Here is a 72,089-nt window from a genome sequence, read left to right on the forward strand (position 1 = left end):
TTTTCTTGTTTGTAGGAGGCAGCGCGAGCCCAGTTGTAAGATGGGCATACATCACCTCTTGGGAGAATGGGCAAGAAGGGCTGCGTTGCTACATTTGTAAGTAAATAAATTGTTGGGAATCGATTCTCTACAATATACATTTAAGTGTGAATTTTATGTTTTGATAAACCTAGTTAAATAATGCAAAGATCTCTCAAGCATGTTCATCTCACAAGCCCATTGTCCCAATAGAGCACACTAGGAATCAAGGGCAAAAGTCAATGCACACCTAAGGAAAAAAGTAAGAAAAGATAAAGAGAGCCCATTGGTCCCAAATGAAGAAAGTGTGGGGAGTCCTTTTAAGGGAAGCTCAAAGTTTAAAAGTTGGGGGGTAGGGGAGACTCCTTGGCCAACACCCAAAAGTGTGGGGACTCCTCAACCTACACCCAAAAGTGTTAAAGCCAAATAAAAAAATGATGCTAAACAAATGTGTTAATGCTATAAGCTTGCATTTTATGCCTTCTAGTATACCCAATAACCTAGCATTACCCTCACTGTTACATTCCCGTAACGCCGCTACGGGCGTTACCACAAGAGGGGACGGCCTCTGGCTCACCACCCAGCCATAGAGGAAGAATGAGGATTGCCCCTCATCCCCCAGGCTATATAGTGTGTGGCCTGCCGTCCACACTAGCCTGGCCGCCCATGACTCCGCATGGGCGTCCTCTCCCACTGAACCCCGGATATAGCCATCCGGTCTGCCGTCGATCATCACAGGCATTACAGCCTACGTGACATTTACCCCCCCTTAAGAAGAGTTTTCGTCCTCGAAAACAAACTGGGGAAACCTTTTGGAAATTGCACTACGGCATTCCCAGGTAGCTACCTCCTCATCCCTATCTATCCATTTAACAAGTACCTCCTGGTACACTTTATGTCGGGTTTGTCTGTCTCGATACCCAAGAATCCTTTCCGGTTCATGTGGTATCTTTGGTGGAGTGATCAATTCCACCAAAATCTCGGAGAAACTGCGTTCTCTAACCCGTGAACTGATTTCTTCAGTTTACTGACATGGAAGACAGGATGGACTTGAGAACTCTCCGGTAACTCAAGTTTGTAGGCTACGTCCCCAATCTTCTTAAGGACCTTGAAAGGACCGCAATATCTAGGAGAAAGTTTATCACACTTTCCCGTTTTCATGGTTGCTGACTGCGCAGGAACCTTAAAAAATACAAAGTCACCTTCTGCAAAGGTCACTTGTCTGCGTCCTTTATCTGAAATGTTTTAGCGCGATCCTGTGCGCTACGAATGCTCTCGCGTACAGCTTTGAGCATATCATTCATATCTTCAAGGAAATCCTTGACAGATTGAATCTTCTCCTTTTCTAGGCCTACAGCCATCGGAGATCTCGGCTGGAATCCATACATTAAAATGAATGGTGTAAATCCAGTCGCTGAGTGTTTGGAGCTGTTATAAGCAAACTCCAATATGGGCAAATATTCTTCCCAATTTGATTGCTTCTTATTCACATAAGAACGCAACATATCCTCGAGTATTTGGTTAACTTTTCTGTTTGACCATCATACTCCGGATGATCTACCGTACTCATACTCAGAGTAGTATCCAACTTTTTGAAGACTTCCCTCCAAAAATGATTGTTGAACTTTCTATCTCTATCCGACACTATATCTGCGGGCAGGCCATATAGCTTGTAGAGATGTTCAATAAAGAGTTTTGCCAACTCTGGCGTTTTCACAGTTTTTCTCGTGGTAATAAACTTTGCCAGTTTAATTCACTTGTCCACTACCACCCACACTGAGTCATTCCTTCGTCTTGGGTAAACCGGTAATGAAATCCATGGAAATGTTTCCCATTTCCCTTGAGGAACCAGTGGACGGAGTAGTCCTCCAACCTTAAGACGTTCATGTTTATTGACCTGGCACTTACTGCATTTCAGCACATAAGTCTGGACGTTCTTAAACAAACTAGGCCAATAAAACTGTCTTTTTACTAGTGCATAGGTCTTCTGAATCCCAGGGTGACCTGCACTTGGACTATCAAAACTATACCCCGAAGTCTCGGTTAGCCTCTCCGGACTAACTCTCGCCTCGTTACCCGTCGCACCTACGGCCAGTCTCTCCGGACTAGCATTTCGTGCCAGCGAGGAAGGTGGGCGAGGCTGTGACAAAGTGCGTACGCGTACAGCATGCCAGACCTCTGTAAAGACAGGATCATGCTCACACAAGCCATGATTTGGTATTTCAACCAAAATCTTAAGGCAAATTTCATGCCTTGATTTTGCATCATGTCATTAGCACAGAAGCTAATGTACTGGAGAGCACTCTAGTAGCCCAAGTTCTTAGACTATGCTACTAGATATTTGTAGACTACGCTACCATGTTGCTTCACCAACATGTTAAAACTTCTCCTTGGAAAGCTCTACGGCCAATCTAATCATGCATCACAAGGATTAGTTCCAAAGCTGAGAGATACTTCCTCTCTTAGAGTAACATCTTGGCACAAGCATATGCTCTAGAATTTTGTTGAGTTTCTAACTACCATCAATCTACGGATGGTTAAACTCCACTCCAACTCAGAGTAAATGTAAGTTTTGAAATTTTTCATTCAAATATAACAATCAAACTTCCTATCTCTTATGCCATACTATATATGCGGGTAGACCATATAGTATGTGGAGATGTTTGATAAAGATTCTTGCACCACTACGGGTGTCTGGAATTACATCCATTCACTTACAACTCTTTGTTGCTATTACCAGACACATCCCTTCAAGTATTGTCTAGACTCACACAACTATTCGAGTTTATGTGATATTTGAGGATATCCCTCCTTTCCCTTAAGAAAGGTTTTTGTCCTCAAAAACTGTACTCTTAAGCGGACTACGCGCTCGTGTCATAGGTCCAAGAATAAATCTGGACCGTGTTTAATATCATATGTTATATTCTTGAGTCCTTCCAAGAAACTTTTAAACATCTTGCAACGAAGATGTGGTATAGTGTCTACGCACATATGGTGGTACTATTTATAAATTGCTTTGCAACAGATCAGTGGTTTCACACTTGTAACAAAGTGCTTCATTGTTGCATATTATTACCCTTCATAAGCGGTTACACACTTATGAATCATTTGGGTGGGTTGTACCATCTATCAAGAAAATACAAACTACTAATAACCACATTATCAATCCACAGATAATGACTGAGCTTGCTGCGAAGCCATAGGTTGCTAGATAATTGATGGTAATTACACAAGCCCAATGTCTCATTACATCATACATTCAATATAAATGCAAACATCACAGTACTTCGTGATGATGAAGTTAGGAATTTCATCCTATCCCTGTTTGGTGTTGGTATGAAGTATAACTATGAGAACATTATTTGCTGCCTCCTCATCATAGCGGCAAAGCTACCTACCCATCACAGGTGGCAATCTCTACCAAGCTATAACCAATGACAAGCAAATAAATGAGTACTCTTGTAAGAAATTCATAACCATATCTCACACCCAACTCATAATCACTATCGATTAATTACCAGGGCTTGCAAAATTAAATGTTATCTGATAGGTAGAGGGGATCATCAAACTACGGATGACCTCGACAACTCACTAGGACTAGTGATGTGTAACTTTTAAGTTACTCCACTCTCCTTGCTTATTCCATACCATCGAACAAATCGGTCCCTCGATTTGAGCAACGTCAACATATTTATGAGTACCTCGATACTCATGAATGTGGTTCGGTAATTTAAAATGTTGATCTAGAGTATCTTTCACTTGAGGATCTTAATTTATTTAGCAGCTATGTATTAGTAGTGAGTAACTACGTACCCACTATCATCACACTAGTAGCTCCATACTAGTAGTGAGTAACTACGTACCCACTATCATCACACTAGTAGCTCCATACTAGTCTGTGAGTAACTTTGACTCAATGGCGTACTCCCCCGAGTGGGAGTACCATATACAACCATCTATCACAAGATGATTAAGTCACTTGCTGCTAAGAAGTGACTACACAAATTGACCCCTCCATTGCACATTGCAGTATAATTTTTGGTATTACAACACGAATTTTTGGACGTCCTTATCATAGAGGTCAACATAAAAACTAGTGCATAGGTCTTGTGGAGTCTCGGCCGACCTAACCACACCACTGGTGACTTCCTACAAAAAATGTGGCGCCGAAGTCACCACCTATGTACTTTAACTCCGTAAAGTACATGGTCTTCATCTATCATCTCTATGGAAAGTTGTAAAACATTCCTGTGATGGATTTTTATCACCCTAAAATTATTGTGCACTATTTTAGTGTGAAGAGCTTTTTTCCTGGGTACCATGGTTCACCCCAAGCTCATTTGTTGCTAAATTCTCCGATTTAACAAAAGATATGTCTGCCTCCGAACATTCCAGTTCAGCCCCAGACTTTGAGTTTACTTCTTAACACTCCGGTTAAGTCAAAACTCACCAGATACAGTAGGATTTACCACTAAGCTCTCCGGCTTAGCCTCCTATCCTAACTTAGCCCGAGTTTATGTACACTACATATGTCGGATCCGATTAACAACAACCAGGCTCATCTGGAGTGAGATACTACTCACTATCGCCATGTAAAACCTTATTAAATCCTAGAAATGCTCCACTCATTCCTTAGGGGTCATACGACTTATAGGGTTTACACGCACATGAACTTTGTAAGCAAAATAGCCTGTCATGCAATATTACAATTGCTTATGTAGGAAAGTAATATATTTCCCAAATTTATATGGTAGCAACTAAAATGTGTTCACAATCGCACACTTATGTTGAACATAGGCAAGACTACACTTGCAAAATGCTATAGGGCGTCCCCCATGCATGAAATTGTCCAACCAACTAGTCTTACTGCTAACCTCTAGATTTAGATCACTCCGGAACTAAATCACTCTGTTAGAACTAGTACACCATCATGGTCTTGCTACCTAGAGCTTCTCCGAACTCTGTAACTGGGTTTTATCCCAACTCATGGCTATATTTGTAACTGTCAAAGTTCAAATTTTATCTTGCACACTTTATCACTACGGACAAGTGTACATACAATCTGCCAAAGAGTCAAGTTACATGCACAAGCCTTGGCGTCCCATTCCACCCAGACTACAATTGATTCCGTGAGAATTTGATGTCCCATACCATCAAATTACCACCCAACCAACTGATGTGACATATAAAAAGGCTCTTTCCCCCCTCGAAAGATCACCACAAACTCTCGAGCAGTGGGATGTCAACGCATGGCAATAAAAAGAAGAGAAAACCATGCTAGTGAGTTTAAGAATAGTTCTCTTCGATCAAGTTTTATAAAGGTATTGAGCATTACATCTCAAGACTAAACCCCTTCAGATTTACCTTTGATTTCTACAAATCAATCCTAAATCTGCTATTATTATCTAGGCGTATGCTAATCCGTCAGATTAGTACTCCTAGATAAACCATTCAATTGAGTACTGCTAGCAGCACTGCTAGCCCCTTTATCCCAAGTAATACACATCTTAGGGATTACTTTTACCAGGCAATGTACGTGACTAAATCAAACTAGTCACTACTCTCTAGGCCCAAGTAGTGACACTATTTTGTTACTACCAACAAGGGCCAGCTTGCCTCTACGGGCCAAGGCTCTCTTGTGGCTACAAACAGTAAGCAACTTGTTTGGACACAAGGCATAACCATATCAAGACTACGCTTGTACATGGATTCATTTTCCAAAGTTTATCACAATCTTCTAGCATCTGTTAAAAGATTGTGAAGGGTTATGAGCACTACGGCTCAATTAGGCTTACCTCAGATACTCAATCTAGAGTATTTATGTGAACAATCCGGCAACGTCCCAATGGCCCACTACATAAACTACTGATCAAGTTAGTATATGAAGTAACAAAGGAAGGTCTAAAGACTAGCCACCATAAGGTAGCTTTTAGAGTAAGACCTCTCAGGGATACTCCCATCCTATCAAACGAAAGGAGTAATGACATAGTCCAAAGGTGGGCAGAGTAGCTCCGTACTCTATTATAAGCCATGTTGAACAATTAGACCGTTAACATCATGAACATCCAGGTTTCGATGAACTCCGAATTGAAAGATCACTACGGACCTCACTCTAAGATTACTACAAATCTTAGAATAATAGACCTCTAGGACCATGCACAAGTGCTTGCATCTCTACGGACCTAGCATAATACACTTTGGTTGTTAAGCACAACACAACACTGCGGTTGTTTAGTACGTCCTGATCCAAGAGATCATCTCATGATTCTAGGACCATACAAGTAGTGTCAGACTATATCACTAAGCGTCAAAACGGGCTACGCTACAACATAATTGCTACTGCGTGTGGCTACGCACCCGCGATCCAAAGATAACTCGATGTCGATGTTGTGTTGTGTAGCCACACACACACACGGTATCTATGGCAATAACGGTGTTGCGGGTGGCTATGCACTCACGACATGTATGTCAATGACCCTATCAACTGCCCTCCGTGTGTGTAGCTCCGCACACATGAATAATCACCTATGGACTCGCTTGTATCCTTTTGGATGTCCACGGGCACGCCTACGGGCACACCAATGTACAATGTGGAGAGTGCAAACCTCACGCTGTTGCTGTGTTGCAAACCGCGTTCTCTTTGTGGGATCCTTGGCTTTGGAGGGCTGAAAAATGAACTCGCAGCCACAGAGAAGGCTTCCTGCAACCCCCCGTTTCCCAAGCTGCCCAACACACACACATTTAAAGCCTGCGAGGAGGTTTCTTTCCGTGGGAACTTCCCCAACATTTTTTTTAAAAAAAAACAAAAAATTATTACGGTTCAAAACCTTATCATCATCCCGGTGCTCTCGCGAGGCAGCTACTGGTGCTTGGCTTTTTTTCTGCAGCGTTTTCTGGGATGGTGGCTGGCCGGCGTTGTGGCTGCCTGGCCGCCGCTGGCTGGCCGGTGCGCCGCCTGGCTGGCCTGGCCGGCCACCGGGGCTGGCCGCCCAAGGCTGGCCGTGGCCCTGGCCGCCCGCTGGGCTGGCGCCCGCCTGGCCGGCTTGGCCACCGCCTAGGCTGGCTGGCCTGGCTGGTCTATCGAGGAGCAGCAACATTGCGGCGGGTCTTCGCCTGGGCTGAGTTCGCCCCCCCCCCCACTGGTCAACAGCACATTCAACAGCAACAGCTTCGCCTTGGAAAGGCAAGCCCATCCTCTTCGCACAACAACCCTTTTCTGCCGGACGGCGCTGGACAACGCGCCTACCTTAAAACACCTTGTTTTCCGGCCATTGCCGTGGGGCTGGTGTCGCCCCCCCCCCCACACTGTTCAACGTGGCCGTGGGCTGCTTGTACAAACTCTCTTCGAAGTTCGCAGTATGCTGTTCTTCCCCCCACGTCTCCCACACACAAAACATTGCCTTCGAAACGCTTTCGTGCAGACAAGCTTCAACGACTTCTTCGCAGACAAGCTTGATTATTATCAAAGAAAATATATTTCGCATAAAGCTTCAACGCAAAGAAAAAAAAAACGAGCTCTTACCTGCAATTCTTATTGTTGTGTGTGACGGGGAGAGAGAGAGAGAGATAGAGTTCTTCCCTTGCATTCTTCCATGGCTGCCTCCCTCCACACCTTCCATTCGAGATAAGGATAAGGAGACGAATGGTCGAAAACCATCGAGTGGGCTCCGGTCCCCCGGTCACGCGCGGGCTCTGACAATCCCATCGAACCACGCTCTGATACCAGTGTTACATATCCGTAACGCCGCTACGGGCATTACCACAAGAGGGGATGGCCTCTGGCTCACCACCCACCAGCCATAGAGGAAGAATGAGGATTGCCCCTCATCCCCCAGGCTATATAGTGTGTGGCCTGTCGTCCACACTAGCCTGGCCGCCCATGACTCCGCATGGGCGTCCTCTCCCACTGAACCCCGGATATAGCCATCCGGTCTGCCGCCGTCGGTCACAGGCATTACAGCCTACGTGACACTCACACACATACTTTATGAAAGATGTAAGCCTTAAAAACTGTGGGGCATTTGGGAAATAGGGTCGAGTGGAAAATTTAACCCATCAACTCAAATATCTATATGTTTTTTGCTTGTATCTCTCTCTTATTGCATCATCTCTAGCTACACCAAACCTACTAATGCCGTCTTCTCGTAGAGTGGTGCATAGAGAGAGGCAACTGAATGGTTCCAAAATATTGAGAAGACTCGCACACCGAACCACTCCATGGGAGGATATGATTCCTCAGTGTAGTAGCAGTAGATGTCCTCTCAAGGACATGAGCAAATAATGTCCTCCCCCTCTTTGCACATCCTCGATCCCCTTCCCTTCCCACTTCGGAATTTTCTCATGTACTCTCAACAAGGGACATGAGCAAATACCATCCTCCCCCTCTTTGCACTTCCTCGATCCCCTCCCCTTTCCACTTAGGTTCTTCCTTCCTCTAGCTCGCCCTCCCCCCTCCACCTTCGTAGCCTCTCCTCCATCCTCTTATCCGAAACCTCCCCAAACCCCCTATAGCCTCTTCGGAGCACTCTCACTGACTACCTCCTCCGTTCCACCCCAAACCCCCTATAGCCTCTCTCAAGCATCTCCCGAGCACTCTCGCTAACTACCTATAGCCCCTACACTTCTTGGAGCTAGTAGGGGTGATAATCATTACTACTTCCCTGATGAGAGACCACCCCCCTCGAAGTCTCTGCAAGTTCCCTCTCCCCATTTTAGACCTTTTCATGCTTACAAAAAATGAAATGATTTAGGAAGAAGCAACATTCGTTTCCTATGCATCACCCCACAGTCTTGAAACATACATCCAATTGCTTGTAGATAGCATAGGATTGGCAGATAATCCCTACCTTGTCATGCCCTAATCATATATCCCTATGTAAAGGTATTACTCAACTCTTACAGGTGTTCTCTTGCAACATCATCACCAATAGCAAACAGTAGCTAATTTAAACTTGGGCCATTCTAGCAGTGTAGACTTTGCCATTCCTTTCATGAGTACCTTTGCAATTTTTTCATCCACTTTTTGCTTGGATTGGAACATATTCTTCATGTTTTGATGCTCTACATAGACTCGATTGTATTACCCACTTCCTTTGAACAATTCATGGATTGGTTTTAGCATCCTCACTTGCTCATGTGCCTCTCTTGTTGTCATTGTGGGTCATTCTACAATAGACGTCTTTGCAAGCATTGCTTTTATCTTTTTGTTCTGCTTCTCTAAACCTTGCACTTTGCTATGCAATTTTACATTCTCTACCTACACAACATGCACCACATCTTGCATAACATACATCACATCTTTGAAACCCCGGCACTCTTTCGTCTTTTCACTTAGTGAATCCTTGCCTCCTTACCGATCATCATGTGCTAAATGAATTTGTTAATGCTATGAGCTTACATTGCAAGCCTCCTAGGTAGTATATCCTAATAACCTAACATTACCCTCACACACATACTTTATGAAAGATATAAGTTTTGAAAACTTATATCTTTCATCTCCCTCGCCTTCTTCCTTGATCCCACCTCTCCTCCCACTTTGGTGCTGCCTTCCTCTAACTTGCCCCTCAGCCTCTCCTCCTCTGTCCTCCCTCAAGCCCCCTACGGCCTCTCTGCAGCACCTTTGCTCGATCGCATGTAGCCCCTAACCCTGGGAGGAAGCAGGAAGCTCCAGGCACCAATGATTGATTTGGAGCCAAAAGCGATGATGATCACTGCTTTCCTGGTGAGAGGCCTTCCCCTCGGGAGTCTCCATGTGCCCGTAAACCCCCCCTCCTCAAGTTTATGGGAGAGCTAGTGAACGACAGTTTCCTCAGATATCTTCCAGTGGATGCCAACATTTTTGCTGAGACTTTGGCTCATTGGGTTTGTTATTTTTCACTGATCCACACCCAACTGCCACTTTGGACAGTGGTGTACTAATCTTCTTGTTTCCCTCGAGTGTTGCAGATGAGTGGAGTGGAGTTCGAAGATTGTCTCCTGCACTATTCATATGGATCTCTCTTACCACTTGGGAGACCTACGCCTCATAGACATTGTTTCCCACTTCTTGACCTTGGCCCAAAGGGAGCTCGAGCGGATCAACCCACGGCAGCCAGGATGGCGAGCTTGTGAGCTCACGCTCAGAGGTGATGCTCTTCATTTACATGGATGTTTTGATGGCTATACCCCCCTGCAAATACCTTTACTACGATAGCTGGAGCCGAGTCTATGCTTGAAAATGCGAGAAGATTTTGCAGGGTAGGAGTCACATCTTTTGTCACCCGCCCATCTAGGATCCAATGTAGTGTATGTATCTCTATTAATGGAGCAACTTTTTCTGGCTGTGGTGGATTCTAGCACCATAGTTCCAGGAGGGTCCAGTGAGTGATTATCAGACTTGGGCCTCTTTCACATTTACTCTCCCACCAACTCCATTGCAGGTCATGTAGACTTCTAGAGCATGATTAGGCAAGGCCTCCCTCGGGCAGATTTCTAGACTCAAAGGTAGACTTGGGAGGAGCTTATCTTCATCATTAGGGGATAAGACCCCTGGCATCTTCCACAATTTGGGCGTACTCACAGGAGTTTGGTTTTCAGATCTCACAGATGGAGTGTAGGTCCCAACCTCTGACAGGTAGACCGTTGCCTATGGGCGGGGCAATCTGGTTGGTGTTTTGGCCGACATTCCTTTTTGGACCACTTGCCCATCATTCTCTCTCTAGAGGAACCTTGATGATAGGACTAAGGATAGTCAACAGAGCCTCTGCTTACCTGCGAGCTTGATACAGGACCCGAAGTTCTCTAAGAGTATTGGAGCTATGGGGGAGCCTGGCCTTCCATGAGGGCACATCATGTGCTACTTTGGATAGTGGGCTCACTGAGATCAGTGTCATTCTCTAGGAGGTAGCCCAGACCAGGTTAGCAAAGTTGAGAAGGCAAGAGAGGAGTCTCCTCTAGCACTTTGCAAGAGTGCATCTCTAATAGCCCATGGATTGAGGTGTAAATAGCCACAGCCGCACACTGAGATCGGCCCCATAGAGGAGAAAAGAGTGGAGTACAAATTTTTATTGCCAGGTGTCCCTTCTGGACTCAAGTGGGAGACAGAAGAACTGCCGAGTGGACACGACCTCACCACACAAGGGATGGCATCTGAAGGCTAAGAAGATTGGATGGTATCATTATTTCAGAACCTCCTTAGGTTTCAACCATAGGCTTCTTCAGTTCCCCCCTCACTGTAGAGCCGCACTCCCCTCAGGTACATGATGCACGAGAGAGGGTCTAGCAGCATACACATGAGGTGGTCCCCTTGGCTCTGTGTAGTTTCTTGTTAATGGTCTTCTCTTCTGAGGAGATTGTAGAAGACGGACATTAGGAGATCAAGGAGGCCGGGGCAAGTGCCCAGTCGAAGATGGGCTCTTGGTCCCCCTTTTCTTCAACATTGGCAGATCATTAAAGGCCATAGCTTCCGTGTAGCCTTTAATGAGATTATGAGCTCTCGATCTATCCCCGACAGATTGGCGGAGGGTTTGACTCACTTGATCCCCAAGAAGGGTGGAGACATGTTAGAGATTTTCCAGTGGAGACCTTCTTGAAGACAGCCTAACAAAATTCTCGCTAATATCATTAGCCATTAGCCCCACCTCCTAGATTTGATCCATGGTACATATATAGGCTTCATCCAAGATAGGAGCATCCTGGATTACACCTCTAGTTTTTGGGAGGTATCTATCTCCATCGCTTGTCTTCAATAGCAAAACTTGGCAATCTTTTTGTTAGATTTTGAGAAAGCCTATGACAAGATGGATTAGGTCTTTCTCAAGGGGACTATGTGCAAGATGAGTTACCTTGCCACATGGATCTGAGAGGTGTCTCCACCCTCTACATGGTCTCTTATAGCCAGGTCCTGATTCAGTGTGCTTGGGGTGGCGATAGACTCCCACTTTCTTGCTCAGTATGTCGGGGATGTTCTCTTGCACCCTTTCTCTTCCTTTTTTGTGGTGGAAGAAATGAGTAGTTTTTAAGATTCCCAGTATATCATCGAACTATATGACCTTAGGCTACCTATTAGGTCTTAGAAGAAGGAGTTACTTGCTACAATGTTTGCAAATAGTTCAAGGATTGTTGCAGATACAGACATTTGGCACAAGAGAATTGGACATACAAATGTGCAAAGAATGAAGTCTATGCAGACTAAAGAGATTGTAAATGACAAGGTTGTCTAAGTTTAAGATTGAAGGTATGCAGAAAGTATGTGTAGCATGTCAATTTGGAAAGCAAACAAAACATGTATTTTCACATGACAAAAATATAAGCAGGAATGTAATAGATGTTGTGCATTTAGATGTATGGGGTCCTATTGCGAAAACTATATTTATGGGTGTCTACAGGTACTACGTAACATTCATTGATGATTACACGAGAAAAATGTGGGTGTATTTCATGAAGGAGAAGAATCAAGTATTCACTCATTTTCAAAATTTTGGAGTGATGGTTGAAAAATAGATAAGAAAGCATGTGAAGTGTCTAAGGTCAGATGCAAGAGGAGAATACTTTTCCAATGAGTTCACTGAGTTCTTACGAAGGAATGGCATTCAGAGACAATTTACATGTAGATACACTCCGTAGAAAAATAGAGTTGCTAACCGGAAAAACGGGCACATTGCAGAGATAGCCCGAGCATTGATGGGACACAGAAGAATATGTGACATTGCTATTGCGATGAGGCTGTGTCTATATCAGTTTATATCATGAATAGAACTCTTACTGTAACCATATATGATGTAACGCCAAAGGAAAAGTTTACTAACAAGATACTTGATTTGTTTCACTTGAAAGTTTTTGGATGTATTGCATATGTGCATGTGTCAGATGACTTATATACTAAGCTGGATCCAAAGGCAGAAAAATATGTGTTTATTGGGTATTTCCTTGAGCAAAAGAGATATAGATGCTATAATTCCTATAAGTGAATTGAGGGTAAGTAGGGATGTTGTATTTGATGAGATGAGTAACTGCTGGTATGCTGTTGAAAAAGATGTTAGGGCTGATGTAAGTGGAAACGTGATTGCACAGAATGTAAGTCATCAATCATAATCATTGAGTGGACCAGAAGAGTTTACATTCAGAGGTCGATCGCCACACATGGAAAAATGGGTTCTTAGCTAACTGTATACTGCTAAGACTGTCACAATATATGATAACCTCTCTCCACATGAAATCCTAAATCAACAAGTAGCTTGCGTAACCAAGCTGCCTCACACGCTGCCACCGTAGCTCCTTTGCACTCTATCTCTATACTCGATAAGACAAATTTGGGCTTTTTTTTACTACTCCATGTCACAATAGGACTTTCCAATGAAAACATAAATCCACTGGTATATCTCCTGTCTGAGATGCTACTTGCCTAATCTGTATTTGTGTACCCATATAGCTCCAATGGTACACTTATTGCATAAAATAATGCATAATCAATAGTGGTCCTCAAATACCAAAGTATGCGTCACACATTGTCAAGATGTGGTTTGCGCGAAACTTGCATAAACTAGCTCTCTAAGCCAACAGTATAACTCAAATCTGGCTTGTTGATCATGACATAGATCAAACTCCCCACCACAATCTTTCTGTACATAGTGGGATCCTCTCAACACATAACCTGCATCCGCACTAAGCTTGTCATTTTGATCTAATGGCACTGAGATAGGTTTTTTAATTTAACCTTCTTTGATTTATATCTCTTAATCTCATATTATAATGCATGTACAGCCTCAATATATCTATTATTATTCGTCTTATTGATATGAGACATAGCCCAGTAAAAATGTACACTTCTAAACATAACTTCAGTGGCCTCTACTTCTTGGTTATTCCCCCTACAAAAGATTAGCTCATTTCTAGAGATCTAAATCACTTACAAGCACTGATACCTAATGATGTAGAAGATCAAATCAATCTCATCAGTCATCTTGTATAACTTTCCCAATAATCAGTCCTGCCAAGACCCTCTCACTTGTTGAGATGTCAAGCTCAACATGAGCTAACACTCACACGAGACGCCTGCATAACCGTTCGACATTTATATCACTGACGGGTTGGTAGCTGGCACACCGACATATCTTCGCTAACGATTTTACAGTTGGACTACACCGACTAGTCCACACGTACCCATTCCACTTAGCATGTTCACATTACGGACCTCTTGTGTATACATTATGTGTGTTAGTCACTTTATCTTCTTTGTGGACCTCTTTACATCACTGACGGGTTAGTAGCTGGCACACCGACATATCTTCGCCAACGATTCTACAGTTGGACTACACCGACTAGTCTGCACCTACCCACTCCACTAAGCATGTTCACATTACGGATCTCTTGTGTATACTACATTATGTGTGTTAGTCACTTTATCTTCTTTGTAGACCTCTTTTGTTATGTGAAGAAGAAGAAGAATTTTCAGCCTCTCACCTTGTGTTTTCTTTTCTAGGGTTTGTGTGAGTGTGTGTGTGCGCTTATAAGAGCTCAAGCTCTCTTCTCCCCTGCATCTTTTCATGGTATCAGAGCTTGGTTTATGCTAAGGATTGAGCGGCAAGCAAGAGAAGCACAGGAAGAAGAAGAAGAATTTTCAGCCTCTCATCTTGTGTTTTCTTTTCTAGGGTTTGTGTGAGTGTGTGTGCGCTTATAAGAGCTCAAGCTCTCTTCTCCCTTGCATCTTTTCATGGTATCAGAGCTTGGTTCATGCTAAGGATTGAGCGGCAAGCAAGAGAAGCACAGGAAGCGGTACGAGGGTAAGAGCTTCATCTACTCTTTCCCCTTTGTGTTGGCTACTACACCCATGTCGTGAACCTTCGGGAGGCACAGGCAAACAAACTCCGATTGAGAAGCTTTCTTGGAAGGGAGCAGAGCTATAAGGCAACTATACTGTTTGTCGGACCCTATTTTTCTGGCCGTAAAGGCATTTCGAGCGCGTGTGAACCTCTATTTTTCAATTCTCAGTTCACGGGCATTAGGGATAAATTTCGATTATCTGCAGAACTCTATTTTTGGAATTGCAAGAAGGGCGATTGGTTATGCAGACTCTATATGTACTACAAAGAGGTCTTAAAGTTGCTATTGGGTGTATGTATGCAAATTGATTGCATTGGTTGTGACAGTTTGGATGCAGTATAATACTGCGGACTAAAGAATACAGCAGTTTGTGCAAGTCAAACAAGAGTGCTATTTTTGGTAAATTTGTGTTGTGGCAGACAAGATGTCGAATGATGGAATAAACTAGATTGTTGCAAAGAAGCTTCACAAGAACAATTTTCATGCTTAGAGGTTTAGATTGACAAATTTCCTTATGGAAAAAGGTTACTGGGACTACATTAAAAGTGAACATGAGAAGGCACTAGAGATACTGGAGATTAATCCAACTACTACAAATGTAAAAGAATTCAAGGATTGGAATCAAGGAGCAAGAAAAGTCATGTATTGGCTTTCTATCAACATACAGGACACTATGATTGGGCATATACAGGATGCCAAGTCACTGAAGGAGGCATGGGACACCTTGGTGAAGTTGTATAAAACTAACACCAAGGCATAAAAGATTCAGTTGAAGAATGGGCTTCATACTGTGGAGAATAAAATATGTCTGTGAATGATTATGCCTTGAAGATCAAGGACACTGTGGAATCCCTTGCATCAATAGGTGTTTCTGTTGATGATGAAGATGATAAGGTGGAATTGTGTCTACGTGGTCTCGAGCCACAATACAAGGCGTTCAAGACGTCTATTTTTCATACTCGGGAGAACATTTCTAACTTCACAGATTTGGTGTCAATGTTGATCATTGAAGAGAAAAATTTGGGTGAAGATCAACACTCTTCACAAAACAAAAACAGTTTAAAGCAGCAGGCCTTCTACACAGGTGAAGGTAGAGGTCGTGGACGTGGACAAGGTGGTGGCCGAATAGGTAATCAGAATTATAGTCAGCAACAAGCAGCAACAGTCCCAAGATTTACAAACAGCAACACTCAGGTGGAAGAGGCCAGTTTAGAGGCAGGGGGAGTCAACGAGGTCGTGGTAATTGGCAAAGGCAACGTAATGATACACGAGGGTATTTTTACTGTGGTAAGCCTGGACATGTGCAGGCAAATTACTATAAGAAACAGAGTGACATGAGAAATGAAAAATTGCAGTAAAATAACTATGCGTCCTCTAGCAGAAATAATGAGGATAATGAGAGGTTGTTTGTTATGCAACATGTAGTTAATGCTGTGTCTGAAAATGATGTAGCAACATGTAAGGATGATGTATGGTATGTTGATTCAGGTGCTTCAAACCATAGACAAGTCGTGGGTGAGTGATTCAAAGAAATGAAGAGTCTTGAAAGACCAGGTTTTGTTGAAACAGAGGATGACACTGCTCATCCGATTGTCCATGTTGGAGATGTGCCAGTGTCTATGCTTGCAGGATGGTAAGGTGAAGTACCTTGCAGATGACTTAATGTTTTGAACATTACAAAGAATCTGGTTTCAGTTAACGACGACCACAACAGCTGGACTGTCTATACATTTGTGAAGAGGTTGGGTGAGCGGTTGGTTGTGGTAAAAATTTAATAACGGTAATAATAACTGAGATTAAAAAAAGAGTGCATTTTGGGTGCACACCACTACTGGCACTAGGGTTGATTTTTGACAAGTGTCATGCACATTTTTTGTTGTTTTAGATGCTGAAAAAAACTTGCAAAAATAATTATAGCCTATCAAAAAAATATAGTAAACTGTGAAAAACTTACAATTTTCTCTCCTTTCCCATCAAATTTGATGGACAATGGTGCCATCAAATGCATATTTTTGGGTGTTTTGGATGTTTTTTTTTGTGCAAAACCGCAAAAAAGTAAACTGTGTACAAAAAAACTTGCAATTTTTCATCTCTTTCCATCAAGTTTGATGGACAATGGTGATCATCAAAAGGCAACCCTGGTGGTGGTGAGCATGAATTATGCCTTTCCAAGGTATGATGGGTGGATGGGACCTAGCACTTGGTGAGCATGAATTGTGCCTTTCCACTTGCCCTTCAATATATTGACGGTTTTGGTGAAATATAAGCCAGAATGATGGGTGGACGATGTATGTGATGGGGCAAACCCAATCCGAGAACGAAAAGTGTAAGCCAATCGGACGCACACAAACCCAATCCGAATTTCAATCGAGAGATCAGCTTTCGTAGAGTTGTGTAGACTAGCTTTTTCGTAGCTCATTTTCGCACTTGCACTCTCAATTCCCTTCGTTTCCTTCTGTGTGTGTCGCCATGGCTTCTTGCACTGCTGCGTCTTCAGCTGTGGTTGCCAACGGGCTGCCCGCCTTCAAGGGGCAATCCCATGTAGGGCTGAGGGCCTCGTCCAAGATCGACTCACTGTGCATGGCCGGGGGGAGGACCTCGTTTGCAGTGAAGACCCTGAGTGCGCGCGGAGCTGCGCGCACGCGCTGCGACCTACCGAGCGCGCCCTTGATCATCACCCTGAGCACGGGGGCACTCCTCTTCTTGGGAAGGTTTGTGTTCTTGCCCTTCCAGAGGGCCCAGATTGCCAAGGCCGGCCTGCCCGTGCAGAATGGTGTGACTCACTTCGAGGCCGGGGACACACGTGCGGCCGAAGTGTCCGGCTTTCTCAAGACCAATGATCCTGCTGGGTTCACGATTGTGGATGTGTTGGGCTGGGGCGCCCTTGGCCACGCCGTTGCCTTCTTCATCCTCGCCACCGCCTCCAATGGCTACGATCCTCAGTTCTAGATCCTCCCTCCATTTCTCCTTACCTTTTCTATATATTATATCTAATGTAAGATGTGCCTCATTTGCTATGAGCAGCCAGTCCTTTTGTAAATTGTAGCCACGATGTCCAGATATTGAAATGCCTTTAATGCCACGATGGCCTGCACGTTCAAGCTTATGCCTAGCTTATTGTGTTATTTCTGCTGGTATTAGGCACCTCTGCATGCTCACTTTGGGTATTTTAAGTTCAACTGTACTAATTCTATGTCCTATATAGAGGATGTCTGATTTTGTCCGGATTGGTATTCTCCGAGTACTTGCACGATTTCAGATATCTTCAATACAAAAGATCTGTATGCGCGTTTGCCCTGGGTAGGCTCCTCCTTTCTACGAGATCGGTTGTGTGTCGAAGATGTCAGTAAAAGTTGCCGTTATGAAGCATGCAAAATGATATTGAATAGGTTTGCAATGTCTTTAGACATATCTCTCCCTTTCTTGGGAGGAAGAAAAGCAGTGAAATGTATATTCATGCACATGTTTTTTTGAAGAAGAAAAGTAGTGAAATTTATGCACGCAAGCATGCATATCAATCACCCTAAAAAGTGCAATGAACTATGCGGTCAAATGCTCAGCATGAACAGTGGAGTGCCAGAGCCAGATTGTTGATAGATAAGTGGATTTACCTTAAAGAACAAAGTCTTCAACCTGTAAGAACAATTCAAGGTCAGTTGTTTTCACTCTCCTCGATCAAGCAGATATGGTCTTTTTTCTTCAAAGGGTCAAGTTTGTAGAGATTCAAACCTTTTGAGGAGTGTTGATTACGTTCTTTTGGATTAACAAGGTATAATTTAAAAGTAATGGAAGTACCAAATAGTAAAAAGTGAGATTGCCGTCAAAAGGTTTTTCTTAAAGATAGCATTGCAACGCTTGCCAAGCTTGACATGAAATGGGATCCTTTCTCCTGCCTCTTACTTCACTTGGCCTCTTTACCTAATGGACATTAAAAACGTCTTCTTGTGTAGAATTTTAACATGGATCACCTTGGGGAATTAGTAGTCCGAAGTAAAGATCATAAGGTGGGCTCATAATGGCTTACAACAAGCTCAACAAGACCAGTTCATAAGATTGTTGTAACTCAAATCTTTAAACAGTTACAATTTGGCTAAGACAAGGGCAAATCAGTAGTAGATAACCTAAGACTCATCAACTCCATTTCGATTATTGAAAGAAATGTAACACGGACATTAGAAAGGTCTTTTTGTGTAGAATTTTAACATGGATCACCTTGGGGAACTAGTAGTCCGAGGCAAAGATCAGAAAGTGGGCTCACAACGGCTTAAAATAAGCTCAACAAGACTAGTACCACAAGATTGGTGCACCTCAAATCTACTAAATTTTAACCTCTTCTTTAAAGAAGATAAACACATTAACCTCATCATAATTGTTACGAAAATGGTATATGCTGAGATCATTAACCAAGTGAAGGTTGATTTCAAGGAATGGCTTTATACATTTATAAAAATATAAGGCCAAAGACACGGTTTTTCAAACCCAAACTAATACGCAAATTATACTCTAAAAAATTGAACGGAAAAATTGAATCCCACACCAACCTTAAGATGGAAGCTAGTATCAAAACTTGATAAACTAGATTTGAGCCCTAAGGCTAATGCAACACTATGTAGGTAATTGATGCAAATTTCATGTATATTACTAACATGAGGCCTAATAAATCTATCTTAGTCTCGATTCCTGGACCAACCCGTTACCCATTGTCCGTGGAAAGTCACGAGAAATCCTTACGTGCGTACTTTTTCTTAGGGGGAATACAGCAAAATCTTAGCAATCCTTTCAGTTTCAATTTTTTTATTGCATGCATTCTTCTCCTTTGTCTTCAACACCACGTATCTATTTGATTCTGAGCACTCAACTTTGCAATTATCCGTCATATCTATTTCATGAGGATAATAAATGAAAATACCCCTAATTACAAAACATTAACAATTTTCTATAAATACGGCCCAAACCTTTTCAGACCTACTCAAAAACACATCCTTAGTATCATATCACATGCACCCAAACCTGAACCTCTTCCAAACTTTGACCGCTCACTACTTGGTATGCAGGGGCCTAACCTCTCTCTTCCAACATAGAGGACTAACTATTAAGAGAGGCATCCACACTGTCACAGCACCCAAAGGTAGTGAAGAATACCTCCCTCTACCTATTGTCACCAAGTAAACTCGTACCCAATGACTATTCAGTTCCAAACCACAAGATCCTTGTCCTAAACTACATCCTACTCATCTTTTCATAATCTTCCTCACTCCTAACCTAAGGTGACAAACTAGGCTTCCTCTACAAAATTCCTTCTATCAAAGCAACAGAAAAAGGAATATAGATCTGGGTTCTTTTACAAGGTAATACAAGCAAGTTACAATAATTAACCACCAATGAAAGATCACTGCATAATGCATGTTTGGAAATCGCCAAAAACCTCTCGTGTGTATACTGAAGGTGCTATGTTGTGAACCCCCTTTTTTTCAAATCCACAACAAATTTACGTCCCATGAAAAACCAGGTTAATATTTAGGAAGGTCGATTGAGAAGAGACTTCACCTTCATCAACCCTTCTGTTAACAGTACTACATATAGCTTACTCACGGCCACGGACTATGGAGCAGTTTGCACATAGGTCCATGCCTTCCAAATCCCTCACCCTTAACACTAGGCTACATGCCTGACACTTCAATAACTCTTAACCAAAAAGTTGCCAGGATTACCCCAGATTATATGAATGAAGAAAATTTTATACTGTATAATTCTCCCTTGTGACCTTTGCACAGAGGTCAACAAGACGCTCTGAATGATTGAATGTCAAATTTTTAATGTTTGATCTTTACCATTGCCCTCAGAAAACTCCACATGAAAGTAGAGACCAAGAAAAGGGCAATGCCTACCAACAAGGCATACTTGAGACCCAGATTCACCAACAAATTCACTAGGAGTCCTGCCATGACAACTCCAAAGAAATTTGCAGACATGGCCTCCCAGAAAGGCATACCTAGCACGGACGCAGCCATTGCACCCGTCCAAGCCCCCGTCCCAGGGAATGGAACGGCAACAAATAACATCAAACCTAGCCATTCAAATTCCTGTATTGGGCCCGCTTTTCTCCTCGTAGACTCAAAAAGTCCATCCACAATCTTCTTTGCAGTCGGACTTCTGTCAGATAGAAACTTTGCTAGCTTTTCCATGTATAATACGATCAAAGGGACCGGGACCATATTTCTGCACTCAAAGAAGATAACAGGTTTCAGAGGGTTATGAGCAGATTGAAACTACAAACTATCCACAACACAAGCACGGGCATAAACATGATAACTTACCCAAGTACAGATAACACTGATAGCTTAACAGGATCGAGACGCATCCAGTAACCCACAGGGATAGCCCCACGCAGCTCCAGAACAGGAAGCATAGCCATCAGGAAAACAATGGCCTCGTCTGGCCATCCAGTTTGACGCAGAAACGAGGCAACCTTGAGACCAAGGCTGGAGGCCTTGATAGCCTCAGACGCTTGGGCACAGCCACAAAGAAGTCCTGGTAAAACGACAAAAATGGCAAGGACTATGATGATAGTTCTCAGTGAAGGCAGCTCAAGCAGCAAACTGGCTGGACCTTTTGAATCTTTGGAGGCTGTAAGGAAGAGCTTATTGGGTTTTGCAACTGGTGGACTTGCATCCTTGCCGAGTTGAACACACATCACCTGTAGCAAACCAACGAAAAAACCATCATTCCAGCTGAGTGCAATTCCCTGAAAGCCAAGGATTGTCAACCCCTGAAAATTGAAAATCAAAACCTATGAAGTTGTTTGTGTTTATTTCCTTGGAAGATCAAATCTAAAAATCTTTTTCTTAAAGAAAAATAAAATCATTCTCCACATTTGTGACAAAGATATTCAATGTAATGATTGTGCACATGAGCAAGATCAATATTGAGTGGCCATAGCTTATAATGGACCCACACTGGGTTAGAACTTTGATAGTATACACTCCCACCTTAATTCATGCCTCCTATGAGTCTAGGCTGTATTGCAAAACCAAGAGACGGGCAATCAATGAGATGGCATATCCCAGAGTGTGAGACACACACCTCACTTAACAAAGTTCAGACTGTGCAAGCCAGGCATTTAAACACACAACGTCGGCACTCGGCAGGCAGCTACCATCAAGGAGGTCAAAGCAATTGAAGCGTTTTCAAACTTGCATACAGGCTGGTCCAGGTCCCACATCTTTGCAGACATGTTTAACCCTTTCCATGAAGACTGGGCAGGACAAATGGGCAGTGGACAGGTTGCAAGAGGGTGCGGGCAGCCACAAGCCGAGTGGACCAAAGCAGGCAGTGTGGGGGAGTACCACTTCTCTTCTTTACTAGACCGAGTAATTGTTTTTGGCACTCTAAGACACCTGAAATCAAGAACCTCCAAAATTTAAAAGGGCCCCTTTGAGTTGAAAGCCATTTGAAAGTTCCTTTAGAGGACATACAAAATCCACTGTTAGCGTGAATGCAAATAAAGCATGCAGCATTAAGAAAAGCCCTTGATGCCTATCGTACAAGAGCTTTTATCTAGACTTAAAATTAAACAGCAACATTGCTATGGAGGAAAAAAAGCTATCCCTGTCAGCTTATGGCATTGAGCGTAGGCCTGGGTGAGTCCAAGCAATTGAACATGTGCAAACCCCATAGTTTTGTAACAATTTGAGGTTGATGTTTTGTACATATGTCCACGATGCTTCTTAAGTCAAGCATTGGGCACTGGACATGCAGATATTTAAACCAAGAAATACTCTTATGAGTAGATAAGACAAGTGTGTGTGTGACCTAAGCAGTGATGTCACGGCAGCAAATGACGTGTGTCACTGACTTATGGTTTGTGTGAGTCAAAAGATAAGGTTCTAAACCTACAATAAGCATGTACTTGATTCAAGTTTTACAACATTAGTCATAATGATCATTGAGTCGTGCAAACTTAATCTTTGAGCTTTATTCTCACATTGTCTCTCTTTAACTCTCTCTCCACACCACACGATGGAGCTCTATGACCCTCCATAACTATCTGCACTGCTAATCCTAACCCTACTGATTCCTACAGTGGTATCAGAGCGGGTGTTTTAGGACTTTTCTTTTTTAGGGTTTTCTGCATGAAACGTTTTTGGTTTCTGCACAACCTTCATCGGACTGCTGTCATCTGACTGTGGCAGAACCATGCCCAGTATGGTGAGGGAGCTGGGCAGCACCAGGCTCTGCATCCACTCTGGCCCGCACGGCATCATCACGTCACTTGTCACACACCACAGCCGCTGATCACCCGTGCCGCATGTAAACGTCACCATCGTCGAGGTCACCAGCTGGCAGCCTCTAGATCACGGCCTCTGCTCCCTGCTGGAGCCCAGCCGTCGCCTTCTGCATCTGCTGCACGTCAACCTGCACATAGCTAGGCTCATTTTAGTACGACGTGAAGCACATCATCCACTGCCAGCAGCCACCGACGTCACTCGACCCTTGCCAGCTGCAGGCTGTGCCACCAAAACCGTCACTGCATCTGAACTTGGGCAGAGCAACTGTAGCAAGTCCACTGCCGCCCGCCATAAGTAGTTACGCTGCCCCAGCTTCCAAAGTCATCAGCGCTGCTTCCCCGTGTCTCCATCGGGCCTCTTGCTCAGCCCGTCCTGTGGCTACCCACCTGACTGCGCCTCCTCATGCTACCTTCTCCGCCTGTCATCCTCCTACTCACTCTCTGATTGCCTGCCTCACAAGCAGCACCGGCCATCACCTATCTACCAACCAAACATCTGCAAGCCACGTTTCTCTGGTGATAAGGTTTTCAAAACCTTAGGTTAAAGACTAAAGCTCTTAGTGGTGTAAAGCTCCTTTAATGAGGGAAGTTCACATGGGCTTTATTGTCCTTATGCGTTTGTGCTACATTGATACATTCTTTACTACACTAACTTGGGATTTCGTGATGAGACCTCTGTCTTCATCATCAACCAAGGCGCAAGCAACATTGATACCCTTGCACGAGACCCAAGTCTCGGAATCATGGAAGCATCACCATAAAAGGTGTCTCATCGTCAGAATACAGAGCAGACTTCACGACTCACCGGCAGGCGTCCCCGCTCAGTAAGTAACACGTCAAGCAGGCAAACACACAAATACATGTCATGCGAAAACAATTTCAAACATGCAAAATATGTGTGCATGTGCAAATAGTAACATGGACATATCTCCCGTTCATGGAACAAGTACAAAATATCTGTCGGCACAAAACTGGCACGACATAAAAACATAAAAACCTGGTCTTCCTATGGAGTGACAGTCCCATAGGTAAGACACACTTCCAAGCACGAGTCTCCCTATGGTGTGACAGTCCCATAGGCAAAACACGGCACGAATACTGGCCCTTCCATGGCGTGACAATCCCATGGGTCGAACACAGTCCAGGTCATACACGGGTGGCACCAGTCTGGCTCCCGTCCATACGACACCATCCTGCTAACACACGGGTGGCACCAGTCTGCCTCCCGTCCATGTCACCAAAATACTGGCCTCTTCACACGAGACACCGGCCTGGCCTCAAGTGAACGAGACGCAAAAACTGGAGATGGACCAAATGGTCGGCCAATTGGTGACATTCGTAACATTCTTTCCCCCTTTTAGGAATCTTACGAAACTGAAACTCCGTTTCCCAAGATGCACCTATCAAGGGATGTCCTTTCCATTTAAAGAAAACCCTCAAAGAGTACAATTTCACAGTCGTCTTTCTCTCCGTTCCATCCATTCTCGTCTATAAATATTGGGTGGACACGACAGTCTTGTGGTAACTCTAACTTATAAGCCATATCTCCAACTCATTTCAAAATCATCCACGGCCCACAATATCTAGGCGACAACTTAGTAGATTTACCCACACAAAGCGTCTCAATTCTCCGAGGAACAAGTGGAAACACTTTCTCCTCTTCTTTAAAAGAACGAGCTATCCTCTTGGGATTAGCATACTTAACCGCTCGATCCGTAGCCCGACAGATATAATCTCAAGCCCTAGCTAAATTTAACTGCATCTGAGACAGAAATTCCTTTGCACTCGCTGTCTTATGAGGTAATCCAATTGTACCTGGCATCAATGGATTATACCTATAATTCAATTCAAACGGAGAAAAGTTTGTAGAGGAATGCTTACGCGAATTATATGCAAACTCCAATAGAGACAAATACTTTTTGCAATCGCTCTGTCATTCTCCGACATAAGCTCTCAACATATCCTCCAAGACTTGATTACTTCTCTCAGTTTGACCATCAGTTTGTGGATGATCACCGCTACTCATGCAAAGTTACGTGCCAAGTTTACTAAAAACATGCTGCCAAAATTACCTGCAAGCGGTGGATCTCTATCCAACACAATGGATTTTGGCAAGCCATGTAATCTAAACACATTGGCAATAAATATTTCTGCTACTCGTGGAGCTTCAACCTTATTCGTAGTAGAAACAAAATGTGTCATCTTAGATAATCTATCCACAGTAACATTATAACGGTTCCTAGTTCGTAAACCTATAATGAAATCCATTACCATGTTCTCTCTGGAATAGGCAATGGATGTAACAATCTTGGCAACTTCACACGCTCGAGTTTAGCATAACCTGACACTGTAAACAATGTGTCACATAATGATTAACATGTTTCTTTAACTATGGCCACCAGTAGAAACGTCTAATGAGCTCAATTGTTTTCTTTATTCCCAGGTGTCTAGCACATGGACTATCAAGACATTCTCGCGTCACTAATACCCTCAAATTATTTGAGTCCGGAACACATACCTTGCCATTTCTCTTGAGAATTCCATTCTCAATATGGTAAATCTACGTTTACCACATAATAAATAAGACAAAGTTGATTCATCATCTTTTGAGCTTCACGTATTCTATGAATGATCTCATTCTTGACTATACTGAAACTCATCCAATACATTATACGAGACAAAGCATCGGCAACAACATTCTCTTTTCCTCGTCTATACTAGATTTCCATGTGAAACTCTCGACCCATCTTGCTTGACGGCCTCTTAAATCCGGATGGTTACAAAAATACTTCAGTATATCATGATCTGTATATACCTTAAACTCAGCTCCATATAAGTAATGCCTCCACACCTTGAGTACATGTATGACTGCATACAATTCAAGCTCATGTGTGGACCACTTGCGTTGCGAACTACTGAGTTTCTTACTTTCAAAAGCCATTGGATTATTGGTGGGGATTTTAACATGGTTGAAATGCCAATGGATAAAAGAGGTGGACATGAGGGCTTGGTGCATCCTCTTGAAAGAGCATCTTGGGAGAGGTTCGTACTCTCCATTCATGGCAGAGATTGTTGGCATGACGATGACATTTTGAGGAGTTCATCCACTCTTCTTTATTCATGGTCTAACAGAAGAAGAGATGCAAGATGTATCTATGCATGGTTAGACAAATTTTATGTGGATGATTGGGTGCTTGAGAGAGGTGGGCATACTTTTATTGCTACAGGCACCTCTAAATCGGACCATTGCCCAGTGGTTTTATGTATTAGAGATCCAAATTGCCATGGGTCAGCACCCCATGTAAACATCCCTGATGATTTGTTTTCAGATGCAGAGCTATCGCGTCGTATGCTTGATATTTGGAGATCTCATGATTTCTTACAGGCCTCTCAAAGCCTAGCCTCTGCTCTATGTGATATTAGTGACTTTTATCACACATGTGCCCTATCTAAGAGGCAAGAGGCCTTGGATTTAGAAAAGGCTATTAGACGTAGATTGGCTGCCTTGCAGAAAGAGCATGAGAAACATCTTCATGCTCAATGGATTGCAGATTCTTTATGTATTGTTAGGGCAGAACTTCATCACTCTCTTGAGCAACGCGCGGAGTACTGTTTCCATGCCCAGGAATCCTTTTGGACACAGATGGGTGGCAGATGTAACAAACATTTCTCTGCTACTCACGGCCCATCTCATGCCAGAGAGAGTGTCAGGCAGTTCCAGGATTCACATGGCACTCTTCACTCAAATCCTCTTATGGTTAGATCGATTGCCACTGATTTCTATCGCCAGAGCTTCTTAGTGCTGAGCCGCACTCTGATTTGAGATAGGGGCACAGAGGAACGTTTGGAATGCATTGCCACATTTGATCACTGAGGAGATGTGTGCCGCTCTGTATGCCCCTTTCTCTGTTCAGTCATGCTCTTCATGCCTTACCTCGTGGTAAGTGTCCAAGGGAGTTCAGTCATGCTCTTCATGCCTTACCTCGTGGTAAATGTCCAAGGGAGGATGGCCTCTCCCCTGTTTTTTCATTACTTTTTGGGATGAGATTGGGACGGAGATCACATCGTCTCTACAGGAGATGTGGGACACAGGTTCTATGCCTTCTTCTCTCACTGAGGGGCTTATTTATCTTATTCCTAAGAGTGGGGATAAGACATTGATTGGCCAATGGAGACCTATCACCTTACTTGGGACTGCCTATAAGATTCTTGCTAAGACAGTGAGCATCAGATTGCAGCCAATTTTGCAGGATGTCATTCATGATACTCAGAATGGATTCTTACACGGCAGGAGCATCTTTGATAACATTTTCTCGTTTTGGGAGGCCGTCGAATGGGCTAAAGTGAGCAATCAGTCCTTAGCCATTCTGCTCTTGGATTTTGAGAAGGCCTATGATAGAGTGGATTGGGACTTCCTTGAGGGTACTCTTAGCCATATGGGCTTCTCTCATAGAAAAACTTGGTGCACGTTATATGCACAGTGGTCAGGATGGGAGAGAGGTGCACACACAGTTCTTGCATGGAAGACCTTTAAGAGTCTTCCGGAGGATCGGAGAGCTGCATCCATTCAGCATCTTAGGGGCTCTCGCATTCGTATTAATCAGATTGATGCAGCTATTCCGCATGAGTGGCTTTCTCGGACCTTTCACGGAGACTGTCATCCGAGTTGGCTTGGAGTTTTTTCGAGGATAGGCATACCTCTGCAAGTCATTGCTCTCCCGGGCCAAGAGGCTACGGATTGCATCATTTACTCTATCATGCCTGGAGGGAGATTGAGGAGATCATCCCAGATACTAGGCTTAGTCCAGTGAGGATTGTTGGTCGTTCAGGGAAGCATTGGTTCATTGACCCTTCTCCTCAGATAATGACGGTGTTTGTGGTTATATGGTGGCGGTCCTATCAGATATCTTCAGTGGGATCTAGGAGAGTGGGAGTGGATTGATGCCTTTGATCCTTTGAAATGCCTTCCTTTTTTCAATTTCACTGTCCGGAATGCCAGGCTTCTCCTCACTCGACAGATGCATAGGATCCCTACTCTCAGGCCTCATTGGGAGAGCTATGATATTTCTCCAATGATACAGTACAGATATTGGCATAGACTTTGGCACTCATACAGAAGGAGCCAGATCTCTCATTTCTTTTGGTTATTCTTACATGGTGGTCTCCCCACCAATCAGTGGAGATCGGTTTTCGGTGTAGCACCTTCCTGTCCTAGGTGTGCGGCAGATTCTGAGACTGTACAACATTGTTTATGGGGATGCAACACTGCACAACAGATTTGGGGTTCTGTAGCCCAACTTATGGGCAAATTGAGTGGCCGAGCCATGCATGTGACTTGGGGGACAGTTGCTTGGCTCTCCCAGTCCGGTCTGCAGCTTTTTTATGAGAGCAGTGGTACAGATTCTGCTATTTTCATTCGTAGAGGTATTACCCAGCATGGTTTATTGCAGGATGTTCCTCACTCTGATTATACACCTCCCAGACAAAGGATTGACACCAGTTGGGAGATTGTTGCCAGTATTACAGTATGGCAGATCTGGAGAGCTAGATGCACGGAGACTATTGAGGGTGTCCAGATTTTTGGGTCTCAATGCATTAGTACTATATGGGGTGATATCATCCATACTCTCATGGCTAATGAGATTCCCCCGGTCGGGGTTGAGCACAATCTTGGCAAACACTTAAGCTATTAACATAATTAAACAATTTCAAATGGCGCAACACAATAGAGTAAGAAGCTGAATTTTATTATTGCACACTGCACTAGGGCCGGAAAGGGCCGACCCCCCTTGTAATAGATTTTATTATCAAGGAAAACTGTTACAAGCCTCACGGGCATTCACATGCCAAACTGTTCAAGTGCATCCATGATCATGAAAACAGCATTGCAAACAAATTTGTCGTAGACGATGGAATCCATAGCTTCACTTCAGAGTAGCTTCGTTCCTTGATTCCTTGAAGCTTGTCAAACGCAGCTATGCTCCACTGGCATCCATACACATACACATGTGTGTGCCAGGACCGAGACATAGGAGACCATATTGACAAAGCATTCGAATCTCAAATTGAAAATTACTTGCAAAATGCTCTTACCAAGTATTGGACGATCAATGTCGAGCTTCACCTCCGTGCGGACGAACTACAGCTTGAATGTGACCGTTTTCCACTTCCGGCTGAAATTAGGGTTTCTGATTTTTAGGGTTTTAAGCAGGTTATATGAGTCCAAAATTGGGCATTTTGGGCTCTTTAGATGCCTATGAGTAAGGGGCACAGCTTGGTATGGTTTCCTCCAAAATTAGGGTTTCTGAAATTAGGGTTTCTGCAGAATTAGGGTTTCTGAAAATTAGGGTTTCAGCAGAATTTGGGGGCGGTAGAATGGTTAGGAGACTCCATATTCATTTAGAAGAGAGAGATAGAGTGAAAAGGTGAGCAACTGGAGGCTTAACTGTGAAAGGAAGAATCTTCAAGCTTTCCATTGGAGTTGGGAGCAAGAGGGAATGAAAATCAGCACTCTCACCAAGCAAAAAGTTAGAGAGAATAACAAAAATAGGCTCTCTTGAAGGGGGGCGCCTATTTCTAGAGAGAGAGTGTAGAGAGAGGTAATTTTCAAAATGAGTAATAGCATGGTGGCAGGTCCTCATACTGCCACCCAGTCCATAACCATCCCTTTTCCACACAAATTTAGTGGGAAGGGTGCCTGGACACTCGCCTAGCCGACCGGAAGGAAATTCTAGTCTATTCTTACTTATAGTTTGTCCGCCCGAGCTTTAATGAAGTGTGGACGCCCAATCTCACTTATAACTTGGGCGGACACACTTATTAAAGTGTGGACCTGCAAAACAAAGAATACATTGCTTTAACTCATAAAAAAAGTAAAGTGGTGTACTTACCACCTGTCTACAGCCCACAAACGAGGTCAGAATACAGTTTCACTCGCACGGTTCACAAGAGGGCGTCCCCTACATGTGAACTACACAAACAAATCTTGCATGCAATCAAATAGTTCATGCAAAGACAGGATTTTTAACTTGCAAACATGTTATGCAAGGATGCATTGAACAGTCTCCCTATTCATTTAGCTTGTAGTCCGTGGTACCACACTCTGGATTTGGGCGCAGATACACAATCCCAACCCATATATCCAGCCTACTGGCTCTCGGTGTAGACATAAGTCCCCAACCATAAGATGCCAGTCCATCCTACAGAACTCGTCCATAGGCCTGAAGCGCAGAGAATGCCCAAATAGTGACATCCTCCCCTGCTTCTAAACAGTTGACCGCAACTGAAATGCTTCCAAATATGCTTGGAGGAGCTGCGGATACTCGTGGAAGTATGTTTCATCCATCCATTTTGCATCCATAGGAGAATAGTTCTTGAATTTCACAAGGTAGCGCCTCTGGAGTTTGCCACCTGCAAACTTTCGCTCCTTATGAAACACAATTTGCTCTGGCTGCAATACCTCTTCCAGCTCTTCCACCTCTGGTGGATCTTCCATAACCGGTTCCAAAGGTTCCGGTCCCACATATTTGCGCAAGAGGCTCACATGGAATGCATTATGAATCTTCCAATGATCCGGTAAAGCAAGTCGAAAAGCCACATCATTGATCTTCTTGATCACCTTGAAGGGTCCATAATACCTAGTAGAGAGTTTTGGGCATGCTCTCTCCTTGCCAGACCTCTTCCTGAGTCTAGCTTTCTCAAATTTTAGCAATACCAAGTCATTCTCTTTAATGTCCAATTGCCTTCTATGCTTGTCGGCAGCTTTCTTATGCTTTGCTTGAGAGCGTGCAATGGCTGTCCGAACTTGTGAAAAGGCAATATCAAGGTCCCTGACAAAGTCATCAGCAGCAAATATCTCATCTTTTATGCGTAAGATAGGTGGCAATACCACTTTGCCATAAATGATCTCAAATGGGGCCTTGCCTGTAGAAGCATGTACCGTATTATTGTATGCAAATTCTACAAGCGGTAGATACTTTTCCCAAGAAGATTTCTGATCTGTCACATAGCATTTAAGCAAATCCAACACAGCTGAATTTGCAGCTTCACTTTGTCCATCCGTTTGAGGATGATAAGCTGAAGAAAAATTCAGCTTTGTGCCCATGTTATCAAAAAGAGCTCTCCAAAAGAGGCTTGTTGTTCGGGGATCCCTGTCTCCCACAATTGATTTGGGCATACCATGGTGTTTAAATACCTGTGACACAAAAATTTTGACCATATGTTCTGGTTTTATGGTCTTTTTGACAGGTAGAAAATGTGCTTGTTTACTAAACCTGTCCACAATTGTCCATATTGCATCATTGCCATTTGGGGTGCGGGGCAAATCCATAATAAAATCCATTGCAATGCTTTCCCATGGCTGGTCCGGAATAGGCAAAGGCTGAAGCAAACCAGGAGTCTTTTGCCTATCAAATTTTACCTTTTGGCAGGTGACACATGCACGTACATAGGCTTCTATATCTTTCCTCATACCTGGCCAAAAGAAGTATCTCTCAATCATTTGAGTAGTAGGGAGTATCCCTCTATGCCCTGCATAAGGTGGTGCATGACATTCATCCAAAACTTTTTGTCTCATGTTTGAAACCACACATAAGCAGTTATCCTTCATGATATAACCATCTTTGACCACATAAGAAGCATGTGTATGACCAGTCATTAAATCAGCCCATAAATCTGAAAAATCAGCATCCAAATGGTACATTTCTCGCATAGTAGACAAGTCTTGATGAGAAGCAACCGAAATTGCAGCCACATATGGTTTTCTGGACAATGCATCTGCTACCACATTTTTCTTGCCAGGAGTATGCAAAATCTGAAAATGAAACATTGAGAGAAAATTGGCCATTCTCATTTGTTTCTCAGAGAGTTTAGTTTGCGTAAGAAAGTACCGCAAACTTTGGTGATCAGTTTTGACAACAAATTCAGCTCCCAATAAGTAATGTTTCCATACTGTGAGAGCATGAATGACAGCCAATAATTCCTTCTGATAAACATCAAGAGTAAGTTCAGCATTTTGCAATCTCCTGCTTTCAAATGCAATGGCATGTCCTTCTTGATTTAAGACGGCTCCAATGCAATTGCCACAAGCATCACATTCTACCACAAATGGCTTTTGCAAGTCTGGAATGATTAAGACTGGCCCTGTGATAATGGCATTTTTGAGCTTATTGAAAGCATTAATCTCAACCTCTGTCCATTTAAACATAGGACGTTTCTTGGTGAGTTCATGCAATGGCGAAGCAATCATTGCAAAGTGAAAGATAAATCTCCTGTAATATGAACATAGACCAAGAAAGCTTCGGACTTCATGAATAGATTTAAGTTCTGGCCAATCTTTGATGGTTTGGATCTTTGCAGGATCCATTCGTACACCATCCTTTGATACTATGTGTCCCAAGTAGTGAATCTCTGAAAGGAAAAATTCACTCTTTTTGGCGTTGATCATAAGCTTATGCTGCCTTAGTTCTTCAAAGACCACTCTTAAGTGCTTTTTGTGATCCTCCTCATTCTTGGAGAATACAAGAATGTCATCAAAGAACACACCTGTAAAAGTTCTATGATTTCTGAAAATTCGGTCCATCATGCGATTGAAAGTAGCCGGGGCATTTGTAAGACCGAATGGCATAACCAAATACTCATAGAGACCAAAAGAAGTGCGAAATGCTGTCTTATGTACATCCTGTGGCATCACTCGCACTTGATGATAGCCGCTTTTAAGATCAATGCGACTAAAACAAGATGATCCATCCAGCTTGTCCAAGATATCATCAATCCTCGGTATGGGAAACCGATTCTTGATGGTAATCTTATTTAATGCCCTGTAATCCACACACATACGGAATGAACCGTCTTTCTTTTGTACAAGAAGAACGGGTGAACAAAATGGCGAAGAACTAGGCCGCACCAAGCCTTTCTCAAGTAGTTCACCCACTTGTTTCATAATCTCTTCTTGTTGGCAAGCACTAACACGATATGCTGGCCTATTTGGAGGTGAATTCCCTGGAACTAATTCAATGCGGTGATCTTCTGGCCGTGAAGGAGGCATTACATTAGGTAAAGAGTCAGCAAAACAATCCCCGAATTCGCTTAAAAATTTCAGCCTCTCTTTAGTAAGAGTGTCCACATGTACATTACTGTGTTCCACATTATCACGTACAAAAACCAAGTACGAAGAAACACTCTTTTTCATTGCTTTATTGATTTGTATATGAGATACAACGGGGATAGTATCACTCGACACACCTGCATCTAAATGATGCTCTCTACCTTTATACATAAAAGTGATTTTGTTGGTCTTGTAATTCTTGGTAGGCTCAAGGCGTGCATGCCAAGGTTTTCCCAGTAATACATCACATCCACTAAGAGGGGCAACGAGAAAGTTCTCGTGGTCGAGGTATCCTTGGATATGCATTCGCAGCTTTCCAATAAGGGGTGTAACCTTCACATCTTTTTCCAGAAAAGCTGAACATGCATGAATTTCGGGTCCCATGTCACCTACTTCAATCCCCAAGGCAGCAGCCATATCAGTGGAGATGAAGTTGTCAGTGGAGCAGTCATCAAACATGAATAAAGCTGGCTGGTCTTTTAGTTGTCCCCATGCTTTGCATACCATTCTATGCATGTTTGCATGTCCCGTGTTGCCCTGTACATCATATACCATATTGACATGCACTTTAGGCTCTTCTGGCTTCTTATTCTTGTTAGGGCATTGTGGAGAGAGGTGATCTTTACTACCACATTTAAAGCATTTGCCTTCACGAATGTATTGTACCCTTTGTTGAGGAGTCAAGCCATAAACACCCTTTTTTCTGCCACGGTTTCTTTTCTTTTGCATTTTCAGCTCTTTGAGGGGGCTTTACATCCTTCAAATCTGAATTTTCAGCTTTGTGCATGGCTTTGAAATCTCTTCTAAAGGGCTGTCCACCCTTTTGTACATTAAAACCAGTTTTCTCCTTACCCTTGCCCAAGCTTTGGTCAATTCTAGATTGCACCCATTTGACATTAAGCTCTTCGGAAGCCAAGACCGAGTTTATGAGTTGACGAAGAGTTTGGTTTGGATAGATTTGTAGTCCTCTTTGGAAGATGGGTTGCAATCCTGACTCAAATTTCCTCTTCTTTTCTTCTTCAGTAACGGTCATGAAGGGTAACACTTCCATTAATACCTCCCAAAATTTGGAGACGTAAGAGGTAATGGATTGCCCTTCTTTTTGCTCCAACCTGTCCCACTTCCTGCATATATCTTGAGTAAAATTTGGAGGCAAAAATTGATCATAAAACTTTTGTTTGAATTCAGCCCATGTAGAAATGGTGTTGCCGGAAAGCTTCTCGGCCAACCACCAATGAGCAGCAGTGCCTTTCATGTACATGCCCACATGTCTGAGTTTTGATGATTCTGAAAATTCTCCCTCATGAAAAGCAATTTCAAATTGGGAGATAAAAGATAGAGCTTTGGTAGAATCATATTCTCCATGAAAATACTCAAACTTAACTGTTTTGTCACCTGCAGTAAACTCTTTAGTCTTCTTCTTCTTATGTTGATGCGTTTCCTCTTCATCTCTCTCGATTGGTTGCTTATTTGCTTCATTAGTAGGAACATATCGCTCAATTCCATCATGAGGAGGGGCTGATTTATGAGTCGGTTCCTTGAGAAGACTTTCATGAGCTTTAATAGATGACCTGTGGGGAGGAGAAACATGTGCGGTAAAGGCATGATGAGAGGTAGCAGACGCCTCTTCTCTTTCCTGTCGCACAATAGATTTAAGCTTTGATGTTTCAGCTGCATGTTGATTCATAAGAGGAGGCTTTTTAAACCTAAGCCCTCCTTCCTTTCGAGTAACTACATCACCTTGTCCCATGAGGTAAGAGACAGCCATATCTCTTGGTTGAACCCCCAATTCCATGGCAACATTTTCCAATGCATCATTCACAAAAGGAGAATGCTTTGACACACGAGATACATGCCTTGACTGTAAGTCTTCATGCATATCCTTGAGTTGTTTTTGCATCATACATAATTGCCTTTTGAGGTCTGCAATTTCAGCCTGCATAGCATCATGTGCATCACTCTGTATAGCCTTCTCCTTACCTCGGGATGGCTGTCCCATATATACATGAGTTGCATTTCCTTCCCTTCTAACATAAGATGGCTGTCCGGCATGTGCAATACCATCATGTGACCCAAGAAAAACATTTTCAGCAGTGTATTGTTCATGCATTTGAGTATCATCATGCACATTGTCTCCTCTTGGCTTCACATATGTACTCTTCCTTGGATTTACATCCCGTGAAGTACCTGTTTGGCTCGCCATAATGCTTAAGAATGCTAACAGCTAGTGTAAGCTAGATTAGGACCGTCTTCCACACAGAAAGGAGGAAGATCCTAGGCTCTGATACCAATGAGATTCCCCCGGTCGGGGTTGAGCACAATCTTGGCAAACACTTAAGCTATTAACATAATTAAACAATTTCAAATGGCGCAACACAATAGAGTAAGAAGCTGAATTTTATTTTTGCACACTGCACTAGGGCCGGAAAGGGCCGACCCCCCTTGTAATAGATTTTATTATCAAGGAAAACTGTTACAAGCCTCACGGGCATTCACATGCCAAACTGTTCAAGTGCATCCATGATCATGAAAACAGCATTGCAAACAAATTTGTCGTAGACGATGGAATCCATAGCTTCACTTCAGAGTAGCTTCGTTCCTTGATTCCTTGAAGCTTGTCAAACGCAGCTATGCTCCACTGGCATCCATACACATACACATGTGTGTGCCAGGACCGAGACATAGGAGACCATATTGACAAAGCATTCGAATCTCAAATTGAAAATTACTTGCAAAATGCTCTTACCAAGTATTGGACGATCAATGTCGAGCTCCACCTCCGTGCGGACGAACTACAGCTTGAATGTGACCGTTTTCCACTTCCGGCTGAAATTAGGGTTTCTGATTTTTAGGGTTTTAAGCAGGTTATATGAGTCCAAAATTGGGCATTTTGGGCTCTTTAGATGCCTATGAGTAAGGGGCACAGCTTGGTATGGTTTCCTCCAAAATTAGGGTTTCTGAAATTAGGGTTTTTGCAGAATTAGGGTTTCTGAAAATTAGGGTTTCAGCAGAATTTGGGGGCGGTAGAATGGTTAGGAGACTCCATATTCATTTAGAAGAGAGAGATAGAGTGAAAAGGTGAGCAACTGGAGGCTTAACTGTGAAAGGAAGAATCTTCAAGCTTTCCATTGGAGTTGGGAGCAAGAGGGAATGAAAATCAGCACTCTCACCAAGCAAAAAGTTAGAGAGAATAACAAAAATAGGCTCTCTTGAAGGGGGGCGCCTATTTCTAGAGAGAGAGTGTAGAGAGAGGTAATTTTCAAAATGAGTAATAGCATGGTGGCAGGTCCTCATACTGCCACCCAGTCCATAACCATCCCTTTTCCACACAAATTTAGTGGGAAGGGTGCCTGGACACTCGCCTAGCCGACCGGAAGGAAATTCTAGTCTATTCTTACTTATAGTTTGTCCGCCCGAGCTTTAATGAAGTGTGGACGCCCAATCTCACTTATAACTTGGGCGGACACACTTATTAAAGTGTGGACCTGCAAAACAAAGAATACATTGCTTTAACTCATAAAAAAAGTAAAGTGGTGTACTTACCACCTGTCTACAGCCCACAAACGAGGTCAGAATACAGTTTCACTCGCACGGTTCACAAGAGGGCGTCCCCTACATGTGAACTACACAAACAAATCTTGCATGCAATCAAATAGTTCATGCAAAGACAGGATTTTTAACTTGCAAACATGTTATGCAAGGATGCATTGAACAGTCTCCCTATTCATTTAGCTTGTAGTCCGTGGTACCACACTCTGGATTTGGGCGCAGATACACAATCCCAACCCATATATCCAGCCTACTGGCTCTCGGTGTAGACATAAGTCCCCAACCATAAGATGCCAGTCCATCCTACAGAACTCGTCCATAGGCCTGAAGCGCAGAGAATGCCCAAATAGTGACACTCTCATGGCTAATTGGGCTCGCATTCGGGGGCCCTCTCGTTCTACGCAGGCGAAGCGCATGATATTTATGCGGGAGTGGGACCATGGCATCTTCTTTTCCTCTAGTACCACAAGTCTTACATGGCATCATGATGCTCCTCAGTGGTTGAAATCACCTTACATATTGGGGTGATTCTATTCTTTTCCGGCTTATAGCTGTGATTGTTGTATGTTTTTCTCATACTTAATAGAAGTCTCTTTCTGAAAAGAAAAAAAAAGTCATTGGTCGGCTTTCTTGGCTCAAGAGAACTCTATAGCAATGCTACTAGCATCTTTCTCAATGACAAAAGGTAATGACGAATCCACGATCTCCAACACAGGTGCAGTTGCAACCGCCTACTTTAATTTATCAAAACTTTGCTGTTGAATATCAATCCACACATGAACAATGGTAACTTGTAACAAGCCAGTCACTAGTGCTACTATTTCATAACAGAAAATAATAAACTTTCTATAAAAACCAAATAGTCCTAAGAAAGATCTTAGCACAGTAATGTCCTGTGGAACAGGCTAAGCCAAGATTATTGCTCAACTTCCTCTTGACATAGGAAAGTCTTTTGTTTATTGGCATACAACACATTTTCCCTGAGCACGCCAAATACTGTAAACAAGTGTGGTTCGTGCTCTAGTAAAGATTTACTATAAAGCAAAATGTCATCAATAAAATCCACCACAAATTTACCCATGAATGACCTAAAGACATCATTCATTAACATCATAAATGTGGCTGGCACATTAGTAAGCCCAAATGGCATAACAAGGTACTCATAATGACCAAAACGAGTATGAAAAGCAGTCTTAGATGCATTTTCGTCTTTAATACAAATATGATGACATCCACTTTTCAAATCTATCTTACTGAAAACCTTAGCTCCACCTAGAGCGTCTATCAAATCATCGATCCTTGGCATTGGATATCGATGTTTTACAGTAAGCTTATTTAAAGCTCTGTAATCGATACACATTCAATAAGAACCATCTTTCTTCTTAACTAGCAAAACCGAAGAAGCGAACACTCAGGAACTAGGCCGAATGAGTCTTTTCACTATGTACTCCTGAGTTACTTTCAACACCTCCTCCACCAAACTCATCCAGTACGAAGGTCTATTAACCGCAGTTACACCGGGCACAAGCTCTATTCGATGCTCCACATTTTTGCGCAGAGGCAAAGAAGAGGGCATGTCAGATTTGAAAACGTGTCTATAACACTTGGAACTTTTTGAAACCAACCAAAAAAGAGAGACTTACAAGATATTCTCAGCATTTGTGTAGCAGTAATTAATGCATTCTTGGGTAGATCTTTTATGTGATGCGTCCTCCTCTCATGCATAAATTGATAGACATGCATTGCGAGGTCGATGTGAGGCTTCTTCCGTGCATGCCATTCTTTCCCTAGCACAATATCAAAACATGCTAGTCGAGTCATATCAAAGTTGCGCTCCTCAAAGTAGGATTGAATGGTGAGACCAAGGCCCACAACCTGTTGATCCCAAACCTCGGTTCCTTTGCCATTTGCTAGCTCAACTGTATAGTGATATGGCAAGGGTTGAGTTTTCAACTTTTAACTTCTTGACAAGTTGAGAACTAACCACATTATGACTAAAGCATGTATCGAAGAGTATCTTCATTGGTTTCCCTTCAACCGAACCCTTCATGACAATAAGTTCTGTAACCGAAAATTGGTAACTGCGACTAGCCTTTGAAGATAAGACTGTATCTACAGCCGTGGATACCCGTTTCACAATTGACACACAGAGTATCCTAGTAGAATGCTGGGGTGTCTACCCTAGAGTATCATCCAATAAATCTTCCTTGAGATCATCCCCGTGATCTAAATCTATAGGCTCAGTGGTCATATTTGCAGCCATATTTTTTTTCATACTCGTATGGAAAATATTCCATACTTTCATACCCATATGCGTATGGTCACGTATGGAAAAACTTTTCATACTCGAGCCAAAAAAGAACATGTTTTGCATCTTTTCTAGACATAGAGATTAATTGTCAATGTGTGAAAGTCATGACAGATGAAACATGGTCAATTTGTGAAAACCATGATAGACCATCTATCATGGCTTTCACATATTTTAAGTCTCTCATGGTTCACTTCTTTGAAAATGGCATGTCTACCCTTTAATTTAAGAATCAAGTATGAAATCCCACGTATGGAATTTCTCCAAGGTTTGAACCATACTTATTTCATAGTTCCAGACTCATACACGTATGTCGTATGGTTGCCATATGAAAAAACTATGTCTACAGGTGACAGGTTTTGGCATTTGCTCACTCCACACTCCCTAGTCCCTACTTATGTAACATGTTACATGATACATCATTGATCATACATGTATGATGTAAACAAGTTACAGTAATATAAAGTCCGGAGTTTGGATTCTCGCTCTACATTATTTATGTTTTTTCTAATCCCAAAATCTTTGCAGTTTCAAGTTTCTTTGGTTTTTTGTGTCATATGTAGCATGTTTTTCCTTAAATTTAGGGTGCCGTATGGTATCCAACGTATGGAATTTCTTGGGGGCTGTACTTTTTTCGTACTTTCATACCCGTATGCGTTTGCCGAATGGAAAAACTATGTTTGCAGCTATGCACTGCTTCTTCAATGGATAATCACGCCTTTGATGCTTGCCCATACAAGGTTATTGTACATTATTCTAATAAAGCGAATACATCATTCGTGGTGGGGACCCTACAAAGGGTATTCGGGACCCAATACTCTCTCTCTCTCTCTCTCTCTCTCTCTCTCTCTCTCTATATATATATATATATATATTTGCACATCTCTCTATATGTTGTGTGTTATCTTCGTCGCGAACGATTGCTGAATTTCTGAGCATTGAAGTTATCGATTTTTCCACCGAGCTTCCGCATGTTACATTGGTATCAAAGCCTTCTTCAAGTGTGAAGATTCAGCCAAAAAACCCCAAAAAAAAAAGAAAAAGAACTTTTTTTCTCACTTGTCTGGTTGGTTTCTAGACTCCGGAGGACCACCCCTTTCGGTGTGACTCCTTTCCCTAGAAGGACAGCTAATTTTTAGCCTATTGCATTCCGGAAAGAAAGTGCATATTCCCGCTATGGCAAGCTTCGACGAAAAGAGAGAACAAAGAACTTAGGAACAAGGAGCACTAGGCAGTCCTTCAAGGGCGGCAAACACGAGTGTACACGACATGTTCCAGACAATGATGCGAGCATTCGTAGACCAAAGCACCAAACTGGAAGAGCAGAAGGCGTAGATCTTGGCCCTGGAAGAAAGAACCCATTTTCCAACCCCTTTTCTCCGTCTCCTCCTCTCTCTCCTTCTCTTTCCCACATCCCAATAGCAGATCCTCTACCAGATAACCCTTCTAAAGGGTTACCACCACAGCCAAGTTCGACCCTCGAGTTGCAGATGCGAGCAATGGAGATTCGATTGATGGAAGACCATGCGACAACATCCCGTGTGCTTCACAAGAAGACGCCAGGCGACACGTGGAGCACGAAATACTTCTTGCGGCGTTAGACGCAAGAGCGACACCAGTGGCTTCCTCAAGTCATCCTCCCCAAAGGATGAACTTCAATAAGTATAATGGTAAACTTGACCCCACAACCCTTTATTCCTTGTTGCATCAATTTGAAGCTTATTTTGCTTTAGTTAGAAAGAATGATGCTAACAAAGTGATCTTGGCTAGTTGGTATTTGGAAGGTGAGGCCATTCCATGGTGAACCTAGTGGGCTCATGCCCACACCAGATTAGGTATGGCAGCTTATGTCTGGGATGAGTTTGTCCTTGATCTTAAGCCGCGGTTTCTACCATCTCATTACCTTGAGCAACTTGAAGATGAGTTCAGGAGGGGCATGTCAAAATGCGCAACCAGTCCTGCAATATGCCAATAAAATTTCGAACTTATGTTTGCAATTGGGCATATCTGACAAGGACAAGAAAGGGCAATTCCTTTATGGCCTTGACACGCAAATCCCATGGGAAGTGTGTGCGTTTTGGCCAGCACTTTCGAGAATGCACTCTCGCTTGCGCAGAGTACTGAAATGAAGTACAATGGCAGAAAGCCCACGACTTCCTAGCCTTCCACTCCCAAGGCACCAGCCTCGGGGTGAAAAGGCCTGAACCAGACAAGGTCTTCCCCAAGACAAAGCACGGGAGCCTCTGGTTCCAAGAACTGGACTAACATGCCCAAGCTTACTCCAGACCAAAAAGCTTAGGCAAGCAAGACCAGTGGGAAACTAAGTGCGGAAGAGACAACTAAGTACAAGAAGGAGGGTAGGTGTTTCTTTTGCCACACAAAAGGACACACTTCTAAGGATTGTCCAAAGAAGACTACCACTCCACAAACTATCACCCCAACCTCCACGGCTTCCGTGGTGAGCCCAACTCCCACCCATACCCCAACGGCCGTCCCTAGTTCTTCGGATCCCAGTTCTTCGATTGGTGCAATCGTTAGTCGGGAGCTCGAAGATAAGCAAAAGGCGCCCAAGACCAGGAGTATGAGCGCAACAAATTGCTCGAGACCTTTGGCTACATAGGTGGCAAGAGAGTAATCGTCTTGTTTGACAACGATAGCACTGAGGATGTGGTCACGGAACAGACCGCTCGGCGCGCTCGTTTCCTGCTGATTTTGATAGACAAGAAGGTTGAGGGATTTAGCACAGGAGTGACGACGACGAGCATCAAGTTTGAAGCTCAAGGTGCTAAATAAGTGATTCAGGGCATAGAGTTTGTGAGAGATTTTATGGTTGCCCCTCTTGTAGGAGGAGCAAACATAATTATGAGTCCAATCAAGGTTCTGTTAGCAGTCATCTCCTGTCTATACACTATGTCAGGGCCTCTGTTGTGGGTGTGCCCATCCGTATTTAGTGTCTTCCCATTTTTCCTCACTCTTTGTATTTTTCCTTATTTTTCTGGAGCTGCGTATGGGCTGTCGGTTGCCCCCAGATGCTGGCTAACTGTGTTTGCTTGCTGCCCAACTGATCTAGTGCTGCCCGACCCATCCCTCAGTGCTGGCCGACTGGTTTTTCACCGGTTGACTGTCAGGTTGCTCGTCGTGGGCAGCCAGGGTAGCTGTCGGCTGATTTTGGGCTGGCCGACCAGCAGCCAGGGACCATATAAAATGGCCCCTTGCCCCCACACTCCATCATGTATATTTTCCGGGATTTACTGGTGTATATAGCAAAGTTACACAGCTTCTCTCTCTCTCTCTTTCATCTGTGTATTGCTCTCTACAGCAATTGTCTTCATTTCCGTTGTGCATTCTAACATGGTATCAGAGCCACAGGTGGCTTGAAGCTTGGAGACAGTGGGACGTCGAGGGTTTGCTAATTGAGGTGCTGAATGGAGACTATTTGGGTTGTACGGGACTTGGAGATTGGATAGAAGGCGGCCATCACCGTTGGACAGCCACCTTGCATTCTATTTGCAGCCTCTTCTTCTTTTCCCCCACCCACCCTCCCTTCACAAGACCTTGTGAACCCTTGAGATGGTTGAAAAGCACGTGAAGATCCCGACACTCTCCACGTTCCCGGTGGACCGACAGTTGGACGGGAACAACTGCAGCATATGGAAGGTAATGACGGAATCTGTTTTGGAGGTCAGGCCCCTCGGGCTCTGATACCAAATGTTGGAAGATGACGATTCAGATAGATGAGAGAGAGAAAGACTGTGAAGTAATAACTTCAAGAAAGAGAAACATTGATTGTACCGTACGATTTATGCTATTATTGATGTTCATTGTTAACCTTCAAAGTAAAATGCCTTTTCATAGGCTCAATGCCTTATCTTTCTCAACACTCTACTCGTGGGGCAATGACACTTGGCTAAACTAATGACATCACTACTTACACACAAACACACTAGTGGCTATAAGCCCTTGTTTTCCAAACGCGTTTGAAATGTTTCACAGCTTGGCAAGTGTTTCAAAAACGTTTCATACAGAGGGGGGCGGGGGGGTACATGTTGCAAAAAATAGGAGATATGAAAGTTTTATGCATAAAAAAACCCAGGCAACCAACAAAGTATGGATAAATGTTTAAAACAAAAACAGTATGATGTATCATCATCATGTATCCTACTTCCTACAGCCTACTTAGTACTTACTACTGCTTGTTGCTTGCAAGCTGCAAGTGAACATTGAGTGACCAATGATTGTTGAAACTTGAGAGAAGAGAGAAAATCAATTAAAAGGATAGATGACAGAGATCATAGATCATAAGACCTGCCATGCAATTTCGCAAAAGTGCTCTCAAAACTCAAATGGCACTAAGTCCAAAAGACTCCAATACAAATGTCTCATGAATCATGATAAGTAAGATGCCCAACTACTGGCAACTGTCAATAAAAACTGAAAAGACCAATACAAAAACCATAGAGTGTAAAAAGAGTCAAAAGAGTGGAGTCTAGAGTCTAGACTAGAGGCAACAAATAGTCAAAAGCCTCAATAGTCAAGGCTCATCATCATCAGCAGCAGCAGCAGCAGCAGCAGCAATATCATCTCCTTCCTCTGATGACTGTGAATCTGTATCTGAAAGAGATGATACCTCAATATCAGCCTCTAAAGCTGCAGCACTCGTAGAAGCTCCATCCACCGATGACTGTGCTTGTGTCACACGAGTTGGTGCCAACAAGTTACAACCCCTTGTAAAGCATGGCATAGATGTCATGATCCTCTCTAGGAATGTCTGGAATGTCCTTCACTTTCTCAATGTCGATCTTGTCGACATTCACCTAGCGCGGCTCGATGGGATTGCCTCGCTGCTCAAGTAGATGGGGGTTGCAATGGCAAAAGACCAAGCATTCTAGCTCAGTAGTGGACAATCTGTTGCTCTTCTTTCTATGGAAGAGGGCCCATGTGCTCCAATTCTTCTCACAAGGACCGGAGCTACAATCCTGTGAGAGAATCCACAATGCAAGGCGTTTCTGTCATGAAGAGGACATAAAACTTTGTGAGTTACCAAGTAGTATTTAGAAACTTTAAATAGCCTACTTCGAAACTTCCGCTTCAGTGTTCACAAAGTAGTAAAGTACTTACCAGAGTAGGAGAGTGTCCCATATTTCTCCCACCAGGAGACTAGCCAAAGCTATGTCTCTCTAAGTTTTACAATTTCTCTCCCAAAAGTAAAACTCCCATTGTTGCGAAACACTAGAAGCTCGTCCTAAAGTTGCCTCAAGAGTGCAAGGTCACCTCCTGTCCATCTTTGGATGTACTACTGCCAACCCTCTTCCAACTCCTCATTGTTATACTGCTCCTCATTCTACCAAAGAGGGTGCAGTATATGGGCAACTGCATGGATTGGCCTGTGAAACCAATCCCATCTACGGTTCCAAACCTCTCTGATGTCTTGGACCCTATCAAAGTCAATTATAAGTGGCAATGAGCACCACATGGCACCATGTACAAAATAAATTGAACAAAGCAAGCAACAGATCTATACCTCGCAACAGGTAGCACAGTGTTGTGATCAAGTGCCTCTCCAATGTGGTCCATGAACTCGTATAAGAGTCCAAGGGTGCTGCCCGTGCGTACAAAACCCAATGCCTTGGGTTGCTCCCGATCCTCCCATGCCAACCACTCTTGTGACACAACTGTGTGGAGTAGTCCCAGTTGGACTCTCACTAGCCTCTCAACCACAATAAACATGAAAGCAAACCTGGTCTTTGAGGGCTTCAACAACTCCAAATCACTATGGGCACAATACATGGCAAGGACCTTTGGTCTCTTGGTGACAAACTTTACCAAGCTCCGAGATGTGTTGAAGATGTCGGAAATCCACCCCACCTTGGCGACATCCTCTATAAGGGGTCCAAGCTATGGGCAGCACATGGTGTCCACCCAATCTGTGGGAACTCATCCTCCAACATTCTGCCCATAGACACAATTTGATCCATTGTCTGTGATCATTTGTACTACATTTTGAGGGCCAATCTCTAATAAAGCCTGGCGCAAATATCCCCAAATGAAAGTGCCTATCACAACTGTCCTTAGAACCGAAGCATCAATGGCACGCAAGAACATTGTGCCCTTACAAGAGGACACTAAGATGTTGTAGACATTCTTCTTGCACATATCTGTCCAGCCATCACATAAAATTGTACAACCATACTTTTGCCAAGTTTCCTTGAGAGGCTCCATCTCTAATTGCACACTAGTTTTCTCATTTTTTTGTGTGTGTGGAGCGTAAACACTCATAAGATGGGCCCTCCCACTCATACCCAATGTGGCTAATAGCTCTCATGGCCTTCTTCCAACGTGGGGCCGTGTACGCAAAATGTGAAATGACAAAGCGCATTGAATAAACAACTTTGTTATCTCATGGGTAGCCTCAACGACAGCTTGCTTTTGAAACCCTACGTTGAGGCTTGCCCTCTTCAAAGTAGACTTGGTGGGCAAGAAAGACCTGTGGGCTCGAGGGGCGGAGCTAGACCTAGCACCAATGGTGTTGGAACTAGGCAAATCAACCTAACTCTGCATATCGGGAACCTCTTCCATCCTGGCCCTTTTGCTTTCATCCTCTAAATCATCCTGGGTATCATCACCACTACCCCCAATTCCTTGCATAGCCTCCTGTTCTCTCTTCCATGGCTAAAGAGAGACTTTCAAATTTGCAGGGACTCTAGTACACGGACCAATCCCTTTCCCCTTCAATCACGAGAAATGGGCCTTTATCTTGACTCTAAAACCACCTGATACTTTGACACAGTGCTTACATTTCCATTTTTCTGTGCCTGAACCCCCGTATCTGCCAACGGGGGTTACATGGGTCCACACAGTATCTCTTACCCTCAGCATTTTGCCAAAAGAGGAGAGAGATTTGGGGCATAGTTGCCAGACGTTGTTAAAACGGGAAGTATTATACAAGTTTTATACTTTTAAAAACGTTTTTTATTTTTGGGAAGTTTTTAAAATAAGTTTTTTATTCATTAATTTTTTTAGCTATAATTGTGGCCTGTATATATAGTTTTTTTTTTTTTTTTGGAAGAACGATCCTTCTATTAGTTAATGAGAAAACGCCATAAGGCTACAAAGCTCACCTCACAAGGAGGGATAATAAACACACTGAACACCAGAGCTCCACCCCCGTGTGGCTGGCCGCTCTCTGGGGGGGGGCTACCTAGTAATACATGCGGGAGGTGAGAAGAGCCAAACTGGAGGCCTGTAGTGCCAAGTGACATCCTTACCCCTCGCGATGAGGAAGGGGCCAGGCTGCCAAGTGCTGAGGAACGCCTTGCGGCGATCTCTCATGCGATCCGAGTCGCCTTGAAGTTTCCCCCAGTGTCCTCTCAAGGTGTGAATGATGTCCACCCAGAGGGCCTGTATGACCTCCGCCGGTGGAGTCGCCTAGCGGTCTATGGCCTCCCTGCATCGGGCTCTCCATATGTGCCAAGCCGTCATGCTGCTGATCATCTCCCATCTGTGCCCGTCCCCCTCCTGGGAGACTGCCGAAGAGAAGTCTGGTGTCGGAACCACCGCCATCGCCCTGTCAGAGACCTGGATGGTCACACTGCCAAGGACGTCCTCGTATCCAAGGGCCGGGCCGCTGTCCGTGGCCCAAGCCACCGCACCCCACGTCACCATCATCTCACCTGGCGAACCTGCAAAAACCATCCTGAGAGCGCGCTGCCATACCTACTGTGCCTGTGGGCAATCCCATAAGCAGTGCCGCTGCGACTCCTGTGCATGGCTGCATCGGGGGGCAGGACACTGGGTGTCTCCCAAAAGCTAGCCAAGCCCCCACAGCCAGTCCTCTATGCGCTGTAAGCCAAAGAAAAAGCGTCACCTTCCGGGGCCGGAAGCTGGCCCAAAGGCGCTGCCAGAAGTCCCTAAGGAAGGCAGGGGAGAGCCCCTGTCGCCGCCAATGCTCGGCCGCCACCGGGGTGCCCGCTATCCTGTGCCTCTCGATCCGCCGCCCCAGCCTCGCTGTGTACTGAAAAAAGGGAGTGCCTGGGCTGGTAGGGGCCGAGTAGGGATCTCGCCAAAGCCACTCGCCTGGATCCCACTGAAGGCAAATAAGAGGCCTGCTGTCCCAAGCCCATAATCTCCAAGAATAGTCCTCCCCTATCGAGGCCGGTGAGGGGTCTACATGCCACTGTCTCTGATGAAAGCCGACCACCCGCACCCTCTGAAAGATACAACCCTGGAACTCATCCAAATCTAGTCGGGTCCTCTGAAGCTGGCCTCCCTCTCCCACCTCGAAGGTGAGTGGGGCGACTCTCTCTGCTGAGCCGCAGACCGCTAGAAGGATCTCATGCCGAGTAAAGACGCCCATCCACTGTGGAGGTGGAGGGTCCTGTACTGGAGTCCGCCACTCCCGGGGGATGGCCGCCTCAATGTCCTGCCTCATCAGCTCTCTGCCCCTCATCCCGCTGAGTCTCCTCTCCTGGACCTCTAGAGGCAGCTGCTGAAAACATATCCAGTCGTCCAGGGACTGGGCTGGGCCGGAACTCAACGGGCCCCACGACACGTGGGATCGCGATCCAACCATATGACCACTGGGAAGTCGGATCAAGGGGTTCCAGATCAATGGCTGCCTCAGGCGCTCCTCATCGGTGCCCGGGGGAGACTGGAAGAGTGACGGCCTCAGATGCTCCCAGTCCCTCAGAAGGCTAGCTGCAAAACGCTCCTCGAAGCCAAGGCCCACTCCTCTGGATCGCTGCTCTGTAAAGATCCACTTGATGCTAGGGGTCCAGGGGCCGCTAAGAGAAGGAGTGCGGCTGAGAATCCTGGAAACAAGAAACTCCTTCCACGGCTCAGCGCCTGGTAGGAGGCCACGAACCACCAACTTGCCAAGCAAAGCCCGGCTCTGACAAATAGGATCAACTATGCCCAGGCCGCCAACCATAGATTTCATGTATAAAAGTTAAACTTGTGCATAAAAACTCAAGAGTGAACAATTTGAAGCCAATGGCTATCATAATTCATTAAATCATAATGATAATACATTCACATGACCCTAGGCCCCCATAGGTCTCGTGGCAGCAATGCCAACTTTAATATTGGTTTACCAATGACCATTCAACTTTGAGCATTCTTGTTTTTAAAAAAACACATCCCAAAAAAAATTTTGCTTTTTTTATTGAAATTTTACTTTTTTAATTTTTTAAAAAAAATAATTAAAAAAAACTACCATAAAAAAACACGTCCCAAGAATTGGGACGTTTTGAAACGTACACGTTTTTTATTTTTTCAAAACAACGTATTTTTTGCAACTATGATTTGGGGCAAGTTGATGCAAAAAGCCCAAATTTCAGAATCTGAAATTTACAAAGAAATTGCATAAAATCACAAAAATTGGAAGAAACCAACCTAAATAGCGGGCCACATAAGTCCCACGGCTAAACCAGGGCACAACTCTCGAGGAAAACCCAAGCATGAGCATACAGATGAAGACAGCACAGCAAATGAAAAGATATTGTACTTCGTAGGTACAATTTTAATGGAGGGCACGTTTTTTATTCATTTTAAAAAAAATGAGAGCTTTGAAACTTGTTTCAAATGCGTTTCATATGTTTTGAAACGCGTTTCATGCAACTATGAGTCATGACACACACTTACATACTTTCACCTCTAAGAGGTGTTCACACACATGAACTCCAATTTTCCCAACCATCCACCCTCCGGAGTTAGGGTGGTGTTTTGAGGAATAGCCTTCATCCATAAAGGTGATTTGGGCTCACTGGCACCACGTGATGCAAAAGATCGCAGTGGCCACACCTGATGTGATACAATAGATCACAATCAAGCCTGCAAATGGAGCTTGACCACACATAAGATTCTTTAGCTTCCAGAACTATCTCCCCCGACCCAAAACAAGGATAACATAGAAACGAAGCCTTTTATAAAATAAGGCATTACAAACATATAAGAGAGAAAAAACACACGCAAATTATTTAATTCATTTCGGAGAACATCCCTGACAAAGAACCCCTAACTCAAACATAAAGATTCTTCAAAAATCCCATCAATCATCCACCTTTGAGAGAGAGATCAAAAAATGTGGCAGTGAAAGCTTTTTTAGGTACTCATGTAGAGGTTTCCGACTTCTCTGGAGCATCTCCAAACTCTTTTTCTGCCACTAGGTTGGCATGATTCTGCTCGTGCTCTTTTGCCATCTCCTTGCAGCATCTCTCTTCAGTGTGTCCCAGCCACTTGCACAATGTGCACTTGACTGCTTTTGCCTTTGGGTTTACCCTTCATTTTGAACAAGTAGCCACTCTATGTCATGCCTGACAGAAGCTTGCTCTCAAAGTTGATGATCCTCATCAATGAGGATAGCCACCATGTCTCTCTAAACACCCGAAGTGAAGACAGCACCTCCTCGTACTTTTCCATCTCTTCCAAGCTGGAGAAGAGTACTGCTTTCTTGTCATCTTCATCAATGTTGGCCTTTAAAGCAGCTCGTTGTTGAAGAAGGGAACCTATGGTACTGAGGTGCTCTTGCAAAGTGTGATGTTCTTTCATTTTTAAACCATAATACTTTTTGCTTGAGAAACACTTTTGAATTGTTAATCTTGTTTAGACATTGTCCATACCTGATTAGCGGTTTTGTCAAAGTCGGTGTGATGAATGAGATTGTCGGCAAGTCCTAGACCGATGTGAGCCAGTGCTCGATGATTCTTCTCTGTCCAAACTCTCACTGCAGGTGCTGTATCTACACCTTCAGGCTTCTCTTCTGTGCCAATGATAACATTCCAGACTCCGTCGTGCATGAGCAAGAGCCTTACTTTTGTCTGCCATGTTGGGAAATTTGTGCCAAAGAACCTTTCAAAAGAGATGCTGATTTTGTTGAGGTCCATGGTGGTTGGAAAAGTGGCAGGTAGAAGATGGCTTTTAGTAAGCACAAAGTTGTATGCTGTATGCAAAAAGACTTCTTTCCCATAGTGTATGTAAGGTCTTGTATCATCTTCCAGAGTGGTAGTAGTGATAAGAGCAAGATGGAGAAGCCACCAAAGAGCTCACAGGATCAATTGGGTTATGGTGAGGAAAGTGTGGCTCAGGCAGAGGCCACAAGGAAGGAGAAGCGAGCATGGACAGAGATACTGAAGGCAGCCAGAGCTAGTGCGCAGATCATATCAATGGGCACAACAGTCGGGGACGAAGATCAACAATTGGCAAAGGGCAAGCAAAGGGTTTTTGGTGGAACGGACGTGGCGCAAGGCACGAGCGAGGGAATACAGGGAGGCTATGCGTAGCAGAAGCTCATGCAGCTCAGTAGGAGAGTGGATAAGAAGGTAGCGCAAGCAAGCGCTGGAGCAAAGAAGAGAATGGTGGCTAGGTAAGGTGCCAGCGGATAGGGCGCAAATGAGACAGAGTGGCACGGTAACATCGGGTAGCTCCTCCCTGTGGCTTGCCCTCCAGGAATGCCGACGCTGGTGCACAGGGTTGAGCCACCGAAACAGGTAGAACCTCAACACTAGTGCCACCTAATGATGACGGCGAAAATGGCAAAGGCGGGCACCAAGGTTTTATAACCTTTGGGCGTTCAAACTTCATTAAAGTTTGGACCACCCACTCGGTTGTGCTTGGGGCCCAAGGGCCATGTGTGGGTAGCCTAAACTTTGGGCACCCCATTTGGTCATTTAAGACGTGTTTTAAGAAGATGGCCAAAGAGCAATCAAAGGATCATGCAAGCTTGGTGTAAGAGCATGAAGATGAAGATGAAGCATCTACTACAATAGCTGAAGACACAGTCCTCACTGTCATGGCTGATCTTTCTCTTAACGAGGAAGATTATGATCGAGCTTTCTAGTCCTTTCGTTTATGAGTCATGGGTTCACTGCCCCAGAAGTCCCCCAAAATTTGGATATTCTGGATGTCTTTTTGTAAGCCTTGTTTCCATAAAAGGCTCAGCTCCTTTTTATCTTACTTTTCCTACTTAGAGCCAAGTGGTTGTCTATCCAAAAGGCTCAGCTCCTTTTTATCTTACTTTTCCTACTTAGAGCCAAGGGGTTGTCTATGGATAGACTGATGTAGGCATTATGTATGGTCAAGCTCTTGTATCAAGCCTGACATGAGAGTTTCAGGTGTTGGCATCATTGTGTGGTTTTGTATCACATGATTGCAATCTAAGAGCTCAAAGCATCATACCGAAGGTCTTATTGGAAAAATCAGAGTTCGTGTGTGAACACCTCTTAGAGGTGAAAGTGTGTAAGTGTATGTAAACAGGGGCTTATAGCCACTAGTGTGTTTGCGTGTAAGTAGTGATGTCATTAGTTTATCCAAGTGTCATTGCCCCATGAGTAGAGTGTTGAGAAAGAAAGGCATTTAGCCTATAAAAAGGCATTGTACTTTGAAGGTTAACATCAATCATAGCATACATCGTACGGTACAATCAATGTTTCTCTCTCTTGAAGTTATTACTTCATAGTCTTTCTCTCTCTCATCTATCTAAATCGACGTCTTCCAACATTTGGTATCAGAGCCTGAGGGACCTGACCTACTCTGTGCATCTCGCTCTTCGCTTCTGCAGCTTTGCACATCAAGCTTCTCCTATGGGTCGTTGCCTGACAGTGTCGTTGAAAAGGGCTCGCTCGGCCTATCCCTCTCTGCCGTTTTCGCGGTTCCCCTCTCCACCTTCTCTACGCTACTTAAATAAGATACTTACCACTTGTTCACATGCCACAAAGCATGTCAAAATACAAAGCATTCGCACGGTTCACGAGTGGGCGTCCCCTGCCCGTGAACTAGACACATCATAGCAGGCAATCACGCGAAGTCAGTTTCAAGAAAGCAAAGATGTGTGCACATGCATCATGCGATGGATATATCTATTGTTCCTAGAACCTGTAAATGGCAGGTCTTCCCAAGCACGGAACTGGCTCAGTAGGAAGCCTAAAACTGGGATCCTTGACAGTGGGTTCCACATCAAGGCCACACTACAGGTGACATGAGTCCTGGCCTTAGTACGGGCAACACAAAGCTCCCTGGCCTCCCGTACTTTGGCATGAAATAGGGGAGAGTCGCTGCCTAGGGCTCTCCCTACTCGAGCTCTGCAATCATAGAGACTTTTTTGAGAGAGCTTCAGCCCCAACCCCTCTCTCGCCAACCAACCATCACCAGCTTCTTCCGGACCCAAGAGGATGCGGACACCCATACAATGGATCCCGTGGACTCACCTTGGTCCGCTCGGACCCACCTCGCCCAAGAGGAGTTATCTCAAACCGGGCCTCCACATTCCAATGTATCCCGCCTCCCTCAGACATCGGCCACAATCCCCTCATCAGCTCCGAATCCAGGACATGCTCCATTGCCATTGAGCTACCTATCCAGGTGACATAGCTAAGGGAGACCTCTCAACCATACTTATTAGCCCCATACTTGATATTTTGGAGAGTGGTATACCATCTATTGGGGGCTGATCCTCCTCTCATGTTTCATGTTCCTGGTATTCCATGATGAGATTTCCATGGACAGTTTTGTATCACTCCAATGAGATAGTTTTGATTTGTTCTATTTTATTTTCCGATCCATGATGAGATATGCCATGGACATTGTTGTACCACTTTGGTCTCACAGGCCCATTGGGCCTTTAGTAGACGCTCTCTCTCTCTCTCTCCAATCAGTTTTGAAGATCTCTACCTAATCAAGTAAAAGGTTCCTTTAAGCTTCTGCATGTAACAGCAGCACATGGAAGGCAATCACAAGGTGGGAGAGGCCCAGATTCAGGCTGCGCCAAAGGGAGCAGTGAAGGTTAGCGCAAGGGTCTAGAAGTAAAACCCATGCATTACTAGGGACATCCAGATCCAGCAGTCCATGCAGCCAATGTAAAGTTCCATCACCTGTTCCAACTTCCCAAAGGGGAAAAATGCAGATCACAGTCCAAGTCCACAAATGGGCAGATTCAGCCCCAATTATTGTACTCATTGCAAATTGCAAAATAAAGCAAATACACCATACATCATGGCGGGCCTTCAGTGAGTTATTGGGACCCTATCCTGTGTACTTTGCAGTAACTTCTCTATCTCTCTCCTCTCTTGCATTGAAGTGAATAAGTGTTCTATCTGCCAACTAATAAGTAAGATCCCTAAGCTTCTGCATGTAACATCTCATCAAAGAAGGCTTGTTTTCACAGGAAGGTAAGACATGTGCCGCATCCTATTGTGCAAGATTCCACAGTCAGTGGTGGGAAGCATTGCTAGCATATATACTTCAGCTCAACGTAGGTAATCCATTTGATGATTTCTTATTTCACTCGTGTGTTCTTGGACACTATGTTCTTATATGAATGGATGAATAGCATGCTCTACAGCACCATTGTGTGTTTCGACTCTTCTTTGATGTTTTAATTGTCTAAGTAAATACTTTGATCTCTACTCAGCATAGCCTGTTCACCACACAGCCCATTCAAAAGGTGACAGCACCTCCAAGCAGTGACAAAAACAAAGCCATGTCTGGTCATATTGACCATAGCTACGTTTACCCAGTCACTACGCAGCAGCAACTTTACTCACCAGCCTACTGGCATCTCCCATGGATGAGGGGTAGCAAATTGCTTTTCTTATTTGAATCGACTCAAATCCGTGTTACAATTGGAGGGTCTAAACCAAGCTCTTGAGCTAGTACTAGAGCTGATCTCTTGTTCTATCTCTAGACCATTTGCTGACTGACTGGCCAAAACTGGTGCTTTTCATGCCCACAAAACATTGGTGAAACCAACTGAAACTAAGACAATGTTATAAATGAAATGACTCGAAAGATCTAGAAACAGGATCCTCCACTTGACACACCTGTGCACACAATCTTGGTGCTCCCTTCCATTTTATCTGCTTCTGCAAACTCAACTTGCTCTCATCGGATTTGTCTTTCAAACATTCACAAAGTGTTCAGCCTAACCTTTCTTCGTTACTACTATGCTTCTGCTTCTTCATTTTTCATAGGATTTGTCTTTCAAACATACCTGCTCACTCAACCCAAACCCGTCACTCTTCTTCCCAATAATATGTTCTTCTTCCAAACGCTTCTATTCTTCTCCCCATGCATTTGTTCAGCTCTTCATCTGCCTCTCCACTAGGCCTCTTGCTACATCCAAATCAAATGTTGCTGCATCATCATGTGCCACTCTGTAGAAATTGGCATATCATACACTAGATAGAAAAAAATAAGACAGCCATAATCTAGGGCTTTGTGATAATAATCCATGATTCAATTGAAAACAACACTGAATTATGGTTCTATAGCTGCATATCAAGGCATAGAAAAAGCTCTGATCACATAAAAAATGAATATAAAATCCCTTGCCTCTTGCTTTACAAAACATTGTTGGAATGACTACTGATTAAGGTGAAAATCCTCCATACCTGGAAAGAAGAAACATGGCACGAGGAAGAGGTACGGAAAGGGTACTGTGAAACGAAGGGGGATGCAGATGGCCACCGGGGCATGAAAGACGAAGGGTTTCGTAGCAGCAATTGTTGTCCACCATAGCCAAAGCCACGTCCATGGCATGATGACACAGAGAAGATGGAATCGCGAGCTCCAAACGCCATAGCCATGCTTGCAATCCCTCCTCCCCCGCTTCTTTTCCACTGTGGTGGTGTCGTTGTTGGCAATGGTAGCATCAATTGTATCGTGAGTCAACATATATTGGGTTTACATGACACTGTCTCCAGGAGCATTAATGAAAAGCCCGTGTTAATTTCTTTTTTTTACCAATAATTATATTTATATATTTATATATAAATCAGCACCAAGTTCATTGCATCAGCATAAAACCGAGAATCCAAAAGCCCTAGTGGTGGGTTAAATTTATGGGATCACCATAGGCTTAGGCAAAATATCTTTCCAATAGCTACTCAGCCTCTTACAAAAAGGGAGGATGCTATCACCTTTAAAGGAGCATAAGAAAACAATTTTTCCTTCCAACCCAAGCCCTACCAACTACCCTTTAGATAAAACCAAGGAGACCTCTACCAATTCTCTTATCATGAGAGTCCATGTTTCATCTTGAGACACACATTTTGGGAAGAAATTGAGCCACCCTTGCCAGAGTCTGAGTAGGCAAATGCACAATTCCAATCCCCCCTTAGCTAATTTATCCCAAGCCAACCAGGCTAAAGCTTTCTCGGTGTCTTTGCCATTCCTCCATAGAAAGTCCCTTATAGGACCCAAGATCCTCTTCCAGTGACTTTTACCAAACTCTAACACAGGACATAAAAACATTCCATACGCATTCAGCACTGTATTGCAAATCACCACTTTGTCATGAAAAGGAATTCTGACCCCTTCCCATTTCTTTATCTTTGCTAGGAATCTATCCAAGGCCCAATCAACCAATTGTTTATTTGTGACACCAACCCCAAATGGAACTCCCAGGTGTCTTACAATTTGTCCTCTTTTAACAACCTCACATCCCCACCCTTTCCCATTTCTTTATCTTTGCTAGGAATCTGTCCAAGGCCCAATCAACCAATTGTTTATTTGTGACACCAACCCCAAATGGAACTCCCAGGTGTCTTACAATTTGTCCTCTTTTAACAACCTCACATCCCCACCCTTGCAAGTCAAAGTCATTATCTTCAGTCAAGCTGATGATCTTGGATTTCTATATATTACATCTTGAACCAGAGGCATCTACAAACTCCTGGATAATGCTTAAGGCCTGTCTCATATTTTCATTGTCAGCTTTTAGAAACAACAATGAATCATCAGCAAAGCATGGATGATTAGCTGCTCATTGTACCTCAATCTCAAGCCAGTGACAATGCCTCTTAAGCAAGCATCCTCCAAGGCAACAATTAGTGGGTGTGAAGTAACAGCAAATAGTAGGGGGGCAAGCGAACAACCTTGCTTTACTGATCTATTATTGGCAAACTCTCCAATAATTCTACCATTCAGCAAAACATTAGAGAGGCTTCCCCTATTGAGAGTATAGATGCATGATGCCAATTTGGGTCTAAACCCTAACTTCTCCATCACTCTAGCCATAAAAGACCAATGCACTCTATCATAGGCTTTTTCCAAATCCAGCTGAAGTATAACACATTTTTGTTGGGTCTTCTGGGCAATATCTTTTCCTAACATAGTAGCAAAAATATTTATCATAAATTGACCTTCCTTCAATGAACCATATTGGCTCTTGGATATTACTTTTTGTAACACCGGGTGACTCTGATAGCAATGACCTTAGCTAAAATTTTATATATCACTGATAACAAAGTGATTGGTCTCCAATGACCAAACCTATTGCAAGCAACTTGCTTAGGTATCAGTTTAACCAATCCTTCCTTGAGGTCTTTATCCAGATCCCCGGTCTTGAAAGCCATGTTACAAGTTTCCCACACAATATCCTTCAGAGATGGCCAGAAAGCTATAAAAAACTCAACAGTCAACCCATCCCAACCAGGGGCCTTCTCCCTTCCCAGTTTCAAAAGTGCCACCCAACACTCTTCAATATCCAAATCTCTTTCAAGCCAATTGGCTTTATCAGAATCAACACTGTTATAGAGCTTATTCTCAGCCTGCACTCTCCTAATAGAATGATCTTATTCAAGACTAAGAGTAGAACCAAGAAACTCAACCCATTTTTTGGCAATCATCTATCCTTTTCCCTTTTTCATCTAAAATATCCCCAACTACTTCATTACCACCGTTCCCCCCTGCAAGCTTAAACTAAAATTTTCCCAGCTTTCTGTAGTTATTAAATGTTTTCTTTCTAATCCAATTCAATTCCTTTCTACCATCCAACTCCTTCTCATGCTTCAACGCATTCTGACATCTACAGAGTTCAGAGGCTTCCTCTTCAGAAAGTCCATTAACCTGTCTTTTCTTTTGCAAATATTCCAACTAACTACTCCAGTTTTTCCTAGCCTACCTCTTCTCCTCGGCTCTTAGTTTCCCTACAACCCTAATGACCCCTTGCATCTCATTAGCAAATTTCTCCATGACCCTGCAACCATTCCCCTGGCTTTTAGTCTCTTGATGGCTTGTTCAGTATACTCCACGAATAGCTTGTCTTTTAACAAAAGGTTATTCACTCTCAGCTTCCTGGTTGGGAACTACTCTAGAACAGCATTTCAAAAATCTTCACACACACAACTCCACTTTAAAGGCATATGGTCTGACAATACTGAATTGAAATCAATAGCCACCCTTAAAGTGTGTGGTACCCATGTAGTCTGCTGAGACTGAAGAATAATCTATCAATCCTAGAAGAAGAACTCAAATATTGAATACTAAAATAAGTATGCCCAGGATTATCCCTCCAATCCCCTAAAGACCAACCATCCACGAGCCCCATTTTACCTCTCAATTCATCCCATTTCCCTTTCTCTTGCCCCATCAAAATGGAACTCCCTCCACTCCTATCAATCCAATTCTCCACCATATTAAAATCCAATTCTCCACCATATTAAAGTCCCCCAAAATAATACAGCAATGTAACACATTCATCTTACAAACTACTCCCACATGCTACTCCTAATTTTATAATTATGAGCTCCATAAATATTGACTATCCAGATTTTCTCCCCAATGACCAAAATCTCCACCACCAAAATCCTACCATTAGGGTGATTAGCTATAATAGTAGGGTTCAAATGACTCTTAATCACACACATTACACCACTATAGCCCGCCCGAATTCACACCTACGTACAGCACCGACCAATTCCTAAACCTATCCTTCCTTAGAGCTTTGGCCCCAAAAAGAAAAGATTATGTTCTTGGACTCCACATACAGACAACCCCCACTCCTTAACTATTCCCCAAAATAAGGCATTTTTCTTTTTGTCTTTAATGTCTTTAACATTCCAAGTACAACCCAAGAAGTCCTTACCAAAACTCATGTCAGAGCTATTTTTGGGACCATCTCCTCCTCCTCTCCTGCCCCTTGAGTATGCCCCTCTCTCACTATCCCCTTCCAGCAGGCCTCTTCAACTTGCCAATTAAACTTCTGCGCACTGAAGAGGCGCCACCATCATCCTTACCCAGAATATAGAATCGGGCTTAAGCTACCCTGAGATTTCTCCCCTCTAATCACCTTCCCCGATTGGCTCGCCCTCTTTCTAGCTTCCTTCTTTGTTTCTTTAAGATTTAGTTTCCCCTTTGGCTTGATCCACTTCCCCCCCCAAAGACCCTTCCTCTTTTTCAGAAATTTTCTCTTTACCCTTCCCCTCTTCTCCTCGATCAGCACAAGGTTGATCAGAAATTTTCTCTTTACCCTTCCCCTCTTCTCCTCGATTGGCTCGCCCTCTTTCTAGCTTCCTTCTTTGTTTCTTTAAGATTTAGTTTCCCCTTTGGCTTGATCCACTTCCCCCCCCAAAGACCCTTCCTCTTTTTCAGAAATTTTCTCTTTACCCTTCCCCTCTTCTCCTCGATCAGCACAAGGTTGTTCAGAAATTTTCTCTTTACCCTTCCCCTCTTCTCCTCAATCTTTACCCTTCCCCTCTTCTCCTCGATCAGCACAAGGTTGAACCTCTTTAATGCTATTTTATCCCCTTACCTCATCTATAGGCTTTCCCTCGCCTTCCGAAATTTCAGACCCAGCCTGGACACAGTTTCTAGCAATATGACCAAATCCCTCGCACTTAAAGTAGGCACCTGAGAATGGACCGAACTTAAGACCTAGGTCCAACTTGCTAGCTCACCCAAATCAATTTCAATTGACTTAGGAGTCCCTATCCTGGTATTCCACGATATACACACACTATTAGCCTCTCTACCCCCCACGTCATCACCAGGTAGATATAGCACCGGACCCAGCATTCTAGCAATATCCCTAAGGGCTGGCCTAAGCTAGGGAGGGAGACCCAATATTTCAACCTAGACAGGACACGCTTCCTGCAGACTCCTACTCACATCAAACAATGGATCGAATGGTAATACATGCACCAACTTATGGCCCATAAAGAGAGGCGCCCTCTGGAACAACTCAGAAACAGATTGCACCTTAAAGAACAGTACATTGAAAAAACCTTTCCCTAGGTAACACATTTGATACTACTCTGTCATGCACAATTTCTTCTTGCAACCACCTACCTATCTCAGCCTTTGTAGGAGGTTTGCTATGACAGAAAAGAGTCACACTACATTGAGAGAACAGGTCAATCTTACGCTTAATTAGCTCAAGATTCACCCTTAGGCATACCTTCTTTTCTTGATTCTGAGTATGTGTTTGAAGTCTTTCATTCAGCTAATCCAGAATGTTTTTCTTCCTCTGTCTCTCACCAGCTTCCTCTTCCTGGTGCCTCTTCGTGTCCTCCATCTCCTCAAGACCCCACTCTCCCCAGCCATTGCTATTATCTTCAACTCCATGCATCCAGGAGTCTGCCATCCTGGGCATGCAGGCACACACAAGCAGTCGTAAGTCTTCTTGACATACTGTTGAAATATACAAGTGAATAGGGTGTATGCGGGAACAAGCCCTTGGATAGAGGCTGTAAAAGAGAATGTGTAAATGTGAGAGAACCTGTGAAAAGGTGAGAAGAATCTACTGGGAGAGAATAAAGGGTAGCATGAGAAGATTTAGGAAGTGTGGAGATATTCTGGAAAAAGTGAAGAGGTGGAGAGAATCAAGCAAAAGAGGTGGAGTGAATCAAGGAGAAATCAGTGGGATTAGATGCTTGGATGTAAACTCTATAAATTGAGGCATTGGCCTAATGAGAATTTACTGGTTTTTGATTATCCATGCCTACATTAAGCTATTTGTTAATTACTCACTAATCACGTCTTAATTATTTACTAATCACTTTGTTAATGATGTTGATTCTAGTATTTGATCCACCATAGCTCATCACATTGCTGTAATTTCAACATGGTATCAGAGCCATGCCTAGAATCCATCAATTTGTGAGCCCATTATCTTGCTAATTAGGATTAGTAGCTAATTATAATTTTTTCCTCTTTTTTCAACTAGTCTCTGCACCCCCAGCCAGTGGAGGAGCTCCCTCTCCTTGCACACTTAAAATTAGGCCCATTGCTTCTAGCCATACATAGCCAACCCATAGGAGCTCCAGCCAGTCGAAACAGAAAGCGCAAACCGCCGGTGGAATGAGGAGAAATCACGTTTTTCTTTAGCGTAATTTTTTCTGAGAAGATTGCAGATCTTGTCTTCATCCAATCAAATTGGTCTAATTCCTCATAGCTCCAGGGGTTTTCAAGCATGCTCTACAAGCTGGTGAAGTCAGAATTCAATTTGATCAAGTCTACAGTGAGATCCAAGCTCTTCATCAAATCTGTAGGTGACTTTGGTAAAACAGAGATTAAGCATTCAATGTTTGGTCAAATCTTGTGTTTCTTGGCTTAATCCTCTACAAGACTCATTGCTATTGATGGATTTGAAAGCATTTGAGTTCATTTGAAGTCTAAGGTCCCAGATCTGGACTCCCCACATACTCTATTTTCTGTACACAAAATAGAGGATTAATTTGCTAATCAGTGCTAATCACTATATTTTGGTGCAATTGAGGGTTCAAATTAACCATTAGGTATCTGATACACATCCCTATAACTTCAGATTGCAGTTCGGAGTTGGTTTGATACTCCAACCATTCCGTACAAATTGGTTACCCTTGATTTAATGTAATTTCTGGTGATTTTATGCTGATAAATTTGTTGTAATCATCTCTTAAACACCAGATTGAGTTGTAAAAGGGTAGACACTGCCCTTGAATCTTGAAATTGGATCAAGAGGTAAGACCCCCTTCACATCATCATGAGTACAGCACAAGAAATAGCCAAATTTAATGGGGAGCAGTTTTACACATGGCAGACAAAAACCATGTATTTGCTCATGAGGAAAAATCTGTGGGGGCTAGTTGAGGAAAGAGATGAATGCCCAGAGGCGAGAGGGGAAAATGAGTGGAAGAGCAGGAATGAAAAAGCATTGGGACTTATTGCACTCAGTTTAAATGATGAAATCATTCATCACATCACAGGGATACAATGGGCAAAAGATGCATGGGATGAACTCAATAAATTATTTGACACACAAGCTAAAAATTCAAAGATAAATCTGTTAATGCAATTCTACAAATTGGATATGAAGGAAAGTGAACCTTTGATCACACACTTGAACAGATATAAAAGCATTAAGCAATTCTACAAATTGGATATGAAGGAAAGTGAACCTTTAATCACACACTTGAACAGATATAAAAGCATTAAGCAACAACTGGCAGCTATTGGCAAAAAGGTAGAAGATGATGAGGCACTAGCAGTGCTTCTGAAGAGTGTGGACAAAGGTGAATATGAAAATATTGTAGCAACACTAAAGAATGTACCTGAATTGAAGCTACACGAGATAGAAGGAGATCTACTAGAGCAAGAGAGTAGAGGCAAAGAGAAGAAATGGCTCGACTCAACAGCAGGAGAAGACAAGGCATTCTTCACCCGAGGAGGATTCTCTCGAGGACGAGGAAGAGGCAGAGTAGGAGGAAGGACCTTCACTTACCACAACTGTGGAAAGCCAGGACACATGGCAAGAGACTGCTACATCAAACCCAGTGGAGAAGGAACGACATCGGCAAACTTCATGGAGGCTGCAAAGGAAGTGGAGTCGGATCATCTTTTCTGAGAGAGAGAGAGAGAGAGAGAGAGAGAGAGACCCCACAACCCAATGTAACCTACCCCAACAAAGTAAAACCACCTCTGAGCCACCGATGATGTAGGCCACGTGGCAGATGTATGTGTGAGCACTTTAGTCAAGGTCGCGGGCACTTGTAGTAGCCTTGGACACATAGAGAGAGAGAGTGTGTGTGTCAAGGACTATGAGTTTAGGGACTTGAGGCATTGGTCGCGGGCTATCAAGTAAGAGAGAAACTTGGTACAAGGTCCAGGTGTGCTATGTTAACTTGAGGGGAGGTGTGCTAGACACTGGTCTCGCGGACTATCAAGTAAGAGGGAAACTTGGTATAGAGTCCAGGTGTTCTAGGAGTATTCACTTGAGGGGAGGTGTTGAAATATACAAGTGAATAGGGTGTGTGCGAGAACAAGCCCTTGGATAGAGGTTGTAAAAGAGAATGTGTAAATGTGAGAGAACTCGTGAAAAGGTGAGAAGAATCTACTGGGAGAGAATAAAGGGTAGCATGAGAAGATTTAGGAAGTGTGGAGATATTCTAGGAGATATTCTGGGAAAAGTGAAGAGGTGGAGAGAATTAAGCAAAAGAGGTGGAGTGAATCAAGGAGAAATCAGTGGGATTAGATGCTTGGATGTAAACTCTATAACTTGAGGCATTGGCCTAATGAGAATTTGCTGGTTTTTGATTATCCATGCTTACATTAAGCTATTTGTTAATTACTCACTAATCACGTCTTAATTATTTACTAATCACTTTGTTAATGATGTTGATTCTTGTATTTGATCCACCATAGCTCATCATATTGCTGTAATTTCAACACGTACGAGGACATGCGTTCCCACACGCATCAAGTTAACTCCCTCCCTACCCCACTAAACGTGATGAAGGCATTTCGTTCGCTCCTATGTGTCACCTCTCACACACCCTTCTTACATGCTTTTTTTAAAACCCTCAAGCTTGTGTTAATTTCTAAATCGACTTGATTTAGCAATGAGATATACTCCTATTCATTAAAACCTTTCAATTTTCCATGTCAGCAGCCTTTCTCTGTCTCTAGATTTCTCTCTAGGCCCATTAGGGGGAGCGAACAAGGGAGAGACTCAAAGTTAATGGATATGCATGGGCTAGATATACATGGTTAATTGATAGGCATGGGCTAGATAGACATGGTTGCGAGAATAGAGAAAATTCCAAGAGAGAGTGTACATCGTGTGATAAGCATGAGAGAGAGAGAGAGAGAGAGAGAGAGAGAGAGAGAGAGAGAGAGAGAGAGAGACTCCATAGATTCAGAGAAGGAGGGAAGGAAACAAGGGAGAGACGCACGCAATAGTATCACTTGTCACAAATACCCAATATAGCATATTGAAAAAGATATTATTCTAAAAGAGAAACTTTGGAAAAATAACGTCTACTAGAAAATAGCATAATCAAGAATATCCACCCTAGATTAATTTGCATTGGCAAAAAGAGTGACCAAGGAACCTATACGTGTACACCATGGAAGATGCATCTACTCTAGATGTGCTACTGTCCATATTTGATCTCTTATGCATGTGTGGGGGGTGGTGGTGGGTCTTCTCTCTCTCTCTCTCTCTCTCTCTCTCTCTCTCACACACACACACACACACACACACACATTCACACACATGCACACGTTACGGGCACATTGAGAGGGAATACATTAGGTCTTATTGCTCAAACTATGATGCAATGTTCTTTTCTCTTCTAGCATGCTTTTCTTGTTGAGAGTATCGTAAAAGTGTCTTCTTAAGTTAGTCTTCATGGCTATGCTACGTCACAAAGGAGGGGAAAAGGGGGGGAGGGTTGTCATTTTAGAGGGGGAGGAAGGGGCAAAGTAGTGGAGGTCTAGACCTCAAGTCATCTCACGAACTTTAATTGAAGACCTAGAGTGCTTTAAGGTCTGGACTTGAGTCCTAGACCTCTAGGTCTAGGTCTTAGACTTAAGTAGACCTAGTGGATGGAGGTCTTAGACTTAAGTAGAACTAGTGGATGGAGGTATAGAACTTAATCTCAAGTCCTAGACCTAGTGGATTTAAGTCTAGGTCTTGACTCAAGCTCCAAACCTCTACTCCACTAGCTCTAGGACTTGACCAAATGCTTTTATATTATTTGTAATATCAAAACAAATCTTTAGTTTTTTTGCTTGAACTCTTGCTCATCCTACTCCCAACCACAAGCTATGCATAAAATCAAAGCAAAAACAACAAAACAAATCAAACATACCAAAACCGAATGCCATAGTTACTTACTTGGCATCGAGCAATGGAGACTCCGTCAGATTTGGATCAAGGAAGGCTTCGAAAAGAAGCGGATTGGCGTTCCCCGGCAATGGCACCAAAGATATTAAGCTCACCCTAATGTGTCATGGGAAGTTACTGATCCGCTGAGCTTGAGCTATGCTCAAAAGCTCCACCATAGCCGCTCGTCCACTATCCTCCCACACTCGTGTCACACCGAGGAGGCTGGTGGTGCAACCTCTCTTGTGTGGGGATCTCCTTGGAAGACGATCGTGGTGGGTGATAGCCTAATCACTCAAGCAAGAGGGAAGAAAGAGAGAATAGTTGATTAGCACTAATCACTCCCAAATCCTAACCCTAAGCATACCACATATGCTAGATTAGAGTTGGTTGAGAGAGAGAGAGAGAGAGAGAGAGAGAATACTCCACTTCTATTGCATAAATGGGAGAATGAGTTACAAATAAGAGAAATTGGCTTTTATAGTTCTAAGCCTTATCCCACTATGTTGCCCAGGAGTAAGTGACCCGAGGCTCCCAAAACATACTTACAAGGCTTTTTCTTTATGGTTTGGCCAACTAACTGAGATCCTCTTGTCTGTCCTCTGAAGCTCAAGACTTGGGAGAATCTTTAGGGTGTTTCCCTCATCAAATAATGGGATTTACAATATAGTGCAGGTGTCCATTACATAAGTGTACGGACATAGTTGTCACAGGAATGTGTTAACCATATGTGGTTAACACTAACCTTCAATCCCATCAAACGATCGGCACTCTCAATAGAGGACTTCCTAGTTGTGAAGGTAAGACCCCTTCAAATATACCTCAAGCAAGGAGCTTTAGAAAGAAATGAGCCAAATAAATGCAGATGTGGTGGCGGAACCTCGAAACACACCTACAAACAAGAGGCACCATGGTCCTCCAAGCCCTAGATTTGCCAATAAGCTCTGTGAATAGTGTCACGAACTTGGTGAAAAAATGTCTTTGAATTGCCCCATCTTTGGACAAAGCTCTAGTGAGGGAGTGGGAATAGGACTAGTACCATCAAGGGGAGTGGGAATAGGACGAGTACCATCAAGGTTTGTTTCAATTGAGAGTGTTCAAACCATGTTAGACATCACACTTTTTCAAAAAATTTGTGTCGAGCCCGAGTTGGGTTTTTTGCCCCAAAATTGGCTATGGGAAAGAAGCCCCACAACCACCATTATAGTAATCGAAACATGTCTCTCTTTTATAACACCATCAGGGGTAGGCAACCCACAGGTCCACAAGCATGCACAATGTAAGCACGAGTACCACCTCCTAAAGTAGCCCATTCTTCACCATAGAACCAAGTTCAAGTTTCTCTTCATTTGGATGAGGAACAAGGAATGCAAGGAAAGGTAAAGAAATTATAGGCCATTCAAGTGTTTCATACGGATAATCATGTGTCCTTAACTTGCAGCCTTCCCAACCCCATGGGACATGAAACTCTAAATCAAGAGAAGTTTTTACACAACCATTCCCTTATGTTCCACCCACCACATGAATATACAGAAGACATATTAAAGATGGTTGAAATGGGAAGGGGGGTCACCACCATCAATATAACATCTAGAGGCCTAGGTTTGGGCAAGACCAAGCTAATCCACATCTCAAGGATGATGACCAAATTTGATGCAACTAAAGATCTCATTTAGCACTTTGAGAAGTCCAATCAAGTTTGCAAAGCTATGGGAAGGATTGATAATCCCACCAAGATCTTCTCATTTGGACTTTGTCTTGAAGGCAAAGCAAGCCAGTGGGTTTATGGCACTAAACCCACTTGAAAAGGCTAATTAGTGCAATTATCATGGGGAATGAACCAATTACTAATGTGTTAATTTGGGTCTAAACTGATCATATGAGTAGCCGAAATTGGTGTTTTTGAGTGTTTTGAGAGCATCTAGATGCATCAAAACACATAATCATATCAAATTTTTCATCAATTGGAGAAATTTGACTCTCTTTGCTTAATTTTGCCTTAAAAGAGGAGACCATAATTAAGAGTCTAATTAATCCTCTATTTTAGATTAATTTACACATTGTTGATGCACAAAGATTAGCATTCCTTTGCTCTATCCAATGATGTGCTCAATTGTGTGAATTAATTAGAGCTTAGTGGTTAATTAGAGCCCTTGATTTTAGTGTAAAAGAGAGAAATCTTAGATTAATTCTTAATCACTTTTTTTAACATAACTCATTAAGGCTAATGAGCATTCAATGAGTAGATGCTCATGAGTTGTCAATTTGTCCATTTTGGGGGTCATTTATGAAGGGTGTAAGGGGCGTCATTAAAAGGTTGAGTTTTTGATTCCCACTTACCTTTTTGGGAAAATGCCCATATCCCTTTCATTTTAAATTCAAAAAATATTCTCCCCCTAAAAAAAAGAAAATTCTTATTTCCCACTAAACTCAAAAAAAAATCACGACGCGAACCATTTTTTCACGTCCAACAGGTTCACGTTTTCGAGAACCGCACGTGCACAAAAAAAAACACGACGTGAATCATTTTTTCACGCCCCAAAGGTTCACGTTTTTGGGAACCGTGCGGCGCGTGAAAAAAAACCGGCATGAACCATTTATTCACGCCCAAAAGGTTCACGTTTTTGGGAACCGCGCGTAAAAAAAAACTCGTGAAGTCTGTCGACGTGAAAAGGGGTCTGTCGGTATAAATAAAAAATAAAAAAATCATGGCGTGAACCAATTCTCCACACCCTGAAGATTCACGGCGTGAACCATTTTTTCACGCCCAAAAGTTTCACGTTTTCGGGAATCGCGCGCGCAAAAAAGAAGCTGAATTTAATATTTCATGTAGGCGTGAACCATTTTTTACAATTTCATGGAACTAGAGTTCACGCCCAAAAAAAAATCGAATTTAATATTCCATGAAGTCCGATTCACGACGCATGAACCATTTTCTGCAATTTCACAGAACTAGAGTTCACGCTCAAAAAAATAAATCAAATTTAATATTCCTTGAAGTTCGGTTCACGGCGTGAACCATTTTCTACAATTTCACATAACTAGAGTTCATGCCCAATTTTTTTTTAAAATTTATAAAACTCGTGAAGTCCATCGATGTGAAAAGAGGTCCGTCGGTATAAAAAAAAAACTTTGAAAAGTGCAATCACTATATGACCATCCCAATCCTCTCACTGTGCATACAAGGCACCTATTCTTCTATACTGCATAATTCTAAAACCTTTGACCATGATACTAAAAAGTGTCCCGCTTCATCCACAATTGACTCAAAACATCCATCTCCCGTGTACCAAATAGAAACAGTCCAAAGAGTAGGAACTGCTCATCAGGAAGCAGTTAATCGAACACTTGAGTGTTTCTATTGTCGTAGACCTCACAAGGTGGCAGACTACACAGTTTGGAATACTTCCATGCCCATAGTCACTGACACCTTGCGACCAATGTGTGAACAATGTGGCATTGAACACATGTTCTAAGATTGCCCAAGACGAGTTGCTTCAATGCAATTCGTCTCACAAAATACAACTCTTAACATCTTAAGTGTACAAAATGGGCAATTGTCCACGGTGCCCTTGAATGTGCTTACACGTTTACAAGCCAAGGCACGAGAAAGAATCAAAAGGAACGCAAAAGACAATACCTCAACATGGGATAGAAGAACGTGCTTTAAAGCAGAACCCAAATGAAAAAGCAAAACCTTCTAAACCCAAGAAAAACAAGGGACAACAAACTATTGAAACCAAGGTTGAATTAAAGGATAGGGAAAAGGAGCCTATGAAGGACATAAACACAAAAAAGCCAAAAGCTATACATGATGCAGAAGCATCCACCTCAAAGACCACCACAAACCTCGACACCTATATGTGCGACACAGGATACAAAAACCCAAAAGAAAATTCAATCTCATCACATGGGTAAACATAATGAAAAACAAACAAACCAAAGAAAGTCAGAAAATGAAACAAGTTCTAGTACATCACTAAGTGAGGATGAAACAAGTTCTTACTCTTCACTCAGTGCACCACATAGACCAATTAAGAAACTAGAACCCACCCAACCACCCCAAATGGATAATAATGATCACATGACGTATGTAGAATGCAAAAAGCAAGCTCAAGAGAGCATGCTTAGCTTGGTTGAATGTCTTACAGGGTCCCCAGTTGTGATTGAGCCTTATAATGCCAATAATCCTAAAACAACGACTAAAATACAAAGCCCAAAGGAGGAAGACATATTCTCTACAGAAGAGTCATTTGGAACAGATTGTACAAACTATACGCTTGAGAAAGCACGTGAGGAATTCAATAATTTCCTTACAAGATTAAACAGTCTCTCAAAACCTCATTCGGAGGAATGCTCTTCTCTCATGATAAAGACAGCATCACACTAGCATTTGCACCTTTAAGGGCTCAACCTAAGTTATACCAAGACATAAAGAACTCCATAAAATAGGTCTGTGAGGATTCGTAAGTTTCCAAACAGATCTCATTAAGAATTGTTATAGGGCCAAGTGTGCTAGTGTACGCATTGGGTACTCTTGAAAAAGCCGAAAGCCAAAATGAGGATGAAAGTGAATGGGAGTATGAAACAGAAATGAGATTTGAATCCGAAATAATAATTGAAACACCCATGGTTCCTTTGGAAGATTCTATCATGGTATGGTTGGATTTTCCTACAAGCAATGATGTTAAGCGTAAACGCGCATTGATTAGCCCTCGAGCTAGTCATAACATCGTGACAATAGACATTTGGGTGTCATTAGGACAACCTAAACTCATCCTTACAAGCAAAAGTCTTGCAAAAGGAGCCAATGGACAAAACATTGAAGCTCCAGGTTACTTTAGATACACTACTCAAACAATCGATGGCGATATGGAATTTGCATTCCATGTTACCCTAGATTCCCTTGAGTATGATGTCGTCCTTGGTGGGACTTGGATAGGTGAATCATTGTATTCGATAAATGACTCCATGCACACAGTCACCTTGAACACTCCCGTAAGCAATGTATAACTTTTATTCGAGCTAGTCATAACATCGTGACAATAAACACTTGGGTGTCATTGGGATAACCTAAAGTTATCCTTATAAGCAATAGTCTTGCAAAAGGAGCCAATGGACAAAACATTGAAGCTCCAGGTTACTTTAGATACACTACTCAAACAATCGATGGCGATATGGAATTTACATTCCATGTTACCCTAGATTCCCTTGATTATGATGTCGTCCTTTGGTGGAACTTGGATAGGTGAATCGTTGTATTCAATAAATGACTCCATGCACACAGCCACCTTGAACACTCTTGCAAGAAATGTACAACTGTTATTACGGAAGGAAGAGACCTTACAAGAGCTGGAACTTCCAACATATCTTATTGAAAAGATTCATAGGATTTTGGTGGGATTGGAAATTTCAAATAAAATCACCATAGCTCAAGCATAGCTTTATCCAACACGAGAACACAATCTCATGACCCTCGAGTTATGGGATTTGTTAGGTCAATCAACACTCACAGCACATCCTAAAAGGATTACCTTTACACAAGACTTGAACATGCCATGTTTGGGGTACTTTGAACATACAATGTATATTGAAACTAACCTCCTCATTTGCAAGTTTTTTTTTGTGGTTGAGTATGTGTTGGAAGCAGATTTGATTTTGGGGTATAAGTGGACTATTGCTGCCCAAGCACCACTATGCTGCTAGCAATAGAGTCATCATGATGGGTCAACGATAAAAAGTTGACAATACCATACTGCAAAGAAGAGGATCCAACTTTAATGGATATCTATGATGCTGAACGCAAAAGGATACAAGTCTCTTCCACAAAAGCCCCCCTACACAATGACCTACCATCTGCGTCAACGAGACCGACTCTCATAAAGTATCTACTCCTTCAACCCCATCCTCACCTATGAAGTTTGATGCTAGAACCTCGCAATCAACATCTATTCTTGAAGAAGTTTCCACAGCCAAACCATCTATCTCTAACAAGGAACTCAAAGGAAAGACCCCGGATCCTATGCATCTTTATCGACAAACCTCACCAAAGGAGACAACCACATGCTCAAAGGCCTCGTCATCAACAACCACTCCACAATAGACTCTAGCCTCATCATTGTCAACAATGCCCATGAGTCTCAAACTTGCAGCCTCAGCGTCAACCAAAGTCAAGGAGGGCCCCAAACCTTCCACATCAACCCAAAAGAAAACTCCCCCAAGACAACCACAATCACAGTATCTTAGTAGTATCAAGATGTGGGTGGAGAAGTAGCTACTTGTAGCTCAAGGCTACTATGAAGGTGCCAATCAAATTTGGGTGCCTCGACAGTCAAAGCCTCTTCCTCAACGTAGCACTCGGAGAGGCCAAGGAAAAAGAAAAGTACTCCCCAACATAGTCCACCAAAGCCTATAATGCGAGTTCCTAAAAAAACTCCACCAAGTCAACAAGTGTGGGTACCAAAACCACTGCTGTAGGTACAAGGGTACTACCAAAGAAATACCAACGCTTGGGTCCCCAAGTGCATCACAAAGTCCCCTGAGCTTACACAAAGAAGGAAGCCTCAACACCAAGCACATAGGCCACCAATTTATAATGTTCATCAAAGATGGGTGCCTTTGTATGTGCTTCAACAACAAGGATATTATGATGGTAATTCCATCATATGGTTGCCAAAATTGAACACTGTGAAGAAAGCCTCACCACCGACTTCAACCTCAACAGCTTCACCTAAGGCTCGACAAGAATGGAGGCCCAAGCAACACCAAGCAAGTCACTCAACCACTCTCATGCATTCAGCACTACACAAGAGCTTGTGTGTTCAAGCAACCCCAATGGTAACCCACCATGAGCAGTCTTATCTACTTCCTCGATAACATGTGAGCCAAAAATTCAAGAATCAATTTCCACATCTGCAACAACGGAGACTTATGAGCACATCAAGAACAAAATAACAATGCTCTTATCACCCCTCTGCTGGAAGTGAGAAATAAGTGCACAAAACCTTTTGCTCACAAGTCAGGACCTAGTTGTCCCATAAAATCAATATAAAATATAAAATATAAAATATAATAATTTAAAAAAATCCATCCATCGAGGTAAAAACCTGTAAACTGCACTTTCATGATTTAAGCCTCATACGGATTAAGCCATATCACGCATTACCACATTCCTACCAACGATCTTCAATAGCCATTATATATTTGTTAAGCTTATTGCTTACTATTCTTTTGGCTAAATTAATGAAGCAGCTACTCCATGAGTACATATCCATACTCATGCATAGGAGAACATTTACACCAAAGCCTCACCATCGACAACTTCCAGGTACATCTTTGGATGGGGGGGCACGGTGGGCGAAAGCCTGGTTAATGGTACAACCCATCGCCTAGAATCTTTCTTTAAATTACAAACCTCTCTAAATGATTCTACCATCTTCACAAATCAATGATATTCAATCCTTCGTGAGTGAAGATATCTATATTAGCCTCGCAAGTCGACATAATTCTTTCAATGATCACCAACAAGTGGCTACTTCAACACAGAGCAGTTTAATAAGAGTCTAGATGACTCAATTCTTGTACTTCATGTAAATCTGCTTCATAAGAGCACTTAAATATACATAAAAACATAAAAAGCACAGGGGTAGAAGAAGACAGGAACATGTCCTTCTCAACAATATTTGACAAGAATCCTGCCACACAAAGGGACATCATCAAAAGCCAATTACTTCAAATGATGAATGTCGCTTCAATGAATCAAATGAGGAACTGAGAATCACCATCTCGTTTTGATGATTAAGTCTATGTTCCTTCGGATCCTCCCTCTTCTCTCCCATTATTAACATCTCTTAGTGTCCCCACTAATAAAAATCACATGTAACCTTGCGGATGATTGCCAAAAACAAATTGAGCAAAAACAAAGGGCTTACACAAATATAAAATGCAATCATTTGCAAAAAACCCCACCTCCCACCCCTTTAGGAATTCCCAATACACCACTAACCTCTTCATTCATTAACTAGCTTTTCTTATTTCTTCCGGAGGAACAAAGACCATTGAACGTCACTCAACATCAAAGCCAAGAAAGCTTATTCATTCTCCCCACACAAAGGTCTTCAACGCGATCATGATGAGGATGCCATCGCCACCATTAGTAGGAAGGGGG

General features: G+C 43.1%; 1 protein-coding gene and 1 pseudogene across 3 annotated transcripts; one reads left to right on the forward strand and one right to left on the reverse strand.

The window, feature by feature from the left end:
• Positions 1 to 17,199: 17,199 nt before the first annotated feature.
• On the forward strand, positions 17,200 to 18,040 carry LOC147628882 (photosystem I reaction center subunit V, chloroplastic pseudogene; annotated as a pseudogene). Its single transcript, XR_015267843.1, has one exon. The product of XR_015267843.1 is annotated as a photosystem I reaction center subunit V, chloroplastic pseudogene (transcript).
• Positions 18,041 to 20,534: 2,494 nt separating this feature from the next.
• LOC147628883 (small multi-drug export protein) lies at positions 20,535 to 54,746 on the reverse strand. 2 transcript variants are annotated; one of them, XM_086812054.1, is made up of 3 exons: positions 54,447 to 54,746; positions 21,135 to 21,514; positions 20,535 to 21,036 (listed from the first exon to the last, which is right to left on the reverse strand). In XM_086812054.1, exons 1-3 carry the CDS (start codon positions 54,705 to 54,707, stop codon positions 20,631 to 20,633), a joined length of 1,047 nt encoding a protein of 348 aa, XP_086668180.1. In that variant the 5' UTR covers positions 54,708 to 54,746; the 3' UTR covers positions 20,535 to 20,630. The 2 variants fall into 2 exon arrangements, with proteins under 2 accessions (XP_086668180.1, XP_086668181.1); XM_086812055.1 differs by lacking the exon at positions 54,447 to 54,746 and adding an exon at positions 38,218 to 39,836.
• Positions 54,747 to 72,089: the final 17,343 nt, after the last annotated feature.

This window comes from Cibotium barometz, chromosome 18 (genome assembly GCF_041138505.1).
Source record: "Cibotium barometz isolate CiBa-2024 chromosome 18, ASM4113850v1, whole genome shotgun sequence".
Taxonomy (NCBI): Eukaryota; Viridiplantae; Streptophyta; class Polypodiopsida; order Cyatheales; family Cibotiaceae; genus Cibotium; species Cibotium barometz.

Bases quoted from the DNA above. Each gene is read 5' to 3' on its own strand.
- LOC147628883 (XM_086812054.1), bottom strand. From the start codon at position 54,707: ATGCTACCATTGCCAACAACGACACCACCACAGTGGAAAAGAAGCGGG. The intron at 21,515-54,446 runs GTATGGAGGATT...GGTTTGCTACAG, and splicing joins GCCATGTTTCTTCTTTCCAG to GTGATGTGTGTTCAACTCGG. The intron at 21,037-21,134 runs GTAAGTTATCAT...CTTTGAGTGCAG, and splicing joins TCAGTGTTATCTGTACTTGG to AAATATGGTCCCGGTCCCTT.